Here is a 72089-nt window from a genome sequence, read left to right as displayed (position 1 = left end):
GGGTGATTCGGGAGGAGTGTTGTTGGGTTTCGTTATGTTTTTTAATGGAGCTATTATTATTTCTAAGATAGATCAAGAGTAAATCGAAGGAAGTTAGGTCGGTTGGTAATGGTTTGAATCAGCGTGATCGAGGCGATGATCAGTTCCTTCGATGTGTTGATGTTATACAGGTGATTTGTGGTGGTACGTGCGGGATTGACAGCTGCGTAATTTGATTGATTTGGAGGTTTTGATTATAATGGCCTGTTATGTGTAGATGGATCCCGGAACAGTTATGGTGGTTTACACCACAACTTGAGGTTCGTATTTTCTGCGGTTATGGGAATTCGGTTGCGCATTGCCATCATTCCTCTTAAATGTGTTGAGTGAAAGGGGTTCTAGACGATGAAGTGTTTATTCTATTGGTGGTCCATGAGTTATGATGAAATTCTTGTATTCTCGCGTAACGGCATGATAGGTGCAGTGAGCAGCATGGAAATTGGAAGTTGAGGATCAAGGTTGCGGTTCGGTGTCGACAAGAGTGTCACGAGCTCGGATGAGCAGGAAAGAATTCAGAGTAAGCTGGTATTTTCTTTAGCGCCACCTGAGAACGGTGTCCTGTGTAAGAGGCTTTGTGTACTGCTTTGCGGATTCTCGATTTGCTTTATAGCATTAGCACTATTGGTGGTATGGAGGTGCAGACCTTGCTACCTGATGTGGAAGGTCATGGGAGCGTATCACACGGGGAAATTTGTATGAGTATGACATGTTAGTCACTTGATTGTTAAAGATTGAAACCCAAGTATGGAGACTATGGTACCATCGCTAATGCAAAAGTTTATGCCTGGAAGGCGCTCTATTCCTTGGGTTGTGTAGTGGGGGAGTTTGTTCCGGATTGAACGACTGCTCGTGTGTGTCATGAATAGGGCCATTGTAGATCATTGGAAGGTTGTTGGCCCAATATAGTATGATCAGAATCGGCTTGAAGTCCGTTGATGGGTCTAATGTGAATGTGTGCTCTACATCAGGTCGGATGTATTCATTTGGCATAATATTGCTTACAGAGGAGTCGTCGGGCATTAGATGTTATTCCCGTCGTCAGCTATTCCATGTAATACTCTATTATGCCATGTGGGTTGTAAGACGGCTTGATTATTCGCACATGTGTTGTGATCTCGTGTAGCTTGTGGTATTGTATGAGCAGGATAGCTCTCGAGATGCAGGTCATTTATTGCACCTTAGTCGTGCTTGGGTTTTGTGGCGTATGGCACTATCCGTCTCCCCAGGGTTGCGTTTTTGCACTTAGCATGCTTGTGGTCGATATTCGGGTATTTCATATGTGTAAGCATTATGAATTGATGGATATTTCCTTATTTATTTTTATTTGTGGATAGGGTGGCACGCCGCCACGGGTATGTTGTTTGGATTGGGTTTCATGTCGCAACGGTATCATGTGTGGATCGGGTTGCACGCCGCATAGTGAGATGTTGAGTACGGTTCCCTATATCTATGCTTGTGTATTTTGTTTCTCATTCTATGAGAAGGATTCATAGGATTTGTTCGGCCGTTTTGTTCGTTACGTGGACCGGGTAGTTCTTTTCCAAAGTTCGTTTTTCCTTATGTGTCATATTCGAGTTGTAACTTGTCGGCGCATTGATGGCGTCATATGAGATCTTGGTCAGTGTTTGAGGTGGCTTGTTGCCTGAGTAGCTTGTACTGAGACGAGGTTATTGGACCTGAAATCAGTGCAATCAGATTTATATAAGGTATATTAGAGAGCAAATATCGTTATTCAGTTCAGAATGAGGTAATGGTCCTTGTTAGGAGGAGAGACTCCATTATTTGTTGATTCGGCACGTGGTTATGAGTTTTCACACATCTATTCCGTCGTGGCAGTATTGCGAGAGCGGGAACAAGGCTTATATGTGTTATGAGGTGTATTGCGGGCACCAGGTTCGTGAAATTACAACTATTGTGGTCGGAGGATGTTATTATGGTCAAGCGATTTATATGGTGCATGGTGTAGAGAAATTCGGAGGTTGGAATTTGGTTCTAAGGCTTATTGACTAAATAAAAGGGAGAATCTTCAGCCTGGCTCGAGCTAATGTGCCCACATGGGTTGTGGTGGAACACGCAGGTGCGCGAAGCGTTAAATTGTGATTTTGAACAACTCCAGAATAGTTCTTGGCACGTTCGAGGACGAACGTATGTTTAAGTGGGGGAGAATGTAACGACCCAACTGGTTGTTTTAAGATCTAGAGCGTCGATCATCGGTTTGAGGCCTTGAGTAGCTTCACTTCAAGTACTATGACTTGTACATGTGGTCGGGATTGAATTTCAGGAAGTTCGGAGTTGATTTGGAAAGAAACATTCTAAATTCAGAACCTTTATGTTGAAAGGGTTGACTAAAGTTTGACTTTTGGGTAAACGACCTCGGAATCGGGATTTGAAGGTCCAATAGGTTTGTATGATGATTACAGACGTGGGCGTATGTTCGGGTTGAGTATCAGGTGGTCCAGGAGCATTTCGGCACCTATTATGAAAAGTTGGCATTTTGGAAGTTCTAGAATTTCATAAGCTTGGTTTGAAGTGGATTTTGATTTATTGATGTCCGTTTGGAGTTACGAGTCTTGGAATAGGTTCGTATCGTAATTTATGACTTGAGCATAAAGTTTGGCGTCATATCCGGACTGTTTAAGTGTAATTTGGACGCGTTCGACGAAGTTTGAATGTTTGAAAGATTAAAGAAAGGTTTCGATCGTCGATCCGTAGTTTTGATGTTGCTTGGCGTGATTTGAGGCTACTACTAGGTCTGTGTCATATTTTGGGACGCGTTGGTATATGTGATTGAGGTCCCGAGGGCCTCGGGTGGAATCCGGGCGATCAACGGATCGGATTTTGAACTTAAGGAAAAGCTGGAAATGTTGATTGCTCGTGTTTTCGCACCTGTGCATGGAGGACCGCAGGTTCGGTGTCGCCGGAGCGAGGCAGTGGCTCGCATAAGCGACTAGGGCAGGGCTGGACTGAGGTTGCAGGAATGAAGATGTTTTCAGCACATGCGCGATCGCGGAAGCAGAAAGGAAGGCGCAGAAGCGGAAACGGGCAGCTGGGACATTTCATCGTCAATCATGAGGTAAGTAATTTTTACAAGCTGTGAGTTAAATATACAAAGTTGGGCTTGGATATATATGAAAAATTATGGAAATTGTGGGATTTTGATAGAAAACCTAGAATTTAGTATTTTTGGATTTTGACCACGAAATTGGACATAGAATTGGGAATAAATCATATATATGAGTTCGTAATGTTAAAGGTAAAGTTTATCTTCAAAAAATTTCGGAATCCGGGCACGTGGGCCCGAGGGTTGACTTTATTGACTTTTCGAGCGGAGTTGGGAATAGTTATAAATTGTTAAATTGTAAGCATTGGAGTATATTTTGATTGATTTGCTTGTTGTTTGACTAGTTTCGGAACGTTTGGCTTGGAGTTGAGTGTTAGAGTGGCATTGGAGCCGGTTATGGAACTTCGGAGCGAGGTAAATCTCCTGTCTAACTTTGTGAGGGGAAACTACCCCCTAGGTGATGTAATTGTTATGTGCTATTAGTTGTGGGTGCTACACACACACTAGGTGACGAGAGTCCGTACGTAGCTAAAGCATGTTTATGTCCGAGTAGACTTAGGATTTTACCGTATAATATTTGCAATATTTGAACTCATTCTACTAGTTTAAATAAATTAAAATTATAATTGAACTTGATTTAGAAATATATACATATATATTAGGCCGAGTCTTATTACCTTGAGTTGTTGGCTAGTTATTTGAGAAACGATAAAGGTTATACTCACCTTGTGTTCATATACTGTATCGTAAGCTCGTGTCTCATAATTCGATAATTCCTTTCCTTTCTTGTGGAGCGGGCTGAACGCCTCAGCATGATTATATACCACACTCTTATGGGAGCACGTTGTTCGCCTCGGTGGTATAATAAAGGACGAAAATAATGTTTGGCATGATAGAGCAACCGAAGTGACAAAGAAGAATATACACCAAGAACATCGTTTATAAAGATATACTAAGTGAGATAAAATAAAAATAACATATTATTATCTCATACATTAAATTATCAATAATTACAAATCTTTTATAATTAATTAAATGATCCCAAATCCCCTCCTTAGGATGTCGTGACGGCACCTAGTCTCTATGACTATGTAAGCCTAACAATGTGCGAAAACATCAAATAAAAACTTAAAATTTCAAAACTTCAACAATTTCACCAATTGACTATAAGCTAAATACGTACAATTTTCCCAAAACCCGGTGAGATATAAGTCACAAGCACTAGATACAATGCTGAACAATCTTATACATCATTGTCTATCAAAAACATAAAGATATAAGGGAAAAAATAGGGTAGAAGGGGACTTCGAGGCCTGCGGACGCGGGCAGGTGTCCGCAGGCAGGTATACCTTGAAGTCTCCAAAGGAGCAACACAACGCACTAATATCGAGGCTGATAGGGTGTACTGGATCTGCATAAAAACATGTTCAGAAGCGTAATATGAGTACACCACAACGGTACCCAGTAAGTACCAAGCCTAACCTTGGTAGAATAGTGACGAGGTCAGGTCAAGGCCCTACTAGTGAAAATAAGAACAAGGCAGAAAATATAATGATATAATGAAAATGACAGAAGTGAACAATGAAGAATTTACAAGAACTAACAACACAGAATAAAGAAAAGCTAATACAACACGAAAGGAAAATAAGAATTTTACATGTTAGGGAAAATAAGAACCAAACAATACAGCAAATAAGGAATATCAACAAGGCACTCCCGAGGTACCGCCTCGTAGTCCCAAATCGTAAAAACAAATCACAGTCTTTCCTTATATCATCACGGGAGCCTTTATATTTTGTCACGACCCAAAATCCGTTAAAGGTCGCGATGGCGCCGGACAGCACTGTCAGGCAAGCCAATACTAAAATGTTAATTAAATTCTCATTTTTTAATATTTTTGAAATTGTAAATTTACTTCAATTTATCTAGTAAAAGATGAACTTACAGAATAAATAACAATATTTTTTTTCAATTTCAATACTGAACATCCCATAATCATCCGAGAACCTGGTGTCACAAGTGCATGAGCCTTTTCTAGAAATTTAAAATAAAATACAATAACTGTCCGCAATACAATTTGGACTGGAAAGAAAATCCAATACTCTGAAGGAGACTATGCTGGATGCGGTGCGTCGTATAGAATGCAGCTCACCTAAGTCCCCGCCATAATCGCGCCTCTGCGCCCACAAGGCCGCTAAACATATGTGTACCTGTATAAAAATGTGCAGCAAGTGTAGTATGAGTACATAAATCAACACGTACCCAGTGAATATCCCGCCTAACCCCAAAGAAGTAGTGACGAGGGGTCGACTTCGACACTTACTACGGGCTATAAATAGGATATCAATGACATAATTAAGTATGTATTATATGAACGGTTGCAAGCGCAATATTTTGAAGTAAGTAAGCAGTTCTTTCATAATTAAGAAATCTCCAAACAATTTATCTCCTATTATTTAATAATTTAACTCAGGCCGAGGAGGCAATATCGTTATTTATAAATTTTTAAGGCAAGCAATACAAGCATGCGCAAATCATGCTGAGGTCGTACGGCCTGATCCAACAAATATTTAAACTGTGCACTGCCAGAGGGTCGAATGGCGCGAACCATAGATGCATCTATTTAATCTGCCGAGATTTTCGGCGAGTTCCACAAAGATAAACACATTCAAACAGTCAATCGAGACTTCATCAAGGGGGGATTATCCAAGGAAATGGCAATTTCTCTTTTATCAGTCAAGAAATGATGTTTAGCTTTTTAGAAAGTTTATTTACCAAGTTCGATATGATTTAAGCATTTTAAATTGTCAACAAGGCTGCGGATATTACAAGTAGAGCATGCTTTTGGGTCCCAGACTACCCGGACTTAAGCATAATAGTAGCTACGCACGGATTCTCTTCACTTCGTGCGTACGTAGCCCCCACAAATAGGAGCACATATTGATTTATTTCACCTATGGGGTAAATTCTCTCTTACAAGGTTAGAAAGGAGACTTACCTCGCGCCGAAGTTCCATAACCGGCTTCCGAGCCCTTCAACAACTTGAATCGATGCACAACGCTCCAAAACAAGCCAATGATTATGCAAACCCATTAATATATACTCAAATACTCAATATAATCCAATTTATAACAATTTCTAACCCCGATCGAAAAGTCGATAAAAATCACCCGAGCCCATGTGCCCGGATTCCAATAATTTTCGAAGACAAACTTTACCCGTAACCTCACGTACTCAAATATATAGTTTATTCTCAATTCCATGCCCAATTTCGTGGTCAAAATCCAATAATACCAATTTCTAATTTTTTCTTCAAAATTCAAATTATCTACTAAGTTCCAAAAATTCGCCCAACCAAGTGAAGAATGGGAGAAATGAGCAAAACTCCCATTTTTAAAACTTCACTGTCCAGGCGTTACCTCTACGCGATCGCGTCTGAAGACTCACGACCGTGGAGCACAACCAGCCAAACGATTTGCGAACGCAGAACAAACTTCGCGTTCGCGAAGACCAAATTTCCTTCAGCTCTCGCTTTAACTCTACGCGAACGCATAGCCCAACTCGCGAACGCGATGGTCTAGCCCAGGAAAGTATGCGCTCGCATGCCTATGACCGTGAACGCAAAGAACAATTCGTTACCCGCTTCACTTACCTTACGCGATCAAGTATGCCTCTTCGCGATCGCAGTGCATGCCACAAACACCAGAAACGAGCAATCATGAAACCAAGGAAAATGGTCCGAGACCATCCCGAAACACACCCGGGGACCCCGGGACCCCGTCCAATCACACCAACCAGTCCCATAACATAACATGGACCTGCTCGAGGCCTCAACTCACATCAAACAACACTAAAATTATGAATCGCACCCCAAATCAAGTTTTATGAACTTTAAAACTTCAACTTCTACAATCGATACCGAAACCTATCAAATCAAGTCCGATTGTCCTAAAATTTTACACACAAGTTATAATTGACATTACGGACCTACTCCAATTTCCGGAATCGGTATCCGACCCCGATATCAAAAAGTCCACTTCCGGTCATACTTCTCAAAAACCTTCAAATTTCTAACTTCCGCCAAATGGCCCCAAAATAACCTACGGACCTCCGAATTCACTTTCGGACGCACTCCCAATACCAAAATCACTATATGGAGCTATGCTCAGACTCGGAATCCCAAACGGACATTGATAACATTGAAATGCACTTCAACCCAAATTTTTGAAATTCTTCCAAAATGCCAATTTCCACAATAGGCGCCGAAACACTCCCGGGTCATCCAAAACCCGATTCGGACATAAGCCCAAGTCCGAAATCATCATACGAACCTGTTGGAACCTTCAAATCTCTATTCCGAGATCGTTGACTCAAAAATCCAACTTAGTCAATTCTTCCAACTTAAAGCTTCCGAAATGAGAATGTTTCTTTCCAAATAAACTCTGAACTCCCTGAAATTCAATTCCGACTACGCGTTCAAGTCATAATGCCTGAAGTGAAGCTACTCATGGCCTTAAACTACCGAACGACATGCTAGATCTTGAAACGACCGGTCGGGTCGTTATATTCTCTCCCACTTAAACATACGTTCGCCCTCGAACGTGCTAAGAACTCCTCTGGAGTTGTTTGAAATTACTGCTTAACACCTCGTACACCTACCCGTGCTACCACAATTCAGCTGAGCACACTGGCTCGAGTAAATCTGAAGATTCCCCTTGTTTAGTCAAACTAGCCTTAGAGCCAAATTTCAACTTCTGGAATCTTCTGCTAGGCCTGTTTCCAACATACGATCACCGTATCAATCACCATACGATGTACCAAAACATGATTGCATACCTTTTCCGAATTCACACCATGCACCGCATAATTCACACGACCATAATAACATCCTCTGATAACAATATCCGAAATTCCACGAACCTGATACCGACAACATACCTCATTCCACATACATGCCCTGCTCCAACTCTTGAAATGTTACCGCAGCGGAAAAGTTTGCGTAGAAATTTACAACCAACTGTCGAGTCAACCATTCATTGAGTTTTTCCCCTTGACAAGAACCATTACCTCATTCTGGACTGAATACCGATACTTACCTTTTAACTATGCCTCATGCCGATCTGATCACACTGACCCATGCCCAATAATCTCGTCTCTCCCAGTATAAGCTACCTAGGCAATAAGCCACATCAGACTCTGCCAAAATCTCATACGATGCCACAATGTGCCGACAAACTACAAACTTGAATGTGATACATAAGTAAAATGAACTTTGGAAAGAACTACTCAACCCACGTAACTAATTAAACAACCAAAAAGGCATTATGAACCTTCCCTAGAAAATGAGAAACAAACACACAAAAATAGATATAGGGAACTGTACTCCACATCACACTGTTGCGGCGCGCAACCCGATTCAAACATAAAATCTATATAAGGAGATACTTACCGAGCTAGAATGCTCATTATTATAAAATACCCGAATATCGGCCACAAGCACGCTAAGTGCATAATACCATCCCTAGGGAGACATACAGCGCCATACGCTACAAAACTCACTAAGGTGCGATATATGATCTGAATCTCGAGAGCCATCCCGCTCACATAACACTATTGCTACGTGAAATCTCAACACATAGGAAATTTATCAAGCAGTTTCACAAATCACATGGTGTCACACCCCAAAACCGAGGAGCGCGACCGACGCTCAACCGAGTGAACCTGACCGAGCAAGTCTATTAGATTTTATTCTACCCAAACTCATCCATGAATAGAGATAATACATATTATCATTAATTAGACAAAAATGTGTTCATGTCTACAATACCAATTCATTTCCAATAGTTTCATCATTTTAAAGTCTCAAATGGACAAGTAATATATCCACAACATAACATAGTTTGTCTTTCCCCAGCACCAATACACAACCCACACTATATCTACGGAGCCTCTATAGATAAAGAAGAGTACAATGATAATGACGGCAACAAGGCCCCGGCTATACCTCAAACAGAATACACAAAGTACAAAAGATTCATGACCCTGGAATGAAGTGGGGCTCACCACGTCAGTTGGAAAGAAGGTGCACTGCTATCACTGACCAATATCTCCTGCTGTAGAACTACCTGGATCCATTGAAAGATGCAGTGCCCCCGACAAAAGGGACGTTAGTACTGTCGAATAGCACTAGTATGTATCACTAAACACCCTATCAATAGAATGACAAATAATACAACAAGATTATCATAATATCAATGAAAGCCTTAATCAACATCAAACCTCAATTCAGGATCAAGACAGTGTTCAAATTAATTTCCATATCTCACATTGGGAGATTTTTAGTATCGATATACCATTGTTCACAATACCAATATTCACAATACTAATGTCCACAATACCAATGCCACCGTACTTTTAGCATGGAGTCTGATCACGACCCGATCGGCTAGACTATCTCATTAGAGAATCAACCACAATTACTATCAATACCAATACCACCGTAAATTTAGTACGGAGTCTGATCACGACCCGATCGGCTAGGCCATATCATTAGAGACATCAACCATAATTACTATCAATACCAATACCACCGTAAATTTAGTACGGAGTCCGATCACGACCCGACTGGCTAGGCCATCTCATTAGAGACATCAACCATAATTACTATCAATACCAATACCACCGTAAATTTAGTACGGAGTCCGATCACGACCCGATCGGCTAGGCTGTCTTATTTGAAGACATCAACCAAAATCTCGATTTCAATTAAGAGGAATAATTTTATCATATCAATCTCATCCTAAATAAGGATAATAGTTCACAAAAATAATATAGGTGCAAATATAATACCACCGTAAATTTAGTACGAAGTCCGATCCCGACCCGATCGGCTTGGCTATCTTATTTGAGACATCAACCTTTTTATATCAATCATCGCATTTCATAATACTTTCACATCTTTTCATTTCATTGGCATTAGTGGCCATAATTATAAGATCATTCTTGGCACGTTGTCCATATTCAGTATTTCATGCTCACCTTATCAATTTCAAACATCATTATCATCATCAACAATAAGTACAATTCAAATTAAGGTGTGTAGTACATATATGAGCAATTTAGAGTCTAAGGTACAATAGAGAGATTTCACAAAATTTGGCATAATAGCCTTCATTTACACTTGACTTAAAGTCAAAATATTATTAATGCACAACCCATATTTTAACACATCCTCAATTGGTAACATAACATGAATAAAGCATTTGGGATGCTTGTTGAACATATATCTTTCAACCCAATCTTACTCGGAATAGCCAATTTCATAATGAATCACTCGGGACTTACATAATTTACATGAATATCGTGGGATTCAATTCTAAGAGAAGAGTTTAGCCAACATACCTAATTTGAGCTTCCTTAAACTCTAAAACGTTCCGGAAATCTTAGCAACTTCAATCTATTTTAGAAATATAACAAATTGAGTCAAAATTAGGAAGATGGCCATAATTCTAGCACATTTGAGCATTTTATCAAACACTAGGTGTGCACAAGGTTTCAAGGTCTTTTTATGGAGGATTCCATAATCCCACAACCCAATCTTTACCATGCTTAGTTCAACAATCTTCCTACACCCCTTGATATCACATGCATGTAAAATAATCAACTCTCATGCCCAAAAATTATCTTGCTAATTACCCATTTTCAGATGATTTCGAAATTAGGGTTTAGGGTATAGAATCTTACCTCTAGGATGAAGACCTAGTGAGCTTGCCTTCTTAATCTTTCAAAACTTGAGCAAGAATTGAAGAACAATTATTGAAGAACACCTTCTCACTCTAGGGCACTCTCTCTCACTCTAAAATGTCAGATTATATCTCAAAAATGGCCCAAAACATGTATTTAACGAAGTAAGGTCGGGTTTTAAAAACCCAAAAATGAAGCTCCGGAATAGGTTCTGCGGTCGCATATGCGACCGCATAATGGTTATGCGGACCGCATATCGGTCGCATAATTGGTTACAAAATAACCAAAAGAACTGTCTGTATATGCGGTCGCATAATGCATCGCATAACAGTTATGCAGTCGCATAGTCGACCGCACAGTTGCTTCCAACTGACCCAATTAATTGCCTCACTCTGCGGCCATTATGCGGTCCGCGGAGTGGTTCTGCGGTCGCATAATGGAACGCAGAAATGCACTTTTCCGCCAAATATTTTCCTTTACTTTCCGGTGCATTGTTCAACAATACTCAACACGTAAAATCAATTTGGCACCATGAAATATTACTTTCTTTTGCAAACTTTTACGGGGCTTTACATTTAAGTACTTCAAAATTTTCCGGCGTGTTACACACGGCAAAATATAGTATTACATGAAATGGCCGACAAAATAACATCCAACGTTCGAATACTCCTCCATAAGGAACGCTATGCTGAAATGAACACATCCGGCCTGACATAGAGCCCATATTTACATTTAAATCCATCCACAGACCTCAAGCCGATTCTGATCGCACCGTGCTAGGCTAATAACCTTTCAAGGATCCATAATAACCATTTTTCCCATAACACACGAGAACAACCATCATAACCGGAACAAACTTCCACAGTCCACAACCAAATGAACCGAGCGCCCTCCAGGCATAAATTTTTAAATTAGCGATATTACAACCCTCTTCATACTTGGTTTAAATCTTCAATCAATCAAGTGACTACATGTCACACTTATACAATCTTCCCGTGGGGCATGCTCCCACGACTTTTCGCACCGGGTAACAAGTCTGCACGCCCATACCAACGGTCACACCAATGCTGTAAAGCAATTCAAGAATCTGCATTCAATATGCAAAGCCTTTTTACACCAGGCACCGATCTCAGGTGACGCCAAAGACAATACCAGCTTACTCTAACCATCTGAATCCTTTACCGCTCATCCGAGCTCTTGACATTCTTGTCGACACCAAACTGAAACCTTGATCCTCAATTTCCGAATCCCATGCCGATTGCTGCGCTTAATCATGCCAATGCGCAAGAATACAAGAATTTCATCTTAACTTCCGAACTACTAATAGGGTAAACACTTCATCACATAGAAACCTTTTACTTAACTCATTCCAAGAGAACCATCGCAACACGCGACTGAATCCTCATATCTACAGAAAATACCAACCTCGAGTAGTGGTCTAAACCACCATAGCCCTTTCGGGATCCATCTGCACATAACAAGCCATAATACTTGAAAGCCTCTAAATAAGATCAGTTACGGCGACCGTCAAATCTCGCACGTACCGCCACAAATCACATGAATAACCCAACGCACTGAAGGAACTGATCATTGCTACCATCATGCCAATTCAACCATTGCTAACCGATCCGACTTCTTCTAATTTACGTCTGTACCTGCCTTAGGAATAGTAATAGCTCCATTCAAAACATAACGGATCCTAATTCCGCACTTGCCGTGAGTGACCTTATTTCACGAGACCGCGTTGTCTCAAAACCCACGAATCGTCTCATACCCCTCCTTGCGCGCACTTTTACATCTTCAACTGGTACACCCATTCCGATACTTCTTTTATGAATCCGAAGTTATTTTCTTCCATTTCTCCAATGCTACACCACAACCCGAAGGTAACATAGAATACTCCAAGCCCCCTTTTCATAGACTGCTGCAAAAGCTCGATACTCAACCATACTACGAACTCAAAATCCTTAGGCACCGCACTTTAAATTTTTTAATCCACTAAGACCGTTATTGAGAGTCACTTACTCTAACTTGGTCCTGAATATAATCAACTCCAAGGCTCTGCTAGCACATGAGCATCCTTTCAAAGAAGCACCTGGCCAAATTATCTTCCTTGTAACTTGCCTCTACACGAAGCATAAATCCTGAGTCTTCCCAAAGCCTGAGCATGAATCGATAAGGCCAACTATAGCGCACATTTAAAATCGCTTGCTCAAATTACCACTGATGTTCTCTTTCCTTAGTCGTAATAACCCATCAGTATGTCGATAACCAAAAATCTTACAAATACACGACTATGCAATCCAACTGTAGGCGGTGGGACTCTCCCACTTAGCTTGAAGCTACTATTGCATAAACCTGGAACCCACCAAGATTCTTCCTTCATCGCCATGATCTCGCACAATCAACCCACCAAATTCCTCGAAATCCTTTTATTAACCTTTAATGAACACTCCTAACCACTAGCCACATTTACATATTCAATCTCTTACCGGGTAGCTAGTAGAATTCTTCGCAGAAGCTTCGTCAACACCACGCGACCGCTAACCTGCTCACAGGAGATAACCCACATTTGGAAATTACGTTCCGGCATATTCCAATGTTGCTGCACTTGGTATAATTACTACGAAATCAGTAGACCATCCTGAGTCCGAGCTTATTCACCAGCTGCACCAGTCCGTTCACTCCCTACGGACGTCAACTAAAGTTCCGACAATACATTCCAATCCAAATTCATGTTGTATCCTTCTTCATATCAAGCAACTCATTTTTGTTGTATACAAATCTCCCGCCGTATAATAGCCAATGTTACAAATTAAGTCCGTAGACCCAATCACCGTCCACCATAATTCCCAAATCACTCTAAACTTTCCTCAAAGTGTGTAGCTATCCTATCCCAGAACCCACATGCTACTCTGCTACTCTCCCACTTGGTCAAACTTACTCCTTTAAGTAACCACCCGACTCCTGTTTCTCACGCTTGGCCTTCTATAAATTTAACCACCGCGAGACACCTCCCACATGTTCTTCCTCATCCTTCGCTGCCCAGCTGTTGCCTTAAATCAAAATCTACCTCTGTAGCACTTGAACACATCGATCTCTACCAACGTTAAACCTTTTCGGAGATTATCTCCCTTGAGCCCTCAACACCCGGACCACCGATTAGGTCCTGAACCACCGCACACTGCGATCTCCGACAGCCGCTTCCCCGGCACTGTTTATAATACTCTGGCCCAAGGCGAATTGAAGGAAACCATAACACCGGCGAACTTAGCACATTATAACCAATCAAGGACGATGACATCACATCACAGGAGAAGATTCCACCATGCTCAAAAATATCGAGTCCCGCTACTCCATCAACCCAAGTCTAAACATTCTTAGTTCGATTACCTTTCCTTCGTCGGAAGTAAAATACTGAATCTCTGAACCATGCACTGAGTAAACCTCCTTTCAAGTCATTCACTGCCCTGAGACATAGGCAATCATCCTACCATCACATCAATACTGTGCGATAACAACTCATGAGCATCATAGCAACCTGTGCATAGCCTCAAAGCTCTCAGAAGTACCGTTACTGAGCTGAAATGGCAGAATATCCTTCCACAAGGCGACGACAATAGCCCAATCAACTACGTAGGGAGAAACATCACGCACCACATCTGTAGTACCATTACAATTCCTCAATTCTCGATCGATAGCAAGCGTTTCATGTCGCATAAGATTGAATGGGAAGGAAAATGAAGGCATAAGCCTCAAAGGAATCAAATCCCACGATGAGGAATCAAGAAGGAAAGTGCTCCTAACAGCCCTGTAGCCTCTCGAAGATAAGTACAGACGTCTCCGTACCAATCCGCAAGACTCTACTAGACTCGCTCATGACTCGTGAGACCTAAGTGAACCTAGTTCTCTGATACCATATTGTCACGACCCAAAATCCGTTAAAGATCGTGATGGCGCCGGACACCACTGTCAGGCAAGCCAACACTAAATAGTTAATTAAATTCTCATTTTTTAAATATTTTTGAAATCGTAAATTTACTTCAATTTATCTAGTAAAAGATGAACTTACAGAATAAATAATAATGTTTTTTTTCAATTTCAATACTGAACATCCCATAATCATCCCAGAACCCGGTGTCACAAGTGCATGAGCCTTTTCTAGAAATGTAAAATAAAATACAATAACTGTCCGAAATACAATTTGGACAGGAAAGAAAAATGCAATACTCTGAAGGAGACTATGCTAACTGCGGTGCGTCGTATAGAATGCAGCTCACCTAAGTCCCCGCCATAATCGCGCCTCTGCGCCCACAAGGCCGCTAAACATATGTGTACCTGCACAAAAATGTGCAGCAAGTGTAGTATGAGTATGTAAATCAACGCGTACCGAGTGAGTATCCCACCTAACCCCGAAGAAGTAGTGACGAGGGATCGACTTCGACACTTACTATGGGCTATAAATAGGATATCAATGATATAATTAAGTATGGATTATATGAATGGTTGCAAGCGCAAGCAGTTCTTTCATAATTAAGAAATCTCCAAAAAAATTATCTCCCATTATTTAACAATTTAACTCAGGCCGAGGAGGCAATATCGTTATTTATAAATTTTTAAGGCAAGCAATACAACCATGTGCAAATCATGCCGAGGTCGTACAACCCGATCCAACAAATATTTAAATTGTGCACTGCCAGAGGGTCGAATGGCGCGAACCATAGATGCATCTATTTAATCTGCCGAGGCGTTCAGCCCGTTCCACAAAGATAAACACATTCAAACAGTCAATCGAGACTTCATCAAGGGGGAATTATCTAAGGAAATAGCAATTTCTCTTTTATCAGTCAAGAAATGATGTTTAGCTTTTTAGAAAGTTTATTTAACAAGTTCGATATGATTTAAGCATTTTAAATTGACAACAACGTTGTGAATATTACAAGTAGAGTCATGCTTTTGGGTCCTAGACTACCCGGACTAAAGCATAATAGTAGCTATGCACGAACTCTCGTCACTTCGTACGTACGTAGCCCCTACAAATAGATCACATATTGAATTATTTCACTTATGGGGTAAATTCCCTCTTACAATGTTAGAAAGGAGACTTACCTCGCTCCGAAGTTCCATAACCGGCTTCCGAGCCCTTCAAACAACTTGAATCGATGCACAATGCTCCAAAACTAGCCAATAATTATGCAAACCCATTAATATATATACTCAAATACTCATTATAATCCAATTTCTAACAATTTCTAACCCCGATCGAAAAATCGATAAAAATCATCCTCGGGCCACGTGCCCGAATTCCAAAAATTTTCGAAGATAAACTTTACCCGTAACCTCACGAACTCAAATATATAGTTTATTCCCAATTCCATGCCCAATTTCATGGTAAAAATCCAAGAATACCAATTTCTAGGTTTTTCTTCAAAATTCAAATTTTCTACTAATTTCCTTGTTTAAATCCATATATAAAACAAGTATTTAACTTGCAATAGATGGAATCACTTACCTTGACATAGATGATGAAATCTCCTCTTCAAAAATTTCAAAAATTCGCCCAACCAAGTGAAGAATGGGAGAAACGAGCAAAACTCCCGTTTTTAAAACTTCACTGTCCAGGCGTTACCTCTACGCGATCGCGTCTGAAGACTCGCGACCGCAGAGCACAACCAGCCAAACAATTCGCGAACACGGAACAAACTTCGCGTTCGCGAAGACCAAATTTCCATCATCTCTTACTTTAACTCTACGCGAACGCATAGCTCTACTCGCGAATGCGATGGTCCAGCCCAGGAAAGTATGCGATCGCATACCTATGATCGCGAACGCGAAGGACAATTCGTTACCCTCTCCACTTTCCTTACTCGATCGCGTATGCCTCTTTGCGATCACAGTGCATGCCACAGACACTAGAAACCAACAGTCATGAAACCAAGAAACAATGGCCCGAGACCATCCCGAAACACACCCGCCCCCCAGGACCCTGTCCAATCACACCAACTAGTCCCATAACATAACACGGATCTGATCGAAGCCTCAACTCGCATCAAACAATACTAAAACCATGGATCGCACCCCAAATCAAGTTTAATGAACTTTAAAACTTCAACTTCTACAATCAATGTTGAAACCTATCAAATCACGTTTGATTGTCCTCAAATTTTGCACACAAATCATAATTGACATTATGGACCTACTCCAGCTTTCGAAATCAGAATCCGACCCCGATATCAAAAAGTCCACTTCCGGTCAAACTTCTCAAAAACCTTCATATTTCTAACTTCCGCCAAATGGCCCTAAAATGACCTGCGGACCTCCGAATTCACTTCCGGATGTGCTCCCAATACCAGAATCACTATACGGAGCTATTCCCAGACTCGAAATTCCAAACGGACATTGATAACATTGAAATGCATTTCAACCCAAATTTATGAAATTCTTCCAAAATGCCAATTTCCACAATAGGCGCCGAAATGCTCCCAGGTCATCCAAAACCCGATCCGGACATACGCCCAAGTTCGAAATCATCATACGAACCTGTTGGAACCTTCAAACCCGATTCTGGGATTGTTTACTCAAAAATCCAACTTAGTCAATTTTTCAAACTTAAAGCTTCCGAAATGAGAATTTTTCTTTCCAAATCAACTCTGAACTCCCTAAATCTCAATTCCGACTACGTGTTCAAGTCATAATACCTGGAGTGAAGCTACTCGTGGCCTCAAACTGCCGAACTACATGCTAGAGCTCGAAATGACCGATCGGGTCGTTACATATTTTGTTTTTGAAAATTATTTTGTCGAAATAGCATCCCGCGTTTTAACCCACTTTATCATACCGCATGGCTTCTAGTAGTTCCCCTACTAGCCACACGTATCAAGCCCACCTTATCTCACTGCATGAGTTTTAACACCCAGACCTTATACCACCACATGCATATCAATAATCACAACGACACGTCAGAAACTTCGTGCAACAATAACAACCGCACGACAGAAACCTCGTGCAAACACTAACAACTGCACGGCAAAAACCTCGTGCAACAATAACAACAACACTTCAACAATAACATAAAATCCAAAATACAACAACTAAATAAATGATATTTCAAGGATAGCAATTTCAAGTAAAGAATTTTCACAGTTAAGTAATGAATACGAAAATCAAGAAAAATAAGTAATTCAACTAAACATGTGATACAAGTTGCAAATAGGAGATAAGACAAGTAGACATATGAAACTAGGCTAAACATGATGACTGTAACGTGCTAAAGTAGCTCAATTAAGGCATGAAAAGGAAACTACGTAGCAAAGACCGGAATTTCAACATTTAGCCTCTGTACGCACTCGTCACCTTGCGTAAACTGCCTTCACATATCACAAATTATCACTAAAATACCAAATCCTTAGGGGAATTCCCCTCCTCCCCCCCTCCCCCCACAAGGTTAGACAAGTCACTTACCTCAAACCACGCTCAATCAATCAATTATAAGGCCTTTCCCTCGATTTTCCAACTCCAAACGGCTCAAATCTAGCCAAAATAATTTCATACTATAAATATAACTATAGAAAACTAATTTAAATAATGAAATAATGATCTTAGCTAAGAATTGAAAAATCGCTCTAAAACGTCGACCCGAGCCACTTCCCGGAACCGACCACAATCATAAAATCCGAACACCCATTCGATATCGAGTCCAACTATACAAGAATTATCCAAATCTGACCTCATTTAGCCTTTCAAAACCCAAAAAACTTGGTCTAAGAACTTCTACACTTTTTCCCAATTTTAAACTCCAAAACAATAATTAAAAGGTGTAATTAACAATTGATTCATGAGAATTAATCAAAAACGAGTCAAGAATCCTTACCCAAATGCTTCATCTGACTCAAAATCTCGCCTCAATCCGAGCTCTCAAAGTCCCAAAAATGAAAATGAAGCAAACCCTCGAAAATCCTCCTTTCTGCCCAGCGAGTTCCGCATCTACGGCCTTTGGGACGCTTCTACGGTGCCGCACCTGCGAAAAACCATCGCAGATGCGGTCCCAACTCAAATCTAGGGCTTCCACTTCTGCGGATGAGGGCTCGCTTCTGCGAGATCGCTTCTGCAGGAAAAGGATCGCATCTCTGATCAAGCCCCAAAACTGATTCCCCAGTTCCGCTTCTGCGAGGGAACATTCTGCATTCGCGAGTCTGCTCCTGCGGACACATGATCCCACCTATGATCCCAGCTAGTCTAGACCAAATCTGCCCCTACAACCAATGGCTCGCACTTGAGAGCCCGCACCTGCGGCCAATCCCTCTGCAGGTGCGAAGACACCAGAACCAGCCCAGCATCAGCGAATTCCCTAAGTCCAAAAATGATCGGATTCACATCTGGGGCCGCCGGGACCCCGTCCGAATATACCAACAAGTTTCAAAACACCTAACAGACTTAGTCGAGGCCTCAAATCACCTCAAACAATATTAAAAAAATGAATCACACCCCAATTCAAACCTAATGAACTTATAGACTTTTAACTTCTACATTCGATGTCAAATCCTATCAAATCAAGTCCGACTGACCTCAAATTTTGTACACAAGTCATAAATTCGGCATAATCGTGCGTTATATCGCTGGTAGCCCGAACATTCACGAGATTATCCTTCCATTGATGCCCGACATCTTACATGGTACTTCTTATCCGTTTGTTACTAGTACTTGATATTTCTGCGATGATGAGGTAGAATATAAGGCTGAGAAATTCATACTTTAAAAGAAATATTTGGAAGATTAGGTAACTTACAGATTTATCCTATTATGGCTGTGTGCTTTACCTCTGCTTATTATTTTATCATATTGCTTTGTTGGACCTCTAGTAAGTGTCGATATCGACCCTCGTCATTACTTCTCCGAGGTTAGGCTAGATACTTACTGGGTACGCGTTGATTTACGTACTCATGCTGCAGTTCTGCACTAAATGTGCAAGATCTGACAGGTTCATTTAGTGATCATCTTGGCACGTAGCCGCAGCTGTTGAGGAGACTTTTCGTGAGCTGCATTCGAGACTACGCATCGCAGTCCACAAAGTCTCCATCGTACTATTTATTTTATCCTGTCTCATTTACATTCTAGATAAATGTTGTATTATTATTATTGTACTCCTTAGTAAATACTCATGCACTTGTGACACCGGATTTTGGGATATACTAGTTGGTGCTTACGGTTCTGTATATTATCATCGCCTTTCATTTCTCCTACAAACTACAAATTTTGCACATGCCCGTGGATTTAAAAGTGTAAATTCCCTTCCTTATTAAAATTTATGATTTCGAAAGTAATAAAATGAGTAATTAAATTGATCAATCATCGTTGGCTTGCCTGACTGCGGCGTTAGGCGCCATCACGACCTATGATGGATTTTGGGTCATGACAAGAGTAATCACCCAGCCCAAATTGGAAGATTCTTAAAATTCGCCCCCAGGCCCACGTGCCCGGATTCCGAAAATTTTCGAAGATAAATATTACCCATAGCCTCACGAACTCAAATATATAAGTTTTTTTTACTTAATTCCATAATCCATTTCGTGGTCAAATCTCATTTTTATCAAAACCCTAGGTTCTTCACAAATCCCACAAGTTTTTACAATCTTTTCATGTTTAATCTACCTCAAACCTGCATAATTAACTTTAAAATGGGTGGGAGTTACTTACCTTAGGATATTGATGAGAATCCCCCACAAATAAGCTCTCCAGAAATCGCCCAAGACAGAAATGAAATGTGAGGGAAAATAGCCTAAGTCTCGGATTAAAAACCCTCAATGTGCATTTGTACAGAAGTAAGGAGGATAAAGGAGAAGAAGGATCAGTTCAATGTGATCTTCCAATATGTACTTAAGGGAAGGAAATACAGTGGCAGATTATTTGGCTAACCTTGCTTTTTCTTATGCAGGTACAATTTCATTTCACTCGTTCTTTGAATTGCCGAGTGCACGAAAGACATTAATCAATCAAGAGCTCAGATTCCTAATCTTAGGATTAGGATAGCAAGGAAACTAACACCAGATTGATGGAAGTTGTCTTGAGTGCAATGCATGCCTATGATGGCATCAAAATTATTGTCTACTATATAAATCCAACCTATCAGCCGGAGCAATTTACAAGGAAACAAGCTCATCATGGAGGTAGTTGGACACTGTATGACATCTCCAACGCAGGCAGCCAACACATTAGTTTAAACACAATGCAACAAGGCATCAATGGCACATGCATACAGAACATTTTGGCACTGTCCAGTAATTCTGGTTACTAATATTTGTCGCCTGCTGAGAGAGATAGAGCCAGTGCTACTTATAAGGAAACAACATCATCCTGGATTTGGTGGGACACTGTATGACATCCCCATTGCAGGCAGCAATCACATAAGGTTAAACACAATGCTACAAAGCGAAGATTGTGACGGCTTTTCTACTGCTGCAAGTCCTACATCACATATCCATATTGTGCAAAAACATATACAGTGTGGTTTTGAACTACACACTATATGCTACTCACATAACTCACATGGTCAGCTTATGCTTCTTAAGTGTTACGTATTAATGGATCAGTATCCAGTGGTATTATTGTGGTTTCACTCTCAATCTGGAGATGAAAAGTTTATACATGACACATATTTTCTAAGCAGGCAGCTATGGCACAAAGGCATAAAGAAAAATCATTGGTACTGTCCAGTAAATCTGATTACTAATACTTAGTTCAAGCTGGAGCAACACTTGTGCACATCAAATATGGATAGCTTCGTTTCACATGCATGCTGTGACAAATACCTGCTGGATTCATGCTGAACAAGAGTGTGTAGCTATTGTCCAGTGGTATTAGCATGGCAACATGCTCAACCTGGAGGTAGTGTAACACTGTATAGAGCAATTAAAGCAAGCAGGCAAGTCATTACATCTGTGTGTGACCTTAAGCTGTGTGATAATAATATGGATAGTGGCATTGTTGCTGAAGTACAAGGACAACTACTACTTATTACAATGGATCTCATAGGTTATATATTCTCCTAACATTTTAAAGTGGTATTAGTGTGGTTTCATACTCATTTTGGAGATGAGAAGGCAGTATATACCATTATGTTGTTAAGCAGCCAGTTGGTGTATTATGGTTCTATATGTACAACTTTAAGCTACTGCCCTGCAAGTGTCATGGCTGAGCATAAATAGGCCTTCTTCGCCTATTTATCAAGCTAGAGCAACACATTGAATTGGAAGATTTGGTTTGCTTCAATACAGTGGTGTAGTTGGTTGGAATCCGCATTAGCCTTGTCCATTGATTTTTTGTTCAATGGAATGCATACCCCGGCGCCTGGTGAGAGCATTAGAGGTGCTACTTGGTATTTGCCCTAGGCTATTGGATTCACTTACACTGCTCGGAGATGGAAGCAAATATCTTTCTACTTTGTACTAGCTAGTTCATTAGTATTAGCTTTTCATTCACAGTATTAGCTATTAGTAGTTTTCATCTTTTACTTTGGATATGTCATCTTGCATAACTTGGACCCAATATGGGATTTTATTTATATATTAGTCACTGGGCGACTAGCCAAGCTGTATATTTGCATAAATAAAAAACAAAGTGCACTCAATGTTATATACGGACCAAGTAATTAATTGATCAAACAAATATGTTAAATTTTATAATTATCTCCCAATTACTCCCAAATTCAATTACAAGTTAGCCATCCAAACAGGCCCTAAAAGAAACCTGTCCCTTTTTAACCATACAAAAGAATAACTTTTCGAGCGAAAAGAAATAGAATAACTTTTCAAACTTTGAAATGAAAAAAGAGAAACTCTTCTCCATCTCCGAAATCTTCAATACCAAGAAATCTCCGCTAAACCCATACACCTTCACCCACTTCTCCACTCTCAATCTCACACTGACACACTGTGATACCAAAATTCCAACAAAAAATGGGCAAGAAATCAAACTCAAACGGCGACGTTTTACAATCTAAAAATTCCACATGCTTCATCGGCTCATCGGTGATTCCGTTAATCAACAAGCTTCAGGATATTTTCGCACCGCTCGGCGACATCGACGATCGTCTCACCGGTCTCCGGCTGCCGCAAGTGGCGGTGATTGGGAGTCAGAGTAGCGGCAAGTCCAGTGTACTTGAGGCTTTAGTTGGCCGTGACTTCCTTCCACGCGGCACAGATATTTGTACACGTAGACCGTTACTTCTTCAGCTTGAAAAACGCACTATAGGAGTTGGTGATAATGATTCTCGTGAATATGGCGAGTTTGGTCACCTCCCTGATAAACGATTCTACGATTTCTCCGATATTCGCTGTGAAATTCTGGTTAGGTTCTTCGATTCTTTTTGTATTTTTTCCTTTATCTTTGATATTTGGAGATCACTATTCCCTCTGTCCAATGGCGCACTATCTCTGTAGTTATTTTTAGTCAGCAGTGAAACTATAGCAAGTATTAGGTATGAGTTCACGCTACTCCAGTAACTTTTGCCCAGACCGTATTTAGCTCGGATCCCACTTCGTTTGTCCTGTTATTAGTCAGGGTTATGTGACACACTTTTCTTTTTAGTCAGGAGAATTATAGTATTAGGTATGAGTATGGGGGAATGCGTTCATGTGAACCCGGTAACTTTTCTCAAACTGTGTATTTATATTAATAAGAATATTTAGCTCGAAACCCAGTATGTTGGTCCGGTTATTATTTCATCAATCTGTAGGCAGTGGCCGAGCCACATATTGACACCCCCTTGCCGGTTAATTACACTGCTTAGATAGGTAATTTTTTTTAATGTATATATACCTCCGTGACAAACGATTCTACAACTTCTCCGCTATTCACCGTGAAATTCTTGTTAGGTTATTTGATTCTTCTTCTATTTTTAAAAAAATAATTGTAAATCACTACTCCCTCTGTCCAATGGCACACTTTATTTTTTAGTTAGGGCTTACGTGACACACTTTCCTTTTCAGTCAGGAGTGAAACTATAGTAAGTATTAGGTATGAGTTCACGAGAACCCAATTACTTTTGCTCGGACAGTATTTAGCTCGGATCCCAGTCCGTTAGTCCTGTTATTAGTTAGGGTACGTGACACACTTTTCTTTTTAGTGCGGGATTATGTGACACTTTTCTTTCTTAACGACAAATAAATTCTTAATCCTAACTTGTTAATGTCGCTATAGTAATTCTTTTCTTTCATTGTTTTCTATTTATAGCTAAGTCCCCATTAGTTGGAAGATATTGTAGGTCTTTTCATACAACTTTTCTCCATGTGATTTCAGGTTTACCTTGTTGCCTTTTAACATCTTCAATCATCATACTGTCACAACTCACAACTATGGTAGTGCATGTGGATGTTTACATATAAAAAAGGGCAACCCGGTGCACTAAGCTCCTGCTATGCCCCGGTCTGGGGTAGCACCGAACCACAAGGGTCTATAATACGCAGTGTTACCTTGCATTTCTGCAAGAGGCTGTTTCCACGGCTCGAACCCGTGACCTCCTGGTCACATGACAACAATTTTACCAGTTACGCCAAGGCTTTCCTTCATGTGGATGTCTACATATGATATGTTCAAATAATCTTAGACCCTCTTCTCTATGTGATAATAGTCCAATCTTGTATCACTGCACATCCACATTAACATCAACATTTGTGCAACGTTCATCTTGAGATATGTAAGGCGTGAGAGGTCCAACATTCATTCCTATATAATATTGCTAGTCCACAACAGGTCTATAAAATATAAATAGCCTTTCATCTTGTTAGGTATATTCTATTGCTGCACTCCCTGCCACTCCTCCATTTCAGCTATCATACTTTAATCCTATGTGTTACATCTTTCTTTATCATGCCATTGTTTTGAAATTCTGACGCTAGTTATTCTATATTGGAGTACTGAGTTGGATCATAACTAAAAGCTGCTCAATTGGTGTGAGAAGAAAAAATAAAAAGTAAAAGTGGTGTCACTGATGACCATTAGGAGCTAAATAATTAGTGATAATAGATTTTGGACAGATTTAAAAAAAAAAATATTTGTGGAGAAGTTAAAAGAGTTATTTTTGGTAACATACTTGAGGCTATGTTAAGCTTGTTGGGCACCAGCGAAATGGCAATTTTCTATTACTCCTTTATATAGAATTTTGTATAGTATGAGATTTTGTATAGCGGAAATGTCCAAAAGTTCAGAGATGAAGCTTGATGACTGGAAGCAGGATGTTTTATCACATTTAATGATGTTCATCAACTTGTTGTTTTCTTTCTGAAATACTAGGTTAAAAATATTATGCTTATCTACTTCTTATTGTTTTCTTTCTTATCAACTAGGTTGAAGATATTATTTTTTATTTCGAAATTTGTGAATATACTAGGGGTGCCATATTTTTTCACGCTTTCTTATGTGAATAAACTGATCTGTTAGTGCAGGTTGAAACAGAAAAAGAAGTGGGAGTTAAGAAGGGGGTTTCGGATAAACAAATTCGGTTAAAAATCTGCTCTCCCAATGTTCTCAATATAACTCTTGTTGATCTACCTGGAATCACTAAAGTTCCTGTCGGTGACCAACCCAGTGATATTGAAGCAAGGATCAGAAATATGATAATGTCCTATATAAAACAAGAAACTTCAATCATATTGGCTGTTTCTCCTGCAAATGCTGATTTGGCTAATTCTGATGCACTACAAATGGCTAAAGAGGTGGATCCAACTGGTAGGTCACTGATGTAGTTGTCTGGATAGCCCAAATTTATTGCTTTAATTCCTAAGTCATGTTATACTATTTTTTATGACTCCTTTATGAAACTTATTTGACCATTTCACATCCAGTGCCTTGACTTGATAAAAGTATTTGACAGGTACCCGTACAATTGGTGTAATAACTAAGGTTAGTTTTCACATTCGCATTGAAGGTTAAAAAGCATCTCCTTTACCTTTTAAAAGAAAAATATGTCATGAAAAGGAAACTTCTGCAGCTATGTGTTCATTAGCTTCTTCATGAAATCATCAGGCAGACATGTGATCTTAATGTTGTGTTGTGGCTGTAGCTAGATATAATGGATAAGGGTACCGACGCGAGAAACTTTCTGCTGGGAAAAGTTATTCCACTTCGTTTAGGTTATATCGGTGTTGTCAACCGTAGTCAACAGGTATATTCTGGATTCTTTGCTTTGACTACTTGCTGTTTTCACTAAAGCTCTATTATTTTGCTGATCCAGAGTACTATTACTAACTGACCTGTATCTATCTCAACTTCACATCATCAAAAGCAATAACTGACTAATAAAGCACTCAAGGATGTGGCCTAGTGATGAATGAAGTGGATGTAAACCTTGGAGACCAGGGTTTAAATCCCAACAGACATAAAACAATCCCATTTGCCTAACCCTCAGTGTGCAGAGTTACCAACTGGTGGGAGGTAGTAGGTACCCAGTGGCCAGTGGAATAGTTGAGGTGCAAGCTGGCCTGGATACCACTATTAGTTTAAGAAAAAAGTCTAATAAAAGCTATTGTTCTGATTGACATCAAAGTTTTGTGTATCAGGAGGCTAAGGATCCTTCCTAAGATTTTATGTAACATGCATTGCCTATTTGAATGGGTTTACCTTTTTCACCTCAACTAATATATCAGAGCTTTGCTTTCTTCTTTATTACAGACCTAATTTAGCGATTCTACTTCGTTCATATTTCACGTACTTTCTCCCCTTTCAAGAGCAAAGATGAATTTTCACATGGTGTTCTGCTTATTTATTAGGTCTAAGATGCTGTTAATTTCAATCAGATCCCTATCGTGTATTTCCATCAACATTGGCCTCAGTCCTTCCTTTTCAGGGGTTAATCCTTCTAATGTGCCACTTCCGAGATCAACTGATATTTTGTTTGGTAGGAAGAGGGTAGTTAGTGATGTAAAAGGATTTCCTATCCAGTTGGATGAAAGGCCTCCTTCCACAGACATTTTGGCTATGTGTATTTGAAGCTGCTTGCAGATGTTTGTTTGACACTGATGATCCTTCTATGCAATAGCAGTTCCAATATCATATTTAATGAAAACAAGCTGAGGTTTAGGTGATTTACTTTAAGAATTTGGTTCACTGCTATGCAATGCCTATGCCCTTTAGGCCTTTACTCTTATGCATGTCTTACAATTGTATCGTGGTTGAAGAGATGCAATTGAGTGCACTGTACATGTTGCTTCTTACTTAAGTCAAAGCTTAAGAAGTAAAAGCTTTCATATTTTACATGGTTCCCAAGCTTAGTCCTATGTACTATATAAGGTCAAGAGTTTTGATCCCTTGGTCCCAAAGTGGATAAACTTTTTTTGTAGCATAATGATTGAAAATTATAGTTTGAATGGTATGTAATCATGCATATATTTGCTTATGATATATTGAATATGTGAAGGTGTGGTTTATTGTTATAAAGATATCACATTGAAGCGAAAGTAATGAAGTGCTACATATCTCGGTTGTTATTCAGAGTTGTCTGTTACCCGCAGTTGTTTGAGACCTCCTATTATTGGCTTGATCTATCATTTCAATAGGCTCCTTGTCATCAGGCTACTTAGTTGAAGAATTTTCTACACTACATATTAGTTCGAACTTTTGGCGTGAAGAGCTTTTCCATGTAAGGAAAAAAGTCAATTACAGATCAGCTAAAGAGAAAGGGGTCAATTTAATTGGAAAAAAGGACGATCTAGTGAAGAGTCATTATAACGTCATGAGGGACCTAGACACAACATTATGTGGGAGAATATCTTAAACCTCGTATCTATGTCCATAAGCTGTTAGAGAGAACACCCTTTTGTTTATTTAACTGTCTTCAACAGAAAGAAAGAAGAAAATGCCGAAATATTGTGTTTATGGTTCAAATATATTGAACCAAATACGATAATATAAGTGTATTTTTGCAGGATATTAACAATAAGCGTTCTATTGAAGAAGCACTTGCTTATGAGGAGCAATTCTTCCGTGATTATCATGTACGTTTCTGCTACTTTTCATCTTATATTCCATTTTTGGTAATTCTCTACATTGTCACATGGTACTTTGCATTTGAAGGTGTACCATGGTTTATCTGATCGTTGCAGAATCCCCCAGTTGGCGAAGAAGCTAAATCAGGTTGGTGCGAAAAATGATGGATAAAAGATGAATTCGTGTCAATGGTTCTAATTTAAGTCGATTTGGTTCTGTAGGTAAGTTTTTTGTGTTGCCGGAGAAGATGTTCAAAGGCATTTTTAGATGCCTAGCTGTAATTTTGAGGCAAAATCGGAAGATGCTAGAATAATGCAATTGTCCCGGAGAATTTTGTAACACTTGAGGAGTAGCCTCTTATCCCTTATTTCCTTTTGGTGCACCCACAAGATTTGTGTATGTATAGAAGATTGGGTGTTGTTTGTAGAAAACCATATCTTTTTTCTATTTTTGGTATACTCCTTGTATGCGGGTGTTTTTTGCCCATTGTCAATACAATCTAATTACTTGGAAAAATTGCAATTGTCCTCAGCAGCGCATGTCCACTGAGGTATACTTTTAGGAATTACAGAATTCCTATTTGTCCTTCATTTCTTGTAGGCATCGCATTCATGTTAACAATCTCTTTTGTGCCTTTCTGTTGATTGCTGCAGTCGTGAAATGGGAACTTGGTTTACCTTAATGCTTAAAAAGTGTGAATAGAGACATCAAACATAAAACATCCTACTTGGCATCATTGGCTAATCTTTTTGTTACAACAAATCTAACTGTGTTAAAGAAATAAAATAGATAATAGCATGAAGTTTATGGTATTTTTGTTTTGTTTCAGATTCTGGAGCAGCACATTCGAAATGTTCTCCCCACTTTGAAGACTGATTTAAATTCTCATCTTGTAGCTGTTGAAAAGGAGTTACGTACTTACGGGGAGGCTTTGGAATCAAACGTAAAGATAATGTGCTATGATTTTATTTCAAAGTCGTGGGCTAGAAATTGATCTTTTATGAATTACAATTTCAAGTCATGGGAGGAATGATTCTAAGAGATGCATAACCAGATAGTTATAGACAAATGAATATATTTTCTAATTTAAATGAATTTATCTTGTTGCATGGCATGAGACAGGCAGAAAGAGGGGCCATGCTGTTAAATGTTCTGACAAAATACTCTGAAGGTGAGGAGTATCTTGTTTTTTTTATGGAAGTTCGCTAGTTCCTTTTATTATGTGTTTCTACTTTGTGCTAACTTCTCTTTAGCCATCCCATTTTTTCAGTTACTAGGATGATTACATGTTTAATATTTTAGCTATCTGCCTCAATATTTTGATGTTGAGAAAGATACTGAGTGGGAGGCTCATCTGTATGTTCCAGATAGGCTTGTGTATGAAAATTAAGTCTTGTTATCCAAACACGACGGCATAGTATTTAATTTAGAAAGTGCATTCTCTTTTCTGGATTGACTGACTGAAACTAGGCAGATATAAATCTGTAGCAAAACATAGAGTTCTTCTGTACCCACTTGTCTCATTTAACTTCTTCCAAAAGATTGATCTTTTCCTTAAAGTGGTAAAACTTACAGCTTTAGAAGGTCGGAATGACATGGAGTGTTGTTTTTCACTTTATTTTGAATTTGAAAAACATCTTTACACTCTTGTCGTTTCTTCCCACTGTTACTTCATCTTATTCTAACAGACTTCTAGCACATGTTGCTTAGTTGTCTTAATCATTGTGCCAGTCAAAGTAGGTTAATCAAGTCAAGAGAGAGGGGGTAGAATTTTTGGTTGCTTACTGACGTTCTTCCTTTCTTGGTGATTAACAGCATTTTCTGCAGTGGTGGATGGAAAAAGTGAAGCAATAACAACCAAAGAATTGTCAGGGGGAGCACGGATTCATCACATATTCCAGTCAATTTTTGTAAAGAGCCTGGAGGTGCAAATTTTTGTTCCTCAATTAGTTTCTTGTTGCTGCTGGTCTTTCATGGACTAGCTTCTCTAGTGAAGGGCTAAAGCCAATATTACTTTAATATTTCTTGCTTTAGATATTAACAAGATCTTATGTACTTAATTATGTAACTGATGTTGTTCTAGCAGTAGCAGTAAGCTGTTGATGCTTTAGATATTAACAAGATCTTATGTACTTAATTATGTAACTGATGTTGTTCTAGCAGTAGCAGTAAGCTGTTGATGCTGCATCAGGTAGTTATGTTGTTATTTGTGTCACTGTAGGAAGTGGATCCTTGTGAAGATCTAAGTGACGAGGATATAAGAATAGCTATCCACAATGCAACTGGTCCAAGAAATGCGTTATTTGTGCCAGAGGTGCATGCCATGATAGTAAATTTACGCATCAAGCGGAGCACCTATAATTCTTTCTATTATCGTTGGGATGATAATGATGGTATAAGTGTTTTAGGTCCCATTTGAAGTTTTGGTTAGAAGACAAATAGCTAGGCTGCTAGATCCCAGCCTCCAGTGCTTGCGATTTGTCTATGATGAGCTTATCAAGGTGATAAAAGAGTATTTTTGACTTACATGGTGTTTTACAGTTTTCGTAAGTAGGTTCCCTTTCTCATGAGCATCTACAAACACACATAAACTAGATCCTTGGGGCACACTGAATATTCAGTTGGACTTACCCTTAATTAAATCTTGCAGATTAGTCGTGCTTGTGAAACATTTGAAATGCGTCGCTTCCTAGAGTTAAGAAGGCGACTAGAGGATGTCACTGCAAGGTTTCTACGAGATGGTGTAAAACCCGCTGAAAGAATGATAACAAATCTTATTGATATGGAGGTATCTGATCTCTAATTGCAGATTGTTTGACCATTTACTTGAAGTAATGTTCTTAAACTTATGGTTCTTCAGTTCAAGAGTGTGTATACTCGTATATTTTTACATTCTTTCTTTTATATGGTCAGGATAAACTCTTTATGTGCTACCCATCCACCCACCCACATACACACCAAAAAAAAAAAGAAGGCAAAGAATAGTATAGGTATGGATAACTTAATTTAGGTCCATATTGTAATTGCCACTTGGAGTAATGCTTCAAATTTTGAATGAATATCAACAAGAAACAGTTCACTTTTTGATAAGTAACAACAAGATACAGCTTCTTTCCATTTGAAAGGTTTTCTTCTTGAGGGTTGGGATGGGTGGGTTTCTCACTTTTATGAATTTGCTGAATTGTTGTCGTAGGAATATATTTTGCATCTTAAGATCATTTATCTTCCATTACTTTTTTATTGCCTTGCTTGGATTGTTATTGAGAAGTAAAAAGTCAATTAAGATGTATTGTCAGTTTCCTTTGAGTTGAGTTTTGTACTTCAACGGTTGATTTTATATGTTCCATGCTTGTTCATAGCAGTTATGCAAAAGATTATTTTTTTATTGCTGATCAACCAACTCTTTAATTCATTTTAGATGGATTATATAAATTCCTCGCATCCCAATTTTATTGGTGGGACAAAAGCGGTTGATATGGCTCAAATGGAACTGAGGGCTATGCAGGTACCAACTATAACTTTCTTTCTGTTTCATGTCTAAATTCATTGTGCCTGCGTATGGAAAGTGAAATACTAGATAGGATTTTGTGTAGACAATTCCATGGAATTCTCCATAATTAGGAAACATAATTGATTGTATATTTGTACGTAAACAAAGACTTCTATTTAAGAAGTCTCTCTTTACATGTTAATTTTGATACAAAGTATTTTTTCTTTTATATCTTGTTTCAATGGTATTAGAGCCAAATAGAGCAACTATCAGAATTTAGGTTGTCTCAGCCACCAAAAACGTTTTCTGGCGAAGTTCATTAAGTGCATTGCTACCTCGATTTCCTTGATTATTCGGTGTCCATATAAGTCAACCAATTACATTAAGACAAAATGAACACAGTCGTCAAAAAAAGAAAAAAACACCATACGCCACCAGAAGGAACGTCAGCCTTGGCGTCAAGTCACGTGCCAGAATTTTGTCCAATGTATGCTGCATTACCGTTAAATTAGTTTACACGTCGTTGTTCAGTCATGACAAGTCACTAGGGAGCTCTAATTAAAAGACCTCTGACCAAGACTCAGTTGAGGTTAAGACCCCAAGTTTTAATTCTTCATTATATTGACCCACCCTTTTTAGATTATTGTTAGTTAATCTAATCCCATTATGCAATGTTAGAAATCATCCTCAAAGTTCTGAGAATTACGAATTGGTCCAAAGCAATAAATTATAAAATAAAATATAAAAACGTATTTCCCTTTCTCAACCCCGATTCCCGCACTATTTTTCTTCCCCCTTCTAGGTCGAAATTGCCCTTAACATTTCGCAAATTCATTGATTGAGCTTGCATATTGTCACGACCTAAAATCCCACCACAGGCGTCGTGATGGCACCTAGTCTCTAAGACTAGGTAAGCCGATTTCCATTACATTTCGAAGCCTTTTTTTTTTTAACGAAACTGAATTAAATAGATAATCAAAACCAACAGCGGAACAAACATGAATATAGCAACCTCCCAAGACTGGTAGTACTGAGTCACGAACTCTAACTGAATATATGAAATGATCTCAAGGATCGAATACTCAATACTGTTTGATTAATAATTAACAGTACAATAAAATGAAAAGATTTCAAGGGACTGCGATGACCAAGCACTCTACCTTGAATCCTTGCGATCACACTTTACTCTGTCCGAGTCCGATAGCTTCAATACCTGGCTTTGCACAAAAAATGTGCAGAATGTAGTATGAGTACACCACGGTCGGTACCCAGTTAGTATCAAGACTAACCTCGGTGGAGTAGTGACGAGGTACAGTCAAGACACTCACTAATCAATTAACTTGTGCAGTGTAGCAGTATATAATAATAATAATAGAAACGAATGGCAATGATGACAACAAGAATAAATAAATAATGTAAACCACAAGGCAACAAGAACACCATAAATATTGCTCAAACGAATAAGGAACACAAATACAACCAATCAATCAAGTCCCTCAAATATACGTCTTTCCAATGTAAGTACTTCAAGTATAAATCTTTCAAATATAAGTTTTTCAATAAAAATTCTTAGAATATAACCTTGTCAAATAAATATATATTTCGAATATACTCCCTTCAAATAAATTTCTTTCAACTATAATTCTTTCAAATAATATTTTTGGAATATAATTCCTTCAAATAAAAGTCATCGTGTGACACCTCATTTCATAATCATAAAAAATACGGGTCTCAACCCACTTCCATATTTTCACTGCACCTCGTGCCCATATTTTTATTACAATTGCACGGACAACTCACGTGCCAATCATATCAATGTATATAAGATCCACATGATCAATTTATTTCCACTAAAGTGAGTTTACAATTTTTAAATCAAGTAAGAAATCAACAAAGAAATGAATTTATTTTAGAAATCATTTGGGTGAAGAAAATAACATTGTACCTAAATTAAAGCATCAGATAAACTACTGATTTGGATGTAAAACTATTTAATGTAAAACATAATAATAATTTCTTTTATTTAAATCAACTCAATCATCGAAAATTAGTAAGAAAACCCAGAAATATACTTCTTCAGAGTCTCGTGCTAAAAAGCCAAAGCCAACACAATACAACTAGGAGCACAAAACACATAATAATAAAGTCAACTAGTACATCACGGAAGAAGACAAGAATTTACATATTAGATGAAACAAAATCACCCAAGACAAGAACATAAATAAAGAAATATCAATAGGGCACTCCCGAGGTACCGCCTCGTAGTCCCAAATCATAAATAAATTCACAATATCTCATTTCCTTATATCACCGCGGGAGCCTTCACATTTAATTTTAAAGAAATCATTTTTCCCGAAATAGCATCCCGCATTTTAGCCACCCTTATCACACCGCATGACTTCTAATAGTTCCCCTACTAGCCACGCGTTTCAAGCCACCCTTATCTCACCGCATGCGTTTCAACACCCTGACCTTATATCACCGCATGACTTCTAGTAGTTCCCCTACTAGCCACGCGTTTCAAGCCACCCTTATCTCACCGCATGCGTATCAATATCACAATATTTTACAAATCGCACCTCAAGTGCCCAAATATCACAGCATAATACAACTTGCACCTCAAGTGCCCAAATATTACAACATATCACAAATTGCACATCAAGTGCTCAAATATTACAACATATCACAAATTGCACATCAAGTGCTCAAATTTTACAACATATCACAAATTGCACATCAAGTGCTCAAATATTACAACTTTCCACAGAAATCAACAATACATTATTTTTCAACAATAAGGAGCCCACGACTAGATCATAATGTGTACAACATCTTAACAAAATGTTCGGGAGTGAACAACTCAACCGAATAATATTTCACAATTTGGCACTTTGCCTCAATATGATTCACGACCTTTTTAATTCAATACCAAATTTTCAACCACGTGAATTGAAAAGTAATTCATCAAGGAACAACACCTCTTTTAAATCACAATTTCAAGAAATAAATAGATTTATTCATCTTATTAAATCAATTTTCCATTTAAATTATCTATAGATAAAATCAATAATGAAAGTGTTTTCCATAAAAATGGCAACTCAAACAAACACAGAGTTCACGTAAAAGTCAATTACACAATTTTCACATAAGACTCAATGCCTAAGGGGTAATTTCCCCCACTCAAAGTTAGACAAGATACTTACCTTTTTGAAGTTATGCCGATATTCCAAAATAGCCGTCTTGCTTGAATAAATCCTCCGGACAGCTCAAATCTATTCAAATTAATTCAATTTAGTCAATACTAATTATAGGAATTAATTCCATATGAAAATACTAATTTTCCAACAAAATTCGAAATTTAACTCAAAAATCGTCCGTGGGGCTCACATCTCGGAATCCGACGAAACTCACAAAATCTGACAACTCATTCAATTATGAGTCCACCCATACCAATTTTATCAAATTCCGATAACAACTCCACCTCCAAATCTCAAATTTTTGTTTTTGGAAGATTTTGCAAAAATCTTGATTTTTCTTCCATAAATTCACGGATTCATGATGTAAATGAGTATGAAATCATGAAATATAATCAATATAGGATAAGGAACACTTACCCCAATGTTTTCCCGTGAAAATCGCCCAAAAATCGCCCAAGAACCGTGCTCCAAAATGAAATGAAGGAAATGACCATTTTTGGTCCTTAAGTTTGTGCCCATCCGTCAAAAAGTTCATTTTCCGTCACTAAAAGTCCACACCAGAACTTGCTTGCACCAGCCTTCTTTCAATCGATCATAACTTTCTGTACAAATGTCCAAATGATGAATGGTTTAACTTTCTGGAAACTAGAATCAAAATACTACAACTTTCATGTTTTGATAATTTTCTGATTCCTTATGAATTGCGAGATATAAGCTTCCAAAGTCGGCTCCACGCATCAGAAATTTCTGGCGAAACTGTCATACCAGCCTTCATTCAATCCATCATAACTTTCTGTACAAATGTCCAAATGATGAGTGGTTTAACATTCTGGAAAGTAGAATCAAAATATTACAACTTTCACGTTTTGATAATTTTCTGATTCCTTATGAATTGCGAGATATAAGCTTCCAAAGTCGGCTCCACGCATCAGAAATTTCTGGCGAAACTGCCCTACCAGCCTTCATTCAATCTATCATAACTTTCTGTATAAATGTCCAAATGATGAGTGGTTTAACATTCTGGAAACTAGAATCAAAATACTACAACTTTCATGTTTTGATAATTTTCTGATTCCTTATACATTTCGAGATATAAGCTTCCAAAGTCGGCTCTTCGATTGTACCAGTTGCTGTCCAAAAACAGCTTCTGCAGCAGAAAAATTCCAGCAGCTCCTTTTTGTCCGAATCCATTCCGTTAACCTTCCGAAATTCACCCGAGGCCCTCGGGACCTTAACCAATTATACTAAAATATCCCAAAATACAATACGAACTTAGTCGAGGCTTCAAACCACATCAAACAACATCAAAACGACGAATCGCACCTCAAATCAAAATCTATGAACTTTGAACTTTCAAATTCTATATCTTGTGCCGAAACACATCAAATCAATTCGGAATGACTTCAAATTTTGCACACAAGTCATAAATGACGTAACAGACCTATTCCAATTTTCAGAATCGGATTCCGACCTCAATATCAAAATGTCAACTCCCGGCGAAACTTCCCAAAATTTCAATTTTTGGCTTGAAACTTTTGGCATTTCAAGCCTAATTCCACTACGGACCTCCAAATAGTTTTCCGGACACGCTCCTAAGTCCAAAATCACCATACAGAGCTATTGACATCATCAAAATTCCATTCCGGAGTTGTTTGCTCAAAAGTCAACTCTCCGGTCAACTCTTTCCATTTAAGCTTCTAATTAAGGATTGTTTATTTTAATAATTCGAATCTTCTGAAAAATCAAACTCGACCACACCCGCGGGTCATAATACTTATTACGAAGTTGCTCGAGACCTAAGTCGCTGAACGAGACGTTAATTCTTAAAACGACAAGTCGGGTCGTTACATTCTCCATCTCTTAAACAAACGTTCGTCCTCGAACGTTCTAAGAATTATTCTGAGGTTACCAAATTGATGATTTTACTTTTACACATATACTCACGGTTGATTCCATGCTACCGCATTTGAGATAAGCCCAACAACACCATCTCATTTGAGATTATTTCTTTTATCCATATTTGTAAACTTTAAGACTAATTTCTTTCACTCTAAACCTTTTCAAAAGGCTTGATTTTCACAACGCACGGTTTTAGTCTCAACCGGCTATAGCAACTCGTGCCTACGCACACATCAACTTTCTTGATAGTATTGAAGTACTTCAAAATTTCTCTGGGGTGTTATATTCTTCCCCGCTTAGGATCATTCGCCCTCAAACACATAACATAATTTAACTCTTCTGTCGTACATATCAATCTCCCAATTTGTTTTTTCTAACTCCCAATTTTTTCTGAAATTTCGGCAGAGTCTCCCCTGTAATTGGGCCTATCCACCTGCCAAAGTAACACCAAAACAACTCCTAACAACACATCCACAACCCAACAAAACACGACAATGTATATATCAATAACACTAATCTCAGCATTACAAGCGCTGCATTATCATAATGATATCAGGACATGAAGCACATCACATGTATGTTCATCACATCTCTGTTCTTAAAAGCTGTTCATAATTAATTCCAACATCAGTAATTAATCTCATATTAACCACCACCTCATTTTGAATGTTTTTTTTTCACAACACTGACAACAGAATGTGAGGCATGAAGACTTAATGATTACTTATTCGGATTAATGAGTCACATTTAACGCCTCCTGGGCACTCATCTCATAGGCTAAAACTCAATGTTTACAGCACGAAAATGGCTGAATATGCACAGAAAATATACATGAATTATCAAATAAGCCTAACATGCATGACTCCCTATTAATACTATTGTACAATTAAATTTCACAAAGGGAGAATTTAAACTCATAAATATTTCACCACAAGGACCTCGTCCTTATATAACTTCCACCGCGGCTTGTAGCCCGGTTTAAATATTTCACATCATATAAAAATGCAAGGATCTCGCCCTCAACTCTAAATCACAAATATTGTACACATTGTGCCAAGTGACTTTTTTTTCTTTCTTCTCATAAATTCCGATAAAAACAAAATTTCACATCACATAATGAACCCCATACCGGTAGGGCATAAAATTCATAAATTTTAACCAAACTATCCCGAATTTATATCAAAACTCACTGTAGTGAGTAACAGAAAGTCACTTTTGGACTCTTAGCCCTCAATAGTGTACAAAACAAAATGTTAGACACGAGTTAACACCATTAAAATCTCCCAACAGGGATAAACACGGGAGTGGAGTACAAATTTACTAATCTACCATATAAGGAGCATGAAAGGAGTTCTCACCTCGATAATTGGAATCGAATAAAAATAAGAATAGTTTTATTGTAAATTGATTCATACCTGTAACGACACTATCTGGTGTATCGGCCTCAGCCAGATCATAGCAATTATATCAACAGGTCGGGCCTCCACCTCTTAGGCGCCCTCTATCCGTCTGTCCTCCACCCCTAACTGGCTGTGCACGTGGAGTATTAACTGGAATAAAGCTTGTAGCTTGAGTGCTCTGATGAAATCCACCCCTCCCAAGTGTGGGACAATTTCTCTTGATGTGTCTAGTATCACCACACTAATAACAACCCCTCTGCGGGTTCGACTGCTCATACTGAGTCTGTGCCGGATAACTGGAATAACCATTATAGGAACCCCGTGTCGATGGTGCATTAAAAGAACTTACTGGAACACCCCGAGTATTCTGAAATTGTTTCCATGACCTCGTTGATACTGAAATGTAGAATTATTAAGGGCACGGGAATACCGCAAGTTCCAGCATCATCCCATACAAATCTCAGCTCTTAATCATATACATGTTTCGGAGAACCTTTCAATACCACCTATATACTCTCAGGCCAAAACTCATATAACACATGACCCCGCAATCTGATCGTTGATAGTGGACTCCCTTCACTTGGCGCGAAGCCATAGGACACAATCTGATGATCCACAATACTAACCTTCACCACTCGTATGACACCAGTCATAAGACACCTCAAGCCATTTATTTGGCGCATGTCATCCTCGATCTGGACGACACGTGGTAACAATGGTTGAGCAACCCTGGCTCCCTTATAACCCCTATGTAGTATCACGAACCGTTGGCGCTTAGTTGATACCGAGTGCGCAATTTCATACACGAGTGGATGCAAAAGAACATAAGATATATGCTTCAAGATGAATAAATGTTGCACGATAAGGAATGAAAGAAGTGAAAATTTTCCTACTAGCTCTGTAGCCTCTCGAAGATAAGTACAGACGCCTCCGTACCGATCCGCAAGACTCTACTAAACTTGTTCGTGACTCGTAGAACCTATGAACCTAGATTGGTGAAACTAATGCACCCCGAGGTCCAAGAATATATGTACGGCAAGCTTGGAGCCTATGATCATGTGGTTCAACTTGTGGGAGAGTGTAACAATGTGTACAAACATTGTACTTGAGTAGTAGAATATTGTGCAGTATATTCATAGTTTATTGTGTAGTATATTTCTTAGGATTCTCATTAGTGAGGAAGCTCACATTATTTCTCTGATTTTAAAAAGACTCTGGAGCACTTTGTTGTAATATAAATAGTAGGGTTTCTCGCTTTTCCTCGTCTCACAAATATAAAATATAGAATTATGTCAAACTGCTCAGTGATGCAGTTGCTTTTCCAAAACCAGGGATATCATTAGGTTCTAACATTAACTGCTGCATGTAATTTGTGATAATTTAGGAGGGAGATGATGCTGATAAGGATCCAGCAGCAAACAAGGGCCACAAATTAGCAACTGTAGCCAAATTTCTGAATGGTGCTTTGCCTAGCCAGGTACGACTGGTCTGCTTTTGAGGTTCCTTGGGTTAATCATGATCCGTATAATGGTAGTCTTGCAGTCCTAAACTTCAAGCAAATTTAAAGCATCTCCAAAATTTTGGGAGCCTACTGCTTTAATGTTTTTACATTTGTTTTTCTGATAGTATACTCTAATACATTTTTTCTTCTTCTCCTTTTGCTTTTTCCTGAAACTTTCTGTTGGAGGGTAGATTAAACTATTCAAAACTTTTGAACCTTGTAGAGAACTTTCGAAAGGATCAAGGTTGGTCTATTTTATTTTATACGTTGATAAGCAAGTCTGGTTTATTGTATGTAGTCATATTGCATTATGAGCTTTTAGAATTGTTTAGCATGCAAATTAATGTGTTCCCTGGTCTCTGTGAATACAATTAGTTCCAAGTTCCAGGTGCATTTACTGAAATTTGGAGCTCTGGTCCGAAATTCCAATTCTGTGAATTATGAATTCAGTGCAAAGATGCGACACAATTATAGATATAAAAAGGTATAAAAAAAGTGATTCAAAAATGACTCTTGCTTGATCACGAGATATGCCCACTGAAAAATTAAATGTCCTTCACAGTGATAGTTTAGCATTGACTTTCAATTAATCAACCAATCAACTAATCTCAATCCCAAACTAGTTGGTTCAGTTCTTTGAATCATTTACATCCATTCTGCTACTTAGACCTACTTCATTTTGTCTTCAAAGACAGATTAGTCGTCGTCTAAAACGAATTTCTCAAAATCTCATGCTTATCTGTCATACAAGTCCTTAATCAAGCTTAAAAGGCTGGTTGTTAGCACGGAAACATAATAAGAGAGTAAATAAGCTGAATCCCCGCCTAGTTGGTATCACTTATATGGATTCTTTTGCATCTATTCTGTTCTGTTCATAACTAAGTCTGCACTCCAATTGGTTGTAGAGTTTTTGAGATAACTTGTCTCCATGTGATTTTTGCCTCCCTTGTCAACTTTGCACTGTCAATTATTGTACTTTTGCATATTGTACGGTGTTTTATGACCTCACATTTATCTTACCATCCACATATCTTACAACATTATCTTGTGGACGTGTTTACCCACAGAGGTCCAAACATTAACTCTTTTATAATGATACTCGGTCTTGAATCCTTTTCTTTTATTAGTGACCACTTCTCGATCACCAACTAAAGGCATATCCTTTCAACACGGCCTGATATTTTTTTTTTTGCTGTCAACGTGCGTAACCAGTTTCTTTAAGCTCCTTGTGACAACAATTAGAATGCCGTAAGTCACATCCAAAGGTATATCAAGGGCTCTTCAGTTTAAGGTCTGCTATACGAGGATAGAAGAAATACACATGTTATTTAATATTCTGATGAGATTAGGATGGATTTCCTTCATATAGACAATCCATTTTAAGGTATTGTTTGTTTCTTAATTGGATGGAATATAATGGTATTGAAAAGTAAAAAGCTAGAAATCGTGGCTTAGTTCAAGCACGACGACGGAAGACCGTGCCATGCCATGGCTTCAGCTACATGCGTGTTTACATGGCTGAGACTTCTTCAAGAACTAAAATGAGGAGATGAACCGATGAAAACTGATTTGTGAAATTCCAGCTACACTACTCATTGCTACAAATACATCTTTTCATTAAAAGACATTATTTAGAGATAGATTGTCATTTTGTTAGACAAAAGACTGAGTCCGGATGCATAAGCACCAATTTTGTTGACTCAAATGACCAGCTAAAGGCTGTTCTTACTAAATCCATCTGAGGATTCTGTATTAAATAAATTATATAAGCTTGGAGCTTATGATATGTACTGGTCTATTTTATAAAAAAAGAGAGATATGTACTGCTCTAACTTAAAGGGGAGTGTTGAGATTGTTATAGGGTCACATTAGGGATTTGATTATTATCCTATTTGATTCTTTTAATTATGCCTAGAGTTAGTAGCTTACCAAGACTGTATACACTTGTAAATACCATGAATTCCCCATCCAGCTTAAGGGAATAATCAAGCAACTCATTTCCAATTTGTCCCTTTTTTTCTCTTCAACAGCGGTCAATCCAAAGTTCCCTGTTAGGGTTGTAGACTCAAAAAGAGGGTCACCGAACAGAATAGAAAAAACTAAAAAGCAAAAACGTTTTTCCTGAAAGTTGCATTAGATGTGGCATGACTCCGTTGGGGAAGAAAGGGAGTTGCATGACTCCTTTTACTCCACCCTATCCAGTGCGAGATTCAATTTTGTATTGTAAGATTCATCTAGGAAGAATTGCACTGTAAGATCCAGTTGAGAGTCAAGTTGGATCAGGGATGGAGTGAAATCTTCAGATTCTCGATTTCAATATATTTTCAAGTCTTTAGTGATAAGGCTTTAGAACTCTCTTCCTACTCTACATTGTCTCAAGTTGTGTGATGCAACTGTCTTTCTATGTGATACTCAACATTCAAGTGACACAAGAAACTTATGTTTTGAAGTGATAAGAATAACTCGTGATCAATTACTCTACTTTTCTTGGTTGCTTGTGCTTTGATCTCTATGAAATAGTTCTAGTTAAGAGGACCCATTTCTTTCATATTCCTCTTGGAGATTTGCGCTCTCTTTTGTGTTCTGTGCACGTTGGGTGTGAATAGTAGAATCAATATATCATTCAACGCAGGAAAACAGATCCAAATTACTTGCACAGTCAGTGTCTGTTGCTGTTAGTGATGTCAGCTCTTTGGTTCATCCATTGCACGTTTTAATGAAATGCAGAGGGCTATTGTGGGAGTGTATGCTCACTTTCCTCAAAACTTGACATATCTAAAATATTACGTATCAAAAATGAAAAGAAAAAGATATTGCTTGTAAGATTACTTGCATTATTGTGTTACTAGTATTTCAATAAAGTTCTTGCTGATTTAGTGCATTTCACTGTTTAAGGTGGGTCGAACTCAATCTGACAATGATAGAGTGGCATCAGTAGGTAAGCTCCTTGAAACTTATTAACCTGTAGCCTCTTGATCTTCTTCCCATACCTGATCTCCCCTTGTTTTCATTTATTCCTCTTCTTTTGATGCTGATAATGCAAGATGAATAGAGGGGAGCAAAACATTGAAAAGAAGCTGGTTAGAGTTTTCTTTTGGTTCGGGGGTTGGGGCGCGGGGATGGGGGCTTGAAGCAACAACGTGGAGAAGTAAGTTAATCTGGATATCTTAATCAATTGTTATTCATGTTGAAGCACAGCTTAAGGTTACATTAATAGAATATATTAACTGGCTTAGCACTAGCTGAAACGGTCTGTATGTGTAATCCTCTTGGCTCGCAAAGAACTTAATCTCTGAATTGGATCATTGGAATTATCTTTTTTTTTTTTTTTTTTTTTTTTGCGACCGTTTGCAATTCTCCTGGTTGAATGAATCATTATCAATTTTCTGAGAGTATTTCGAGACAGTCTATTATGTTCTTTTGGCCTATTGAAACTTTATATTAGAGTAAATTATTACCGAAGGTTTTCAACTGTTGGTACAGTTGCTATGTTGTAGCTCTTTGGCGATTGTGCTTGCATATATACTCAATATAATTAAGAAAGTCAATCATAAAACAGGCGTGGTTTCATTCCCATCATCCCCTTTCCATTCAAGAGTATCGTCTATCTTTGATATTGTTCACTTCTATATATTGGTCCAGGTCGTGTTGTTTCAAGTTTGGGGTTTCATTATATTGTCTGCTTTATTGATTGCTATTCCCGCTGAAAATGGTGTTCTTAATGAAGATCGTTCATAATTATTTTCTATCTTTCGGAAATAGTACTGAGATTCACAATCAATTTGGTGTTAGTAAAGGTATTATGCAGTGACAATACCGAGTACGGCATTTCCAAAAAAAAAAAAAAATACCGAGTAATCCACTCCCTTTGCCAGTCTTATGTCCTCTCAAGCAATCAATCATATACTTCTTATGCATATACTCCTCAACATAATGGAGTCTCCGAACGTAAAAATGGACATTGACGCTACGCATACTTTACTTATACACCATCATATTCCTATTCTTTTGGGGCAGAATGCCATTCTTACTGCTTGTTATCTAATTAATAGAATGCTCTTTGCTGTATTAGATCCTCAAAGTCCATATTCCATTCTGTTTCCTGTTCAAAATCCACATCATCTACCACTGAGATGTTTGGATGTACTTACTTTGTTGATGATCACAGTCCTAGAAAAGACAAACTTCAGCCTGAGAGTTGATTAAGCGTGTCTTTCTAGAATACTCTTGTCTTCAGAAAGGTTTCAAATGCTATGATCAAACGATAAAGAGATTATATTAGTAGATATAACCTTAGTTAATATGTCTCCCTGCTTTTCACCAATCAGTGCGAACAAAAATCTAATCCTCAGGGTTTACCAGTTCCTTTGCTTCCTATACCTCAAGTCAATCTTTTTCTTCTTTGAGTCTAACTTCCGATGTACTCGTCCTCCTGTTAACACCAATGATGACTCTTCTCATGACACAGATACACACACAATTTGAGTTATAATCTCCCTGTCATATTATACATTTGTGTATACCTTATCTATTGTTCTTATACTAAAAACTATTAGCAAAGCATTGGAATGTCAAAGGTGGAGAGATGTCATGATAGAGACTGCTTTTTACATTAATAACACTTGGAATTGGTTTAGTTACCGAATGGTAAGTTTATGTTGGGTGTCGCTGCGTAAAGCGAGTCCTGCTAGCAAAATTGATTGGAAGAAGGCTCGCCTTGTTGCGAACAGGTGCACTTAGATTTATGGTATTACAGTCACACATTCTCTTTAGTTGCCAAAATTGCGTCTGTCCGACTACTTATCTCCTTAGCAACAATCTTTTGTTGGACGCTTCATCAGCCGGATATTGAGAATGCATGCGCTGAGAGTTAGCCTATGAGGTATATATGGAGCAACCACCAAGGTTTGTTGCTCAGAGAGAGTTGGGTTCGATATATCATCTAATCCCATCACTTTAGGTCTACAACAATTTCCAAGATCATTCCATTTTCGAGTTAGCACAATTTAAGATAGGCATTGTTATCTCATTAAAAAAGTACACTTTGGACAGGGGGGGCCATGGGAAGATTCTGATATCAAGGACTGGTCGGCAAAGTGAATTATCCCACCATCATACAATCAAATAATTCATTTGTAGTGTGGCATATTAGTTCCTCAAAAATTATATCGTAGTGGTCATTGAGCCGTAGTAGTCCACATCCTTAGATACATGAGAAGAGCTCCAGGACAAATAGTGTTATACGAAGAGAAGCTTCGCTCAGACATTGTTGGATATTGATGCTGATTGGGCAGTGAGATAGACGTTCTACTTCTGGATATTGTGTTATGATGGGAAGGAACCTAAGCTCTTGGAAAAAGCAAAAGCGAGATGTTGTAGAACTAAAATATCGAGTTATGGCCTTTGCAACTTGTGAGCTTATTTAGTTGAAACAACTTCTCCAAGAGTTAAGGCGTGTTAAAATCAAATAGATGAAAATGATATGCGACATTGAAGCTACCCTTCACATTCCCTCAAATTCAATCTTTCATGAAATGACAAAGCATAAAGAGGTGGATTTTCATTTCTTAAGTAGAAGATTAAGTCTTTTTTTTGAGATGATAACAGTTTTATATATTCAAAAGGCACAAAGGCTGTGCTGGCCATAATTACAGGAGGTTGTACCAAAATATACATCTAAAATTTCTATCCTATTACAAGGATCCTAGGACATCTATTATACCTTCTGGATCCTCTGGATAATCCTGCTTACACCAAAAATAAAACAACAACAAAGAGTCCATTTTTATCTTCTGAATTGAGCTGCCCTTGTCTTCAAAACACCTTGAGTTCTTTTCTTTCCAAATAGACCACCATATGCAAGCAGGAATTAAATCCCATCTATTCTTCCGAGCTAAGGGACTACTCCCTTTATTCCAGCATGACAACATTTCCTTTGTGTTGTTTGGCATGACCCAGTGTACCCCTGCTAGTGCTAGAAATATATTCCAAACTTGTACTGTCACTGAACAATGTAAGTAAAGGTGATTAATAGTTTCTGCCTCCCTTCCACATAGGTGACATCTGGAACAGAGTGGTAGACCCCTTTTCATCAGATTATCCTCTGTTAAACAGGCCTTTCTAGCTACCAACCAAACAAAACATGCCACTTTATAAGGAATCTTTACTTTCCAAATATGCTTCTTGGCCAAAACTCAGTTATAACGTTAGTTTGATTGAGCGTTTGGTAGGAAGTTTTAACAGAGAAACTACCTGACTTGTGTCCCAGCCACCAAACCTTGTCATCATTCTGAGTGACACCTGTGAATTGGTTGATTGTGTTGTAGAAGTCTGCAATTCTAATGATTTCCCAATCATTCAATAATGAAAATGTCTGGGTACATTGTCTTGTGAAGATTAAGTCTTGATGCGTTGATACTGATAAAGAAATGGACCTTGGGCTAACTCAACTCTAGAAGCTAGCTCATGAGGTGAGGATTACCCAAGACGATATAAAGATACCATCCCACCCCTAAAGCACTGTTGTGGGACTCAACAACCCTCTCCCCGCGCACACCCAAAATTGGACACCTGGAGCGTTGACATTATAAGATGGGGGCCAAAAATCGGATAAACAATAAATTGAGATGAGCCTGACTCTAACTCTGATACCATGATAAACAAGTGGACCTTGGGCCTTACTCAAACACAAAAGCTAGCAAATGAGGTGATTAACCAAGACCATATAAAGAGACCATCCCATCCCTAAAGCACCGATGTGGGACTCAACAGGTAGCAACTTCGTCGGATCAAACGGCCGCAAATGCTCTTATCAAATCTCTCCGAGGATTTCTGTTTGGACACTTTTGCAACAAGCTTGAAGCCTATTTATATTGATTTTGTTAAATATGGCAAGAATATGTACTATGTAAATATAGAAATATTCCCATATCCCATTCCCCGTAATTAAGTAATTAGGAGATTTTGTAGGAATCTAATTATTCTCTTTTATTTCTTTCCTTATTTGTAATCCTTGTAAAGGTCATTTTACCCCGAATAGCCTGAGGGAATAATCAATCATCATATTCCCCATCTCTTCTTCTTTCTCAGTTAATACTGTAATCAGCCAGAGTAGATTGTGATTCTTTAGAATCTATAACTTCCAAATTGTAAACCACATAAATAGTACATAAAATTCCAACCAAGGTTGAGGGAATAGTCTAGCTTTTGAGTTGAATTTTCTCTCATTCCTCTTATTTTGACCTTGCATCTAATCGAAGATAAAGAGAAGTAGGATCTCTCCTGAGACACTCTGAGGATACACAACTATTTTTGTTGTCCAGACAAAATCAAATTCTCTCACATTCAATGTCATGGGATGAACCATGTCCAACTTTAGTTGTATTGTATTGGATAAAGTGCAAGATATGGTGTACCTTTAGAATTATTTATGCTATATAGGCAACTGCTGTTTGATGGTCCAAATGATTTTCTAGATTCTTTTTTTTTGGTAAATAAGACTTTTATTACCAAGTAGAGAAATGTACAGATCAGTTGCCTAAGAAGGGGGAAAAAAAACAAGCAAAACTGGCAGTCTGGTTAGTTGGACACAAGTCCCAATTCCCAGCAAAGCTACTGATCCTCTATCATCATATACTTCTACTGCTAAGGATAAAAATCTAAAGTATTTTATTTTTTTCCAAGTTTGCTCTTCCCGCAGCCTCTACAGAACATATCTTGTACCAGGCTTCTAAGTATGACGTCCAGAGATCTCTGCTTGTGCTGGAAGATACGCAAATTTCTCTCTTGCCAAATATAGTAGACACAACCAGTCAATGACATTCTAAAGATATCAGCCGATGGGTTGTTACTTCTCAACTCCCTGCTTGCCCAGTCTATTTCATCCTGCCATATCATCACAGCTCTATGTATGCCTTGCCATTGTAGTAATCTGTACCATAGCTCCTTTGAGAATTCACATTCAAAGAACAGATGATCAAGACATTCTTGTTCTTTGGAGCAGAGTATACAAGTTTGGTCCACAATGATTCCCCATTTTGTCAATCTATCCTTTGTGCTTAGTCTTCTCTGTATTGCCAGGTTCAAAATAAACAACCATCTAGGAGTAGAAGGGTTGTTACACATGAGCTTTTTTCAGAGTACTTTTACAAACTCACCTCTCATCTTCTGGTACATCTTTTTGGTAGAGAAGGTCTTCAGTTGAGACATATCAGTCATTCTCATTCCAGTTCCCTCTAAGTACTTTTTAGCTTTAAGAATCTTAGTCAGAATCCAAGAAGCTTGTTGTGGCTCCACTTCCCATAGTTGCCTCCCCTTCCCATAGTAAATGTGAACCCACCTCACCCATAACTTGTCTTTTTTTGTATGTAGATTCCATAAAAGCTTGCAGACTGCAGCTTTATTCCATGTCTCAATGTGTAATACATTGAAACCACCGGCTGTTCTAGGCCAACATACTCTGTCCCAGGCTAATGGGGCTTTCCTTTTCATCTCCACACCACCACCCCATAAGAAGTTCCTACAAGTTGCCTCAATCAAATGTGTTATTTTCTTAGGGAGTACAAATATTTGAGACCAGTAGACTTGGATGGAGAATAAGACAGTTTTGATTTGCTGCAACCTCCCCGAGTAAGAAAGAAACTTGGAGGTCCAGGATGCTATTTTCCCCAGCATCTTGTTCACGAGGGGATAGTATTGCATCACAGGAAGTCTTTTAGAGTTTAAAGGCACCCCATGGTACCTGATAAGTAGTTCCCCCTTTGTAAACCCCAAAATATTCAAAATCTCGCCTTGTACCACATTGTCAACGCCCCCAAAGAAAATAGTGCTCTTGTCAACATTAGCCACTAGTCCAGAACAATTGGAGAAGTTTGAGAAGCAATTTAAGAGCAGTTGAATAGATATCAAGTCTCCTCTACAAAACAACAAAAGATCATCTGCAAAATCTAATTGAATTATTTGCAATTTGCTTGATTCTTTTTCATAGAAAATGAAAATAGAGACAAGTGGGCGCTTTTTCACCACTTTCTTTGTAATAGTAACATGTGAAATTGCTACAAAATGCATTTTAGGTACCTCAACCACAAGGACGTGGGGGGTTTCCTCCCTATTTGGAAGCCGAGGATCATCAGTAGGGAATTCATCTAAGAGACATGCTGCTGAAGTAGTGCATGATATTGACCAGGCACCTCCTGTTATACAATTGAAAAATGTAAGTGCATACTAATCAAGTACATATCATAAAAGAGAGAAACGACAGACATGGTGATGAAATATCTGATCTTTGTGATTCCCCATCTTACTCTCTTTTTAGCCACCATCAATCTTGAGGCCTGGAGAAACTGAAACAGAGTACCAAGTGGAGATTATAGTGACGAAAATACTCGTAACATCTTACTATGATATTGTGAGGAGGAATATACAGGATTTGGTTCCAAAAGCTATTATGCATTATCTGGTAACTTTTCCCCCTCTGTTTTAATGCTTTGGTCATATATTATGTAGCCAATATTAAGTATATCTGTGCATGTTTTTAGTTGCGCTGTGTGTATAGCACTCTGCAAGCATCTGCCCTTTTGTTATCACTCACTGCTGATTTTCTCCAGGTCAATCATGCTAAGAGGCATCTTCTTGGCACGTTCATAGAGAAATTGTACCGGTATGCTCATTGGGACAATTGTTTCTCTTTCATGTTATTTGATTTTGGGATCTTATAAATCCCACAAAGATGGATTTGACATCCTTGTTAGACTTGTAACCTGTATGCTGAAGAATCTGAAAACATTGTCTTACCTGAATTAGGAGTACCTCCTCATAAGCAGACAACTCATTCTCAGCTTGTGCTTGTTTCTAATCCGATGGGTAGAGTTCCTATCACCTGAGTCGATTCTGCTTCTGGTTGTTGTCTTAGGTTTCCGGCTTATTTTTTTGTTTGATTAATCAGTTCGAACAATCTTTCTTTATCGGCGCTTCTTGTTAAGATTTTTGCATTTTTAGATTCCGACTATCATGATATTTGTATCTTTTAGAAAGAATACTTGGTAGAACTGCAACATAATACGGAGAGCCGAACCAGTAATTTCATGAGCTGGGATTGCCAAACCTGGCTCGACCTTCACAAACGTTGTCTTGTTTGTATGTGGAGCTGTAGATCAACTCATTGTTATGACTTGTCCCTCTCCTTTTTTTTTTTTGGCTGTGGCGTTTCTCTTAAGTGAATTATGGAGGGAAGTCTGTAAGCCATGGATCATGTAGAATTACCTTGTTTATGTGCTTACTTCGAGTTATGACCACTTCTGATCATTTCTCTGCCTCTCCTTGAGTCACCCACAGAGAGAACCTTTTTGAAGATTTGGTGCAAGAGCAGGACGAAGTTGTCACTAAGAGGAGGAGGACTGTAGAGATGTGTCATGCTCTGCAACAAGCTGTCGAGGTTAGTTATTTTGATAGTTACAAGACTAATCTTGCTACTGTTTTAACTAGAAATCAGGGATCTTTGGGACCATAGGAATTGCAACAGTGACTTGTTTTCCTTGAGAAAAATGTACAAGCAGTGTGTTAAGATTGTTTTTTACGTGGTTTGTGTATATGTATGGTGCCAAGAAAATGCAGATTTTGGCGCAGGCCTACTGAGACCATGTTCCCAAGATCCTATTTCCATTTTGATTTCAGAATTCTACTCATGATATCAGTATTATATTAAATATGTTCTGCCTGAACCTTCCTCTTATGTCTTGTTTCCAAGTATATTTGCTAAAGTACAAATAGAATCGTAAATCTGAAACTTTCATTTGCTTGTTTTTTTTGTTTAGACACTCGATGAGTTTGTAGCTGATATTTCTACACAAAGGTCAAGTGATAGTATGGATGCATTGCCAAAATCTTCTTACCTTTCGTCAGACTTTTACTCGAATTCAAGATCTTAACATCTAGGTAATCTGAATCTTGTATAATACTCCATGAGTTAATGTGTCATTGCCTCCATCTGTATCCACTGCTTGTTCATTCGAGGACTTCAGTACGAAGCGAGAGTCCACATTTTTACTGACATGTCACCTGATGGAACTATTGAAGCATCTATTAGATAGATAAACTTGTATAGTAGTATGTGTTGTGAGTTACTTGTATAGTAGTATCTGTTTTGGAGATACTGTCCAGTTTTGCTCTAAAGATTACAATTACAGTGTTTTCTTCTGATTTCTGCTCTCCGCTAGGTAGGTGGGCTATATACTTATATATGTAGCTTCCAAAGTTTACTGTTTCTTCCCTTCAGGTTATGCTTACTAGTCCAATGTTTACTGTTTCTTCCCAAGTTTTTGCCTCACCATAACTTTTAATAGGATGCTGTTTGTTGAAGTTCTATTTGAGAGATGTTAATGTTCATCTTATGGGTTTAGACTCTTAGGTCATTGAATGATATGTAATCCATTTATCAGAAATTAATCCTCAGTATGTTTCGTTGGTGTCCCCAAATTTTACTGATTACAAGAATTAGTACTCTCTCCGGTCTCAAATTATCTATTTTCTAAAAATAGTTGTCTCAAATTATTTGTCATTTAGAAGTTCAAGGTAAATTTTTTTTTTTTTTTCCATTTACTCTTAATAGTAATTATTCTTGAAGATGGAGATGGTAGCATATAAATAGAGTAAATATGTAAATGAAAAGTTTATATTAAGACATAAATAAAAATAAAATAATCTAAAACCCTTATAATTAATATTTTCTTAAGGGTGTGAAAAGTGAAGCACGACAAATAATTTGAGATACAGATTAATGGATCACTCCAGACCTAAATTATCTGTCCTACTTTTTATTCTGTGATGTCCTAAAATTTTGTTAACTTTTTCTAGATGAAAGCTCTTTAACCTAACTTTTTAATTTTATTTTTATTTGTCAAAATAATATTTTGGGACCTATTTTTATTTTAAAAAGTTTTATTCTTTGAAAGATTACGTTTTTCTCTATATTTTAGATCCATTTTTATGTAAATATGAACCATCTTATCTTAACTGTCCAAATGGAGATGCAGTTCTGTGATAGCTGGAAAAGATTTCCATATATATTCAACTTTATTCTCTTATACATTTACTATTTTAATTTTGGTTGAAGAGAGAATTACTAATGTGATAATCAGACTGTGATTGCCATATCAAAATCAAATCATCACATTGGCGTAACTAAAATTCCAAAAATAGCTGTGACAAGAGCCTCACCTGATTTCTAAATTGAGGTGTAGATATAGTGGCGTTTGTTATAAAAGTTTTTAGAAATTCAGTAATTTTTGGCCGGGTTTCTTTTTTAAATGTTTTTTTTTTTTTTTTTTTTTTTTTTTTGCAAAAATAACTGAAATACACTTATTGAAAAGACTTCAAAATTGAGTTCGCAAATTCAACTTGACACTTCAAAACAAATGCTAACTTATATCTTCACAGCTATAATTGCAAGAGAAGAAAAGGTCAAGCTAAAATTGCTAGACAAACAAGCTATAATTTAAGCAAAATTTGCACAAGCAAAAGCAAATATTTACTCCGAAGTGTAGAGATGATAATACTTCTACGGAAAAATGAGTTTGAAGTTAAGTTACTTTTCAAATTACTTCAGTAAAAAGTTAATCTACTAGATTTGAATATCTTGTTGGATGATGTGCATGATACTTATTAATCAAGTGATTATTTAACAGGCCGAGATTAAGAAACCCATCTTTCAATTGAAATAAAATTTTATATCTGACACTCGACTAAAATTTTTGATGCGCTTTTTCTCTTCTATTTTAGTTTTAATTTGTAATACGATGAAAAATTAAAGTGCACACTGTAATTTTTGGGTGTATGCTTTTTGTTTATATTCCCGTGCATTTTAAGAGAAACAAATTCAGAAAGAATCCTTTTTCTAAGTCCAAAAGATTTCTGAAAGATCTAATCCAATAGAGATTTCACAGTAAGCATAAAAATGTAGTTACAGCTGTTTACCATAAAAAACGGATAGCAAATAGATTTATATGCGATTTTAAGGATATGTGAATTAATTCAATACAAATACAAATGATAAATGACGTTAGATTAAATAGATAAATGACGTAATAAATTTTCAAACCGATTAAGGGGGGCGATCCCGGACACATTAACAGCTTAATGAAATACCTGCCTTCGATCCCGGGCTCACAATTAGGGGTGTCAATGGTTTGATTCGGCCGGTTTATTTTATAAAATTTGTACCATATCAATTTTTCGGTTATTCTATTATGTATAACCAAAATTAAACTTTTTGAAACTGTCTCAGTCATGTCGGTGTCTCTTCGGTATTGTTACGGTTCGGTTAATTTTCGGTATTATTTTAAATATTATGTAAAATTCACTAGAAGAAGTAGAATGCAAAAACATATGTTCTTTTATAGGACTTACCAAAACTTTCTAGATATTTTTACTGTTTAAAGGGTGTTGGATTAAAAAAAATAAAGAATGGCTAGAGTATAGATCTATCAACTATTCTACAACAATGTAAAAGAAACCAAGCAAAGGAAAAAAAAATATAAATCACACGAGTGGAAAGATATTAACCAAGTTGGGACTCAAGAATAAAGTCTATAGAAGATTAAATATTCAAAAAGATAAATCTAAATTATATGAAAGGAAACATATTCAATACATTGTAATTTGCTACTCATAATCGCTAGAATACTTTGTGTCTTGCTAATAAAGATATTTGAAATAACTTAGTTTAAGTAGAAATAACATAATAGGTTTTAGGAATTAGTAATTTGAGTTTAATTATTTGTTGCCTTGAAGCAGTTTTCATAATTCCAAGGCCCAAAGAAAAATTTAATGCATTATTATTATTTTTAAACTTACTATATAAATATATTTTTCACACGTAAAATTTAGTCGGTACGCGGTTCAGTATTTTTTCGGTTTATTTTCATAAAATAAAAAACCTACCCTAATTATCAGATTTTTTAAAAGAAACCTATAAATCGATTCAGTGCGGTACGGTTCGGTCGATTTAGTCAGTTTTCGAATATCCATTGACATCCCTACTCACAATAATGAAGAACTAATGAACAAAAGAAAGAACTTTGAATAGAGAAAATAAGAGTATATTGCCTTAAAATGCGTGTTACAATGTGTTTATGAATAGTAAGCTTTCCCCTTTATATAGTAGGAGAATTTTACCCTAAGTACAATTCTAAAAAAGGTAAAAATCTTCCGTTTCGACGATCACTGATTTTCTGTTGATATAAGCCGAGATTCACGCCGTGATATCTGGTTGGGTACGAATATCACGACCCTTTGTTAGTCGTGTGCAGCTGCTCGGTGATGCTCTCTAAAGTCTCAACCCTTAAATCAGACCTCGAGTGTATGGCCCTGATATCCTCGAGGGCAGGTGTTTGCCCGAGCCCTGATACGAGCGGTTCTTCATTCTGACTCCGATACGTTAAAGTCATCTTCCCGCTCCGCTTGGCTCACCGGGAGGTCGAGTCATGCAACGAGCTCGGCCCTTACCCGTATACAGATAGTCCTCTCGTTTCTCAGAGAGTAGGCTAGCCGAAACGATGGGAAACGATATATGACTCTAGTTCCTTCCTTCGTAAGTCACAACGGGGAAAAGAAACGTCCCATCAATCGCGTCGTTCTGACTTCGGACACGTGTCACTCACTGGCAGGTTGCCTCCGAATGCAAAACATCGACTATTTTCCAATAAAAACCTCCTTCCTTTGTACTTTTTTTACTTTCCGATCAAGCCGCAATCTTCGAGCCATCAACCATCATCAAAACCTTCTTCAAATCTTCATTTATTTTCTTCAATATTCATAGCAATCTCCAAATTTCTACCCAATTTTTTTTCAAATCTTCATACCCCGTTTCTCCAAAACTTAGTGTTTATTTCCCAAAATTTCAAACACTCCCCCAGATGACAATGGCAAAAATATCGAAAACTGTTCCTCAACAAGTTGCCTCTTCATCTTCTCAACCGGTCGCTGGTACTGAAGCGGTTAACCCTGAGGTGGTTGCCCTCGAAATGGCTCCCCCCGTTGCAGATGCTAACGAACCGACCATCGAGCCTCCCTTTTCAACGTTTATCCCCGGGGCTGATCAATTGAAGACGACTTCAAGGTTGAGAAGCCTTATCGCAAACAGACCGGGGGGAAGGGGTCTAGAGATAGATATGTTCGGTGACCGAGGATTTTCTTCCCACGGTTCGCAAGGAATGCGATTGGGAAGGCAAGGATGTAGTAGTCCCCGGACCCGAGGATGCCGTTACTACCCATGGGAATGGGTACTAAGTGTTTACACTTATCCCTTCACATCGGACCCGGTAGACCCGATCGTCCTAGAATTTTGCAAGAGGTACGAAGTGTGCCTCGGGCAGATCCATCCATCACTGTGGAGGATCGTGACCCTCCTTTGTTACTTCGTGAACAAGATCGAATCTCGTCGTTTCATGATCGACCACCTGCTCAGATTATACAGTCCGCAGATGTTCCGAGGGGGACTGATCAAGCTTACGCGTCGGGCCAACAAGGGCTCCTTCTCCAGTACCGGGGCTGGGATGCTTTGTCCGGGTGAAGACCGAGGATTTGATCCACCCAGAATACATTCCATTCCCTGAGGAATGGAATGTGTCACGTAAGCTCAAGTCCTTCATCAAAATTTCTTCTTTTTTTATTTCGATATTCTCATTTATGTTTGTGGCTGTGCAGCTGTTGCCAGGGTTCCGAATGTGGTCCCCCAGTTAAAGGAATGGATCGAGGGCATATGTACTCAGATGTCCTACTTCAAGCGCACATGGCGCGGACTCTGAAAGGGCCGATGGGAAGCCTGTTCTTATGGTAAGATCTCTTTCTGGATAGACAACATTACGTCTCTGTTTTATATTATACTAACCCCTCTTCTTTATCATTGTAGGTTTGCCTAAGACCACCAAACTTAGGCCTTCGGAAGGGAACAAAGATGTGCCCTCGCCTGTTGATCCCTTCGTTGTTGCCACGGAGGGAAAGAAGAAGAGAAAAAAAAACTCTCGGGCTCCCCGAGCTCCGAGGCGAAGAAACCGAAGAAGCGGGTGCTTCGCAAGCCTAGAAGGGGCTCCAGTTCCCGTGTGCCTGCCTCTGATTCCCTCCTTCAACTTAGGGATGAGCCGGAGGAAGAATCTGTCTTCGTAACTCATGGGACGACCACCTATCCCGGGGATTGGGAGGCATCCGAGGGGGAGACTCGCAAGACCGACCCCCCTCCAACTCAGAAAGCCGACGCGAATCCCCGAGGTGAAACTTCCCAAGATGTCGGTTCTCCACCAAAGTGCCCAACGTAATTGAGATCTAGGGGACGCCCTCTTACACCGAGTCTTTGCTCGAGGAAGCCCAAGGAAGGAAGGAGAAATCTAACGAAGGGGCTCATGGCGTGGACGATCCCCTTCGTTCCTTTTTTGATGGTGTGAACTCGTCTATCTTGGAAGACTTTTCGGGGATGGGCGATCTGGAAGTGCCGAGAAAGGATCCGTCTTCAGAAGTTGGAGGGCTAAACTCGAGCCCAAAGTTAGTCAACCAGTTCCCCACCCCGAGTGCGTACCCCGATCATAAGAGGTCGATAATCATCACTGTCCCGGAGGATGCCCGAGTTCTTTCTGGTCCCTAGGGAATAGCGAGCCACCTTCGATGCCTGGTGACCGAACAAGACTAAGCGAAAATGAATGAGGTGGACGTGTCGTACCTATTCAACGAGGCGTAATAGGAACTGAATCGGGTAAGGCATCATTACGCTCTTTCTACCTTTGACTTAGTCCTTGATATTTCTCATGTCTTCTTTCTTTTAACCTTTTGCATGCCTCGATACTCCATCACGAAAGTTTTTTTTGGTACCGGATTGAGATTAACCAGCTCGAGGCTGAGGTCAAGGAGCTTACCGATAAAAGAGACATGTATAAGTTTCTCAGCGAGCAACACGAAGGGGTCGTTAAGAACCTCCAGGCCGAGCTGGATGCGACTCAGAAGGAGTATGCCGACTTTATGGAAAAGGTAAAAGTTTTCGAAGTTAACCATGAAGACTTAGTCATGGTGACTAACGACCAAACCCCGCAGGTTCAGCAGAAGATTGGCAGGATCGACCAACTCCGAGCTGAAATAAATGAGGTCCAAGCCATGACCGATGGTTAGAAGAGCAAAATGGACTGTGAGGCAGCTATCCCGGAGGGAGATCCTCGAGGAGATCCATGCCCGAGGCTTCGACATGTTGGCCAAGATTGAGGAGGCGAAGAGACTTAGGGTCGAGGCTAAGAAGCTAGCTGAACCCGATGATGAAGAAGGCTCAGAGGGCTTAGAAGATCCCGAAGATGAAGAAGGCCCCGACGACTCTGGTGGCGGGTCGGGTCGTGGTGAAGATCATGCGTAGATGCCTTAGGATTTTTTGTCTTTACTTTTGTACCTTGTATATTTATTTTGTTGAGGCCGTTTTCATTGGCTTTTGTAAAGACATTCCAGAATGTATATAAAGTTTTTTCCCTTTTGGTAATTTTCAAGTCTATTATATTTAGCATCATTTTTATAATTGCAAAGATTTCAAATGCCTTAGCACGGAATCAAACGTAGTAATAAGTCATTTTTCGGGGGACCGAATAAGACTTGTCCCCGATGCAAGTTTCACTTGAAACTTATGGGGGCTCGGATTGACCTGAAGCTTTCCCCAAGATGATTGTTTAAATGTTTTTAGACTATATCCTTGCCGAGGGTAACCTTTGAAAAGGTTTGGAATTTTGTTGAAGGCCTTATGTTTTGATTACAGGCTTCGGACGTCTCTGAACCATTTTTAGGGTGGCTGTAGCCTTTTAGGTTTTGGCATTGCCTAATAGGTTTTGTGCCTCCAGGTTTCGATAACCCAAGTCGCCCAAACTTATCAAGGACGACAGTCCTCGAGTGGGGGTAGCCCTTTGGGCTCGGATAGGGGTGTCCCTTGGGCCCGATAGTTCCCGGGTAGGAATAGTCGTTAGGCTTGATACTTTTAAGAAGCAACAAATATTTGTTAGCAAGGTAGAAACTTTCTTTCATTTCTATGTGTAATGTACAAGATTGTATAAAAGCTCATATTATGGTCGGGGTGACCTATGCGGGCACAGTTTATTTGACTGTTTGGCCCTTACAATGAATCCTAACCACCGGGCCTACACTGTTCGAGCACAGAGCTTCCTTCATTGCTAAAATTCATGACTCAAGGGTGATGGCCCCCAGTATTTGAGGTCGATCTTCGAGTGGACTCGGATACTGTTGATGCGACCATTGGCTCCGATTTGAAACTGGTCTTCGACTCTAAGTTAGCACAGTTTATTGTTGCCTCATTAAAAAGCTTGCCGGAAAACCCATTTGGGACAAAACTGATTCAAGGAAAAAAAAAGTGCAATGCGTGCTTTCAGACCTAATCAACTACATTCTCCTTTGGCTGTTGCTCGTAGGTGTTAGCCAAAATAAAATAAATAAAAGAAAACGAATGATGGCGTACCTCAGTAGTAATATCGTTTTAAGTAGGTAAAATTCCAGTTGTTTGGTAGCTGTGTGTCGTTTCCCGCTTCGAGTTTGTACGAACCTTTACCGGTAATCCCAATGACTCAATACGTACCTTCCCAGTTCGGTCCTAGCTTTCTTTCATTCGGGTTTCGGGTGTTCAGTGTTACTCTTCTTAATACCAAGTCCCTGATATGCCCACAAGACTTCGAGTAGGATTTCCTTCCAATTTCCTTTGGCATCGGTCAACCATTTCTTAAGGTTTTGAAGGATTGTTTTGTTCGTCGACTCTGCCTGCCCGTTCCCACTAGGGTGATAGGGTGTTGACAAGATCTTCTTGATCTTATGGTCCTCAAAAAATTTTCTAACCTTATGCCGATGAACTGTTTTCCGTTATCACATACTATCTCGGACGGTATACCAAACCGGCATATTATGTGGTCCCAAATGAAGTCGATGACTTCTTTTTCCAGAAACTTCTCGAACACTAGAGATTCAACCCATTTAGAGAAATAGTCAGTCATAAATAGTATAAATTGAGACTTACCGGGTGCCCATGGTAGGGGACTGCCGATATCCATTCCCCATTTCATGAACGGCCAGGGAAATAATACCAAGTGTAGTAACTCCCCGGGTTGGTGGATCATCAGTGCATGCCTATGACAGTCATCGCATTTTTGCACTAACTCCTTCGCATCTTTCTCCATGCCGACCCGGTAATAGCCGGCTCTGATTATCTTACAAACCAACGATTCTGCCCCCGAATGGTTTCCGCAGGTGCCTTCGTGAACTTCCCTCAAAATGTATTCGGTGTCTCTCGGTCCCAAGCATATGGCGAGTGGGCCATCAAAAGTTCTTCTGAACAGAGTATTATCTTCAGACAGGCTAAACCTGGCCGGCTTCGGGCGGAAAGATCTTGATTCTTTGAGATCCAATGGCCGCTTCCCGGTCTTCAGGTAGTCTATATACTTGTTTCTCCAATTTCAAGTTAAACTTGTCGAGTTTATCTCAGCATGGCCTTCTTCTACTACCGATTTCATGAGTTGTATGACCGTCTCCGAACTGAATTCATCATCATCAACCGATGACCCCAAGTTAGCCAGAGCATCGGCTTCGCTATTTTGATCCCGGGGCACGTGTTGTACTGTCCATTCCTTGAATTGATGTAGCATTACCTGTAGTTTATCCAAGTATCTTCGTATTCGTTCCTCTTTTACTTCGAATGTCCCATTCACTTGATTTACCACAAGGAGGGAATCACATTTATCTTCGATCACTTTGGCCCCCTGGCTTTTATCCAATTGGAGACCTGCAATCATGGCCTCATACTCGGCCTCATTGTTAGTTAATTTCATAGTACTAATAGATTGTCTAACTACGTTACCCATGGGTGGATTCAACACGATGCCAAGTTCGGACCCTTTTACGTTCGAGGCACCATCCGTAAAGAGGGTCCAAATCCCCGAGGGAGTCCCTGAGTTGGCCGATATTCGATATCGTACCCGCTAATTTCCACGACCCATTTGGCCAATCGTCCCGAGATCTCGGGTTTGTGCATTATGTTTCTCAATGGGTAAGTAGTTACGACACATATGTTATGGCATTGCAAATATGGCTTTAACTTCCCGGAGGCGCTTAGTAATGCGAGCGCCAATTTCTCCAGGTGAGGATACCTCATTTCGGCCTTGCCTAGAGTCCTGCTAACATAATAGATAGGAAATTGCGTACCTTCCTCTTCCCGGACTAGGACTCCGCTTACCGCTATCTCAGATACCACTAAGTACAGGTACAACTGCTCGTTTACCTTCAGAGTCTGAAGCAAATGTGGACTCGAAAGGTACCGCTTGATTTCTTCCAAAGCTTGTTGGAACTCCGGGGTCCACGAAAAGTTACTCTTCTTCTTCAGCAATGAGAATAACTGATGGCTCTTATCGGAGGACCTTGATATGAACCGACTCAGGGCGGCTATACGCGCGGTTAACCTTTGAACGGCCTTGACATTGTCCACCTCGGTGATGTCTTTTATAGCTTTGATCTTGTCGGAATTTATCTCGATACTCCGGTTGGACACTATGAATCCAAGGAACTTCCCGGACCCGACCTCGAATGCGCATTTCTCCGGATTCAGCTTCATATTATATTTCTTCAGTATGTTGAATTTTTCATGCAAATGTTCCAAATGGTCCGTGAGCTTCACATTGTCTACCTCGGTGATGTCCTCTACTCGCAGGGATTTAACTAACATGTTGTCAATGTAAACCTCCATTGATTTTTCTATTTGTTCTTCGAACATCCAGTTTACTAGGCGTTGGTAAGTGGAACCGATGTTCTTTAGTCCCAACATTACGTTATAATAATAGATGTCGTATTTAGTGATGAAAGAAGTTTTTTCCTGATCGCTTGAGTCCATCCGGATTTGGTTGTACCTGGAATAGGCGTCGAGAAAGCTGAGTATCTCATGGTCGGCCATCGCATCGATCATGCGATCGATCTTAGGCAAAGGAAAAGAGTCCTTAGGGCATGCCTTGTTCAAGTCTTTTGTAGTCTACACACATTCTTAATTTATTTCCCTTTTTAGGCACTACTACTACGTTTTCTAACCAATTCGGGTATTTAACTTCCCGAATGAAACCTATTTTCAAGAGTTTGGATACCTCGTCTTTGATGAATGCGTGCTTGACTTCAGACTGAGGCCTCATCTTCTGTGTAACCGAGTGGAACTTTGGGTCCAAGCTCAGCTTGTGAGTGTTTATTTCTAGCGGGGTCCCTGTCATATCAAGGTGGGACAAATCAAAACAATCTATGTTAGCTATAAGGAATTCAATGAGTTTCTTCCTAAGCTCGGGAGTTAGCCTCGTGCCCAGGTATACCTTCCGATCAGGCAAGTGCTCGATCAATCTGACTTGCTCCAGCTTCTCAACCGTTGATTTGGTGGCATCGGAATCGTCAGGGGCTATGAACGACCTAGGGACTCCGTAATCATCATCCTCTCATGTCTCCTGCTTTTCTGGTTCGGTCGGGCCCGGTGTTGGTGATTGCTATTTGCTTTTTTCCTTGGTAACCGAACTTCGAGAGTGCAGATATCTGGCTCACCTCATCGACCGCGAATATTTCTTTTGTGGTCGGCTGTTCTCCGTAAATAGTCTTGATCCCTCCCGGTGTGGGGAATTTCAACGCCTGATGTAGTGTCGATGGTATTGCCTTCATGTCGTAAATCTATGGCCTTCCGAATAGAGCATTGTATCTCATATCTTCTTCGATCACATAGAACTTTATTTCCTAAATAGTTCCGATGGTGTTCATTGACAGGGTTATCTGCCCTTTAGTAGTCTCACATGCTATGTTAAATCTGTTTAAAACTCGGACTGTAGGCACCATTTGGTCTTGTAGACCCAGTTGTTCCACGACCCTCGATCTGATGATATTGGCCGAGCTACCTGGATCAATTAACACACGCTTAACTCGGGATTTATTTATGAGTACAGATATTACCAGTGCATCATTATGTAGTTGCACGATGACTTCATCGTCCTCATCGTTAAAATATACAGTTCCCTCCGATACATAATCTCGAGTCCGTTTTTCCCTTCTAATGGATATCTTAGTGCGCTTTAAGATCGGCCCTTGGGGGACATCAAATCCACCAATGATCATGTTAATGATGTGCTGAGATTCTTTTTGCTCAATCTTCTTGTTGGAGTCCCTATTCCTAAAGTGATTTTTGGCTCGATAACTCATAAATTCTTGGAGGTGTCTGTTATTGAATAACCGGGCTACTTCTTCTCTCAGTTTTTGGTAGTCTTAGGTTCTGTGGCCGTGAGAGCCATGATACTTACATATTAGGTTGGGGTCCTTTTGGGCAGGATCGAATTGCAATGGTCGAGGCCACTTAGTATCTTTGATGCGTCTGATGGCTGATACGATACCGACAACATCGATGCTGAAGTTGTACTCCGATAACCTTGGTTCCTCCTTAGACCCGATGGGTTTGTCAAAACCGTTTTTGCTTATGAGTCCCCAGTTATTATGACCTCAATCGCTTCTTCTTTCACTCATCGCAGGGTTGCGTCCAGACCTATTACCCCTTCGATATCCATTGTATAGTTGATACTGATCTCTGTTCGATCTTGGTTCATAATCGACGACTCATTTGGATATTTCACTAGTTCTGACGGGATAAACAGATCCGGAAGGGGCCCCAAGCTGATCGTCTTCGACCCTAATTTTTGATTGGTGTGGATGTCGACCCAAGTTACCACCGGGTATTCTATCAAATTTTGTTTCAACTTACTGCGAAGCCAATGAGATTTGGGGGTTGAGTCCTTGGGTAAATTCTTGAACGGCCCAGTCGTCCGCGACCGGGAGTAGATCCATCAGTTCCATTTGAAACCTCGACATGAATTCCCTAAGCATTTCGTTATCTCTTTGCTTCACCTTGAAAATGTATGACTTCTTGGTCTCAACCTTGATGTCCCCGGCGTGCGCTTTTACAAAGGCATCTGCAAGCATAGAAAATGAGTCAATAGAATTAGGGGGTAAGTTGTGATACCATATCATAGCTCCTTTTGACAAGGTCTCTCCGAACTATTTCAGCAGAACAGACTCGATTTCTTCATCTTCCAAGTCGTTCCCCTTGATGGCGCACGTGTATGAGGTCACATGTTCATTTGGATCAGTTGTTCCATTATACTTCAGAATTTCGGGCATATGGAACTTCTTTCGGATCGGCTTTGGAGCTACGCTCGAAGGGAAGAGCTTTTGGACAAATTTCTTGGAATCCAGGCCCTTCAGTATCGGTGGTGCTCCTAGGATTTGATCAACCCTGGAGTTTTAGGTCTCCACTTTTTTGTCGTTGACTTCGATTTTATTTTCTCCCAATTCCACCTATTTTGTCAGTTCCTCAAGCATCTTTATTATCTCGGGGTTGGTCTCGGGATCAGCTTCACCAGGCCTCTCTGTGGTCGGTTCATTTCTGCGAGCATTTTCCCGAGATGGTTTGGGCCCAACTCTGCTGGAGGCGCGGCTTTGGTTCTGCAACTGGGCTATTGCTACCTTTTTAGCCTGTAACATTTCAAATATCACCCGCAAGTTTATCCCATCACCTTCGCCGTCGTGGGTGCTCCGGGCTATCGATTAGGCTCCCCCGCGAATGCTGTTTTCGGGGGTCAGTAGGCAAGTTTGCTTCGATAGCCACGTATGAGTTTGCATCGATCAGGTACGTGACTGAAACACTATTAGGGTCGATAGGGGGTACCTCGTTGCTGGGCACCACGTTTTTGTTCTTGCCATGGTGGCCGGACTCAACATCAACGTTTAAATGGATAGATTGGGAGTTTGATATTTATGATTTGACCTGAAATTAGAATCTCAAAGGACAAGTGTAAAACATAGTATGTTATGGAAATTTGTATCAAATTGCCACTGTATCCTTAGCCCCACGGTGGATGCCAAACTATTTACCCTAAAAAAAAGGATAACAATTAAATTTATATGTGATTTTAAGGATATGCGGATTAATTCAATACAAATAATAAATGGCGTTAGATTAAACAGATAAAGGATGTAATAAATTGTCAAACCTATTAAGGGGGCGATCCTGGACTCAGTAACAGCTTAATGAAATGCCTGTCTTCGATCCCGGGCTCACAATAATGAAGAACTGATGAACAAAAGTAAGAACTTTGAATAGAGAAAATAAGAGTATATTGCCTTGATATGCGTGTTACAATGTGTTTATAAATAGTAAGCTTTCCTCTTTATATAGTAGGAGAATTTTACCCTAAGTACAATTCTACAAAAGGTAAAAATCTTCCGTTTCGACGATCACTGATTTTTCGCTGATACGAGTCGAGATTCACGCCGTGATATCCGGTTGGGTACGGATACCACAACCCTTTGTTAGTCGTGTGCAGCTGTTCGGTGATACTCTCCGAAGTCTCAACCCTTAAATCGGACCTCGAGTATATAGCCCCGATATCCCCGGAGGTAGGTGTTTGCCCGAGCTCTGATACGAGGGGTTCTTCGTTCCGACTCCGATCCGTTACGGTCATCTTCCCGCTCCGCTTGGCTCACCGGGAGGTCGAGTCATGCAACGGGCTCGGCCCTTACCCGTATACAACAACTAATATTTAAATTACGAGCACTGTGTGTTCCTTTCAAGAAATTATATTATTATTTTCTTCAATCATTAATACTCTTTTTAAATAAATTAAATGTTCCGGAAAAAGTGCATTCAAAGAAAAACTTGTTTGCCGTTGTAAACAATTAAAACCAAGGGAGAGGTGATTTCCTTCCATTCATCTAAGTGGTGGGTAAAACTATCCAATACCTATATCGGTAAAAGATAACAAAAATCCGATAAAATAATCAATATTATTGTTGAGGTTTGTTCAAGCTGCCTTGGGTGCCGACCACCACATGAACTGCCAACCATTGCATCCTACCCATAATTAGCGTCCCCTCCACTTAATCATGCAAATGCATATTCGTAATGGTGGGTCAAGAGTGGTTAGTTGGAAATAAAGAATGAAAAATACTAACATACACTTCAGAGATAATACTTAAGGTGCGTCTGGAATGAATGAAAATATTTTTCTAGAATTTTTGTTTTTAAAAAATAAGTGATTTTCTTATTTATTTTTTGTTGTTTGGTTAGATAACATAAAATATGTTTTGAAAATATATAATTTAGACAAATATTATGCAGACGAAATGGATAAGAACGGAGGAGGGTGGTCGGTTGGGGTCTAGGGGCTGGGGTGATAGTGGCGAGCTAGGATAGGGATTATGTGAGATAAGGGTGAGTAGTGTTGTTCGATGATGGCGGAAGGTGGATTGTGGTAGGTGTGGGGGCAGGGAGGATTGTAAGAGAGTTTTGGAAAATATTTTTTCTTCTTTTGGTAAGGAAGTCATTTTTCTCGAATTGGAGGAAAATAAGTTCATGAGAAAAATATTTTCCAAATATTTAAACCAACTAAATAAGAAAAAATTCTTTCGTACAACGAGGAATAAGAGATAATTAATCTCGTGATTAAATTTGAGATAAGTTTATCCACATTTGGTTGAGATAAATATAACTAATCTCTGGATTAGTTATCCGAAATTATACTATTATTTTTATCTCTATAAAAGAATGTGATAACAATTTCAAAATTAATAATTAATTCCGAAATAATTAATTCTAGAATAACTTGTTTCCTAAGCAAACGACCTTTCATGTACAAAAGTTTTCCTACGGTTTAGAAAGAAGCTAAAAGAAGAATATTGATATGAGTTGACACTCACCTTTCGGTATCGGAAATAAGAAGAATCCATGCTGCCACAAAGAGTTTTTTACAGTATTTACATAGTATCAACTGGTGCAAAAATTTCTTTATTTTGTTTTTCAAAAACAAAAAACAAAATTTGTCTTTAGAAAAAAAAATGTATAAACTACCTGAAACTAAAATAATCGTCCCCACGAGTGCCAGCCCATATCTATCAAATCATAGTCCAACGAATTACAACCTAGAAACAACAACGTTTCTAAAAGAGCAAATAATTGAATTACAGCAATTACTAAAATAAAGACAAAGCATTCATAACCAAGCCAATGAATACACAAAAATAAAACACAAAGATTTCATAGACAAATTATTGTTTTCTTATCTACATGTATTCTTCCAAAATCCAAATAATTGAACAAAATAGATGAATAGAAGTTGGTAAAAGCATTGATTCAGATTCCTCCCACTTTAGGATAATGACAGTTCATTTCAAAAAGATATTCTCTACAACTGGATTCCACAAGATGCTTTCTTTAATTTTTCAACAGATCAATTTTTTTACCTAGCAGTTTGATTCACAAAAATCATATCTACGGTTTAAACTTTTTATATATTTTTGCGACTACCGAATATAATAGTTTCAGCAGCAAAAAAGTGATCATTGCGCTTAAAATTAATGCAAGCAAATAACTCCAAGTCCATGGCCTTTTTGGTACGTGCAATAAAATAAATGAAATTTTACCTCCTATAGCAAAGGTATACATCCTATTTATTATAAACTAAAATTATTTTAAAATATTATTTTATATAACTACCTTTTACATTTTATAGCAAAATAAGTATTTTATGGTATATACTACCATTGATGCATGAAATACGCTATTTATGTTTTTTTTTTCTCTTAGACAGCTGGACATACCTATTTTTAAGGGATTGCCGTTACTGTATTCATGAATACATGGCGCAGATACATGTGAAAACATACGCGTACAACTGTATTCATGAATACAGCAGCGCGAATACATGTGAATACATGCGCGTACAGCTGGACTGCCCAGATTTTAGGCATTTTTTGCTACTGTATTCATGAATACATGGCGCGAATATATGTGAATACATGCGCGTACAGCTGGACTGCCCTGATTTTAGGCGCTTTTTACTGTTGTATTCATGAATACAACAATACGAATACATGTGAATACATGCGCATACAGTTGGACTGCCATGATTTTAGGCGTTTTTTGCTGCTGTATTGATGAATACAGCAGCGCGAATACATGTGAATACACTACCGTAACAATTGAATAGCAGCTATAGGAAATAATTATATATATGGTAGTTATATGAAATTAATAATTAGTAAATGGTTTATGAAAATTCGTCTAAAATAAAGTGGCAAGTAGCATTGAGGTATCCCTAATGCGTATTGAAAAGTGAAATGTATCTCAAACAATCCAAATCGTAGTTGTTTGTAGGGGAGGACATGCTTAAATGGAGCGAGGCCAGGTAAGGCCTAAGCGAGACAGAGCGAGTTTACGCACACCTCTATAATATATATTATTTCATCAAGTACATACTTAATATCTCTCACAAATACAAATGTCGAATAATACTGCTCACTGAACGCATGTTAATATGTTTTATCCTAGAGCTCAATAGTTAGTTGTAGAAATGACACCACGTAGCCAGAGCTGCTATTTAGGAATTAGCCATTGCGTTCTGAATTTCAGTTTTCTAGTTTAATTTTTCAGGACAAAAATATCTTGAATTGTCTTGAAGTTAGGATTTTTAATTTAAAATTTCAGGACAAAATAAGTACTAATTAATCTCTAAATAACATCTCTGAGAATAGCTATATATGCACTTGCCCTTCCATAGTTCCTTTGCCAATTTTAGTTGTGATAAACAATAAAAACAACAATAATATATAGTGGTGGATGTAGAGTATAGTTACTGGGTTCCCGGAAACCCAGTAACTTTTGCGGAGACCCTGTATTTTTATTAAAAAATCCATTAAATGTCTATAAATATATAATTGTGAACACAATTATTATTGTATATTAATTTGAGATTACAATAGGAACCCATAAACTTCAAATCCTGGATCCGTCTCTGAATTAATATACCCAGTATATTCTCACAAGTAGGCTTTGATCGATTGCGATAAAGTGGAGAAATAAAAATGTTGGTAGAAGTCAATTTCATAAGAGACTAAAGATGGATTCTTTACATCACAAATGCCTTTATGTTCATAATATCAGTATTTAAAATATGTTTAGAAAATTCCAGCTGAATACATGAATTTCAGTTTTAAAAAATTTAAAAATCTGTGATTAAAATCCATTAATTCACTTGAAATACTCCTTGAACTAGTTTTAATAATTTTCCAGTACTTGAATTAATTAAGTATTTACAGAAACTAATAGTCAAAGCAATATTTTTACAAATATTGAGCTTCAGAATTTATAAATACTAGAATATTGGAGTATTACTTGTTAGCTATATTGAAAAATGAAAATTCGAAAGTGTGTAAATAATTCTTTTGGTGAGAAATTTTCATGAAGGAAACATAAAGAAGAAGAATCCAAATTCAAGAGTTTGGATATTTCCTCCTTCTTTGCTATTTGTGAGTTCACATGCCTTCTTTTACCGAGAATATGATATACTCGCTCCGTTCCAATTTATGTGAACCTATTTGACTGGGCACGAAGTTTAAGAAAAAATAAAGACTTTTGAAATTTGTGGTCTTAAACAATTCAAAAAGGGACCCAAGTATTTGTGTGATTATAAAAGCTTCTCATTAGGGGTAGAATTGTAAGTTTAACCAAAATTGTTTCCAAATTTAGAAAGGGGTGATTCTTTTTGGAACAGACTAAAAAGGAAATAGGTTCACATAAACTAGAACGGAGATAACAATAAATAAGATCCTTCTATCCTTAATTAGATTTTTTAATTTTAGCTTAAAAATAAAAAATTCATGGAGAGAAGTGCTTCTCTGGTAATTTGATACAAATCTGAACTATAACCTATTTGGCCAAAGTTCTAAAATTAGCTTATTTTGAAATGTATTTTTCTTAAAAGTATTTTTTAAAAATATACTTTTAGTAATAAGTAGTTTGGATTTGACCAATTAATTTAAAAAATATTTTTGAACAGTAATTAATGTTTGACTAAACTTTTAAAAAATAATTCTAAGTATATTTTTATCACAATTATTTTTCAAAAATTTATTTTTAAGAAGAATCTATTTTGTTCTACTTTTAAAATTTTGGTTCTGCTTCTATTCAAAATTATTATTTTTTTCTTCGAAAAACTTGACCAAACACAGTAACTTTTTATAAAAAAATTTTTAGGTAAAGAACATACTTTTGGCCAAACAAACTACTAGTGGACTTACAAATTTCGAAAATCTGATAATTAAAAAAAGTATTTGGCAGTTCACACTGTCACTATTAGCTGTGAAACCCAAAAGGGGCTCTTTGGTAATTTCCAGGAAACTCAAGGGCACGTGTGTTATCCCATTCTCACATACTATATAAAATCCCCCCCACGCCCCGCATTTCAATATATTACACCCATAGCCCCGGAGCTCCTCCATTTCTTCTCCCAACATTGACCCTTACTTCTATAATCCAATTTCTGATGATCATATAGAAGGAAGAAAAAGGAAGTTTTGTATAGAAAGAATATTTTTTTCCATTTTATAGTCCGAAGAATTCAAGTATTTTTTAGAAAAAATGTGCTCGACAAAGCAAAAGCTCAATAAAGATTGGATAGAAGAAGCAATCTCTGGCGGGTCATTAAAGCGGGTCGATTTGAATAACGGAGCAAACGGGTGGGCGTCACCACCCGGAGATCTTTTCAAGCTCCGCGCCCCAAATTACTTCACTAAAAAGACAAAAATACCCTCAGGTGAGTGGCTGTTACAGCCCGCGGGAGTCGATTGGCTGAGGTCTAGCTCAAAACTCGACCACGTCCTCGCGCGTAGCGACAACCTCGTGATGCAAGCGCTGAAGAAATCTCACTCACAAGGCGCGTGCTTAAAAACCTTCGTACTCGCCGTCAATCTTCAAATCCCCGGTAAGGACCATCACAGCGCTGTTTTCTACTTTGCTACCAAGGAAAACCGCGCCCTTGAACCCGGTTCGCTCCTCTACCGATTCGTTCACGGAGACGACTCGTACCGTAACGCCCGATTTAAAATAGTGAACCGGATCGTTCAAGGACCGTGGATTGTGAAAACCGCGGTGGGGAATTACTCGGCGTGTATACTAGGCAAAGCTTTAAATTGCTATTATCACAAGGGAGATAATTACTTAGAAATCGACGTGGATATTAGTAGCTCGGCGATTGCGAATGCGATTTTGCATTTGGCTTTAGGATACGTAACGTCAGTGACGATCGATATGGGGTTTTGTGTGGAGGCGACAGCGGAGGAGGAGTTGCCGGAAAAGTTGTTCGGGGCGGTGAGAGTTTGTCAAATGGAAATGAGCTCTGCTACCTTTGTTGAAACGACGTCGTCGAGGAAGATAACAAATACTAGTCATTTTAATAATAATAGTACTAGCAAAGTGCAGGCTGAGGACAGCGAAGATGACGAAGAAAAATGAGTTTTTTTTTTTTAATTGTTGGAAAATTTCAATTTGTGATTTTTTTTTTGGGTAATTATAATGGGAAAATTTTAGTGATCCCTGATACAAATGTCTTTGTTGTCAACTTTAATAAAAAGAACTTGTTCATCTCTTAAATTTTACAATATTTTTGTTTTGAAATTTAGTGACTTAGTTAATCTAAATTCGCACCGAGAAGTCGATAAGCTCTTTCTACTACAGATTTTTCAGTCACGAGTTCAAACCTAAGACCTACGATTAAGGGGTCAAGGGCACTAACGTACCTAGAAAATTTTATAAGCGGTTTCACCGTTTGAAAAATTGAATAAATAAATAAATATGTTATCTGTATATTCTAATCTCGTATTTTTATCTTTCTTATTATTTAACCGTATATATTTAATATAAAAATTTGACGAAAGCAATGTCACGGCAAGGTGCCTACGCCCCCGGTCAAGAGTTTCATTATTTTTTGTTGTCACTCCAACTTCTTATACATTGTTATCTTCGTCTCAGGCCATCTCCAACCCTTACCTCCATTTTCTCTTTCAAAATAGAGTAAAGTTACTCCAATCATTACTCAATTTTTTACTCCAAAAAAGAATATTCCATTTTATATTATTCTTTTCTTCAATATTATATTATTATATTTTATTTAAATTTTATTTTCTTATTTCTATTAAAGAAATTCTATTTGGTTTTTTTACATATTCATCACATATAATTTAATATAAAATTATTTTATACCATAAATTTTTAAATAATATAATTTGTAAGTAAATATTATAGATTATATATATTAATGGATAATTCAAATAAAAGTGAAATCATTGAGATACAAGATAATTAAATACATATTACATTATGGTAAAATTCAGATTTAATATTACATAAATATTCAACTTCCACCTCTAGTATGCTCCCATAAATGAAATTAATTTACATAAAAATAACTTATAATAAAATTAACTTACAATTTTACATAAAAATAATAAATGCACGAAAATTAATTTATCAAAATTATACGCCAAAGTTAAGATGTTAAATTAATATTATAAATATATTACATAAACATAATTAGGTATATATAAAGAGATAAATTAAAATAGTTAAATAATAAAAATAATAATAAAGTAAGGACGAAGAGTGTCACTCCAAATTTGGAGTAACACTATTCATCCCCCATTTTGGGGGCCAAAATGGGGAGCATTGGAGTCACATTTTGGTTTAAAAAGACTGCATTTGGGAGGGTTGGAGATGCCCTCAGTGAGAGAAATTTGTTTAATGTTACGAGTTTAGTCAAATTTTTAGAGTAATATGGGAGAATGAGTATGAAATATTTAATTAATTTTTGGATAATTTTTATCTATAACAGTCAAAATATATTTAAACGTCAAATATTGTTATAGGTGTATAATAGTCATTAACTATAAAAGCAAAAAAAAGTATCGGATTAATGAGAGTGTTTTAGAGAGAATTGACATTATATATATTTATGATTATTGAATTAGTGAGAAATTAATATTGAAGTGACAGTGTTTATGAAAGTTTAGATATAAACTAGGATTATGATATTAAATTTAATCATCCGTTACTCACTCTAAATATTGATATTTTCCAACCGTATCAAACACCAATGGTGATTGTGGTTGAGGATAAGAGAAAAACCTCACGACAAAAAAAACTCATTGTATGACCCAAAAAATAGATTTTGATTTTATACAATTAAATTTGTTGAAAAATATACAATTAATATTAATATTCAATGATAGATCTAGTTTACTACAGTGAGTATTTAACATACAGCATAAAAGAAGACAACTTGGGATAATAGTAAAGCAATAATAGATGACTTTCAAATAATAGATGAGACAAAGATAACCCGACAATGATAATCCCAGATATCTCTCTAATAAAGATGGATGGGGATAACAATCGTATATTCTGATCCTTCTTGGATCGGGAGAGGGATAAAAGAAGGGCAGTGAAAAGTCTTACTTTGTTTCTATTTAATAAAGTGAGAAATTTGTACATACAAAGTTGATGAAATTCTTTACAAAACGTCCAATCCCCCTCTGATTTACATCTATTCCTATTTATAAAAGCACATAGGCGATAATATCCTAGATAGTACAACAGAAGAGAATATACAGGGAATCTACATTCTAAAGTTGGTCATCACTTCGTGCTGAGGGTGGATGCTCGTCCTCGTTTTCTGCCAAGCTGGTTCGACCTCGGTACCGTTTTGTCTTTCACCTCTGACCTCGACCTTTGAGAGTCATGTCGACACATCACAACCATCAAAGGTTTTATTACCGTTGACTAGGTCAAATATATAAAATGAAGTTTTCGTCCATACACTCATCAACGGAAGTGTTGGACACATTTATAGCATGTTTGGCCAAGCTGCAAAAATCAGCT

At 38.3% G+C, this 72089-nt stretch overlaps 2 protein-coding genes across 3 annotated transcripts; both read left to right on the top strand.

Annotated features, from left to right (window-relative positions):
- The first annotated feature begins 22544 nt into the window (after positions 1 to 22544).
- On the top strand, positions 22545 to 50567 carry LOC107770189 (dynamin-related protein 3A-like). Of its 2 annotated transcripts, XM_075230662.1 has the most exons (20): positions 22557 to 23184; positions 25282 to 25564; positions 25710 to 25738; positions 25899 to 26000; positions 27760 to 27828; positions 27908 to 27967; positions 28650 to 28763; positions 28943 to 28991; positions 29636 to 29745; positions 30042 to 30134; positions 30229 to 30321; positions 30471 to 30608; positions 31239 to 31325; positions 39191 to 39283; positions 42203 to 42245; positions 48379 to 48518; positions 48621 to 48764; positions 48913 to 48965; positions 49640 to 49739; positions 50119 to 50567. In XM_075230662.1, exons 1-20 carry the CDS (start codon positions 22795 to 22797, stop codon positions 50230 to 50232), a joined length of 2304 nt encoding a protein of 767 aa, XP_075086763.1. In that variant the 5' UTR covers positions 22557 to 22794; the 3' UTR covers positions 50233 to 50567. The 2 variants fall into 2 exon arrangements, with proteins under 2 accessions (XP_075086764.1, XP_075086763.1); XM_075230663.1 differs by lacking the exons at positions 48379 to 48518; positions 48621 to 48764; positions 48913 to 48965; positions 49640 to 49739; positions 50119 to 50567 and adding an exon at positions 42352 to 42459 and having other exon boundaries at positions 22545 to 23184.
- An 18069-nt stretch (positions 50568 to 68636) lies between these two features.
- On the top strand, positions 68637 to 69814 carry LOC107770192 (protein ENHANCED DISEASE RESISTANCE 2-like). The gene has a single exon (XM_016589471.2). It carries the CDS (start codon positions 68796 to 68798, stop codon positions 69666 to 69668), a length of 873 nt encoding a protein of 290 aa, XP_016444957.1. The 5' UTR covers positions 68637 to 68795; the 3' UTR covers positions 69669 to 69814.
- The last annotated feature ends 2275 nt before the right edge of the window (positions 69815 to 72089 follow it).

This window comes from Nicotiana tabacum, chromosome 15 (genome assembly GCF_000715075.1).
Source record: "Nicotiana tabacum cultivar K326 chromosome 15, ASM71507v2, whole genome shotgun sequence".
NCBI classification, from domain to species: domain Eukaryota; kingdom Viridiplantae; phylum Streptophyta; class Magnoliopsida; order Solanales; family Solanaceae; genus Nicotiana; species Nicotiana tabacum.
Note: the sequence above shows the minus strand (reverse complement) of the source record. Positions and strands in the feature narration are given on the sequence as shown.

Coding starts and splice junctions, on each gene's coding strand:
- LOC107770189 (XM_075230662.1), top strand. CDS start 22,795: ATGGGCAAGAAATCAAACTCAAACGGCGACGTTTTACAATCTAAAAAT. Junction 26,001..27,759: donor TTGTCAACCGTAGTCAACAG/GTATATTCTGGA, acceptor GTATTTTTGCAG/GATATTAACAATAAGCGTTC. Junction 42,246..48,378: donor TGATAGAGTGGCATCAGTAG/GTAAGCTCCTTG, acceptor AATGCATTTTAG/GTACCTCAACCACAAGGACG.
- LOC107770192 (XM_016589471.2), top strand. CDS start 68,796: ATGTGCTCGACAAAGCAAAAGCTCAATAAAGATTGGATAGAAGAAGCA.